This window comes from Equus caballus, chromosome 10 (genome assembly GCF_041296265.1).
Source record: "Equus caballus isolate H_3958 breed thoroughbred chromosome 10, TB-T2T, whole genome shotgun sequence".
In the NCBI taxonomy this organism is placed as follows: Eukaryota; Metazoa; Chordata; class Mammalia; order Perissodactyla; family Equidae; genus Equus; species Equus caballus.
In genome coordinates, this window is record NC_091693.1 from 36,823,003 (window position 1) to 36,895,091 (window position 72,089).

The window sequence follows — 72,089 nt, forward strand, 5'->3', positions numbered from 1 at the left end:
TACGTATGACAGATAATATGCTATTTATTTAAGGAAATGGTTTTTGATTAAGAAATGTGTTCCTAGGGACAAAAAATATTTAAATATTATACAGTTAATAAAGCTAAATATTATCTTAAAAACTGAATTAACCTAAAAGATTTCATATAGACCACATTCCAGGCCATAAAACTCACCTTAATAAATTTAAAGAATAGAAATCATACAATATCTGCCCTCAGACCACAGTGGGTTTAACCCAGAAATCAATAACAGAAAGATAACTGGAAAATTCCCAACTAAGTAGAGATTAAACACCACACTTATAAATAACACATAGGTGAAAAAGAAATCTCAAGAGAAGTTAAAAAGTATTTTGAACTGGGCTGGCCTGGTGTCACAGTGGTTAACTTCTCACCTTCTGCTTCGGCAGCCCAGAGTTCACTGGTGCAGACCTATGCACCACTTGCCAAGCCATGCTGTGGCAGACATCCCACATACAAAGTAGAGGAAGATGGTCACAGATGTTAGCTCAGGGCCAGTCTTCCTCAGCAAAAAGAGGAGAATTGGCAGTAGATGTTAGTTCAAGGCTAATCTTCCCCCCCAAAAAAAGCATTTTGTTTTTTTGGTTTTTTTTAAATAATTAAGCTGAATTATTCTTCACATTTATTATCATTGTTTGTTTGTTTTTTTTAAAGATTGGCACCTGGGCTAACAACTGTTGCCAACCTTTTTTTTTTTTTTTTTCCTGCTTTATTTCCCAAACCCGCCCCCCCCCCGGTACATAGTTGTATATCTTAGTTGCAGGTCCTTCTAGTTGTGGGGATGTGGGACGCTGCCTCAACGTGGCCTGACAAGCGGTGCCATGTCCACGCCCAGGCTCCCAACCGTGGGCTGCCACAGCAGAGCACGCGAACTTAACCACTCGGCCACAGAGCTGGCCCCCCAAAAAAAGTATTTTGAACTAAATAAAAATGAAAACACAACTTATCAAAATTTGTGGGATGCAGTGAAAGCTGTGCTTAGAGGGAAATTTATAGCATTGAATGCACATATTAGAAAAGAAGAAAGATCTAAAGTCAATCATCTAAGCTTTCACTTTAGGAAACTAAGAAAAGAATAGAAAATTAAATCCAAGGTAATCAGAAAAAAACGGTAAAATTTGGATCAGAAATCAATGAAATTGAAACAAGAAATCAATAGAGGAAAAGCAATGAAACTGAAAGCCAGTTCTTTGAAAAGATCAATAGAATCAATAAGCCCCCAGCCAGGATAGCTAAGAAAAAAAGAGAGAAGACACACATTACTAACATCAGAAATGAAAGAGAGGACATGACTACAGATCCCATGGACATTAAAAGATAATTAAGGATTACTATGAACAACTCTGTGCCCACAATTTGATAACCTAGATGAATGGACCAATTCCTGAAAGATGCAATCTGCCAAAGCTCACACAAGAAGAAATAGATAACATTAATAGGCTTATATCTATTAAAGAAATTGAATCAATAATTAATAGCATTCCAAAACAGAAGGCATCACACCCAGAAGGGTTCACTGGTGAATTCCGCAAAACAGTTATTAAAAGGAAAAAGCTGTGTACTCAGCAAAGTTGTTGAAACCAAGTCTGTCGATGAGCCTCATGGTATATTTCTCAGTAAAAAAACCTGAGAAGATCTGGACTCCCACCCAACGTGGTCCCAACCAGCAGTAAAATTTTTGTCATACAGTAATGTGGCAAGTTCTTTACTTGAGAACAAAGACTATGTCTTATACAATTTTGTTACAGCTCAATATTTTAATTCAACGCATAGTTATTGAGTATTTTTTTCTTTGTATAGTGCAAATCCACAAGCATTTACTCTATTTATTTACTTATTTTTATTGAAGTATAACTGACATATAACATCATAGTAGTTTCAGGTGTACAACATCATGATTCACTATGTATATACCTTGTGAAGTGATTGCCACAATAATTCTAGTTACCATCGTCACAATACAAAGTTACAAAATTTTTTTTCTTGTGATGAGAACTTTCAAGATCTGCTCTCTTAGCAACTTTTAAATATAGAGTATAATGTTATTAACTGCAGTCATCATGCTGTACACTACATCCTCGTGACTTATTTTATAACTGGAAGTTGTACCTCTTGATCTCCTGCACTCATTTTGCCCAGCCCCCTCCCCTTCTCCTCTGGCAACCACCAATCTGACATCACTAACCATCAGAGAAATGCACATCAAAACCAAGTGGGATACCATTTTACACCTGTCAGAATGGGTATTATCAAAAAGACAAGCAATAGCAAGTGTTGAGGAGGACGTTGAGTATTTGCTATGTGACAATCACTCTGTAGTGTGAGGGAAAATTTAGGCCACTGTGACATCTCCAGCCAAATTGTGCTCCACTATTTTTAATGTTTATCTCAGTATGATACTTTCAATTTGGCTGTTCAGTTAAAAAATTGTATAATTCGAGTAATTTATTTATATAACAACTAATTTCAGTAATTCAGTTCCCAGTGTGGATTTTTTACCCTAAATATATTACGTTCAATAAAGAGATTTGGATTCCATGCTCTGGGTAATGCATGCTAACTGTGACATTTTAGGCAAACTATTTAATGCCTCTGTATTTAGTCTATTAAATGAGAATAATGTGTAGCTCATAAAGATGTTGTAAAGACTAACGAGAAAAAATACACAAAGTCTCTGTTGAAATATCTGGGTCAGAGTAAATGTCCTTTAAATATAAGCTATTATTATTACTGATGTTATTATTACTGTAACAATAATCTTCCAATTTTTCTCAACAGAAGATCAGTAGGAATATGTGCACATTACTTCTCAAATTTTAAACAAATGTCTCTTTTGATTATCTCAAAAATTCGCATAAGCATTTTTTGCAGCAAAGTCATTCAATTTAAATTTTAAAAGTCAAAAGCGGGCCGGCCTGGTGGCTCAGCGGTTAAGAGCACATGTTCTGCTTCTTGGTGGCCCGGGGTTCGCCAGTTCAGACCCAGGTGCTGATATAGCACTGCTTGGCAAACACCATGTTGTGGTAGGCGTCCCACGTATAAAGGAGAGGAAGATGGGCATGGATGTTAGCTCGGGGCCAGTCTTCCTCAGCAAAAACAGGAGGATTGGCAGTAGTTAGCCCAGGGGTAAACTTCCTCAAAAAAAAAAAAAAAGTCAAAAGAGTATATTGGAAGTATCTCAGGTAAAATGTCTTGCCAAATCTCCTTTCTGATGCATATATACTTTGAGAGATCTGGCAAGTCCCTTTTCAAAAATAGACAGTATACATATTGATACATGAATCAATATTCTCAGAAATAATCTTGGCAAGGACATTTTGGGTCACAGACCAAGTTCTAAAGCAAATACAATGTCTGGGAAACTAGACAAATTACTTGGTTCAGAAGAGGAAATAAGCACTTGAAGAATTATTTTCTACAATTTTCTGATGACAAGTATTTTACTTTCAATTCTTGACACTCTGGGTCCACAGTTCCTTATCCACAATTCCAAAATCCAAAAGCTTCTAAAAGCAGAAAAATCGGTTCCTAACCAGTATGCTGGCAAAATCCGAAATGACCTAAATTCAATCAGTGGAAAAATGAATAAGAACTAACTTGAGGGGGCCAGCCCAGTGGCGCAGGGGTTAACTTCGAACGCTCTGCTTCTCAGTGGCCGGGGGTTCACCAGTTTGGATCCCGGGTGCGGACATGGCACTTCTTGGCAAAAGACATGCTGTGGTAGGCATCCCATGTATAAAGTAGAGGAAGATGGGCACGGATGTTAGCTCAGGGCCAGTCTTCCTCAGCAAAAACAGGAGGATTGGCAGCAGTTGCTCAGTGCTAATCTTCCTCAAAAAGACAAACAAACAAAAAGAACTAACCTAACAGTCCATCTAGTCTCAATTTGTCCCAAACCATATTAATATTTATAAATATATACAGATATAATAATAAGTTTAATCATGGGTTACTGCCCTAGACTTCACTGGAGATATTAGGTTAAATATGATATGTACCACTAATTATATTTCTAAAATCTGGAAAATTCTTAATTTTAAAAATATCTGGCCCCAAGGCCCAAATGTCAGATAAGGGATTAGTATAATATTAATGCCATTAATTAAATGTTAACATAATAATAATGTATTATTATTATATTAGGGTCACCAGAGGTTTTATTATCTATAAACAGAGTGTATTATTGTTTCCATTTAAAAATGTCATACAGACTACAAGAATGTCTCATTACTGAATAAGTAAAATGTGTTATTTCATGAATTCTAAAATTGTATTTAAAAAATTATTTAAAAATCTAAAATTGTATGTAAAAAAGTATTTAAAACTTTATTTTCCAAAGTCAGGAAAAAAGTTACACCAAAATTTAAGTTTCTCTACTTGTAATGTCCATTTTAGTTGGTACGTCCCATACTTGAAAGACAAACTGATTAATTTTGCATGTGTGTTTTGGCTTTCTTTATTGTAGATCCTCCTGTCCAATAGAAAGTATAAACTGTCGTAACTTTTAAATAGTTAATTAAACTTCAGCCTTCAAGTTGCAGCATCTACTACAATTAAAATGCAGTATATAGAATGAGTTTCATGCCTAATATTTAAAGTTACTACTATTAGCAGCACTAAAAAAAAATATATCTTAAAGTCTACCATCTTATTGTGAGTTAATAAATTAACATAATTTTGCAATTCCAGGTCAGGTATTTATCAAAGGTCATGTCCCAATTCTCATTCTACAGCAGTAAGTCAAGTATGGAGGGTTTTCTGCTCACAGTGGTATTTAAGATTTGACCACATTAAAATCTAATCTATATAGCTTGTTTTATTTTTGTATTTTATTCTTATTTTTATCAATGTAATGTTTGCTTATTATATAAACATAAAATTGTCCTGAAATGGTCACAACTAACTGAAGCTGTCTCTCATCCCCAATTTACCTCCTCGCCATCCACTCGCTCTGCAGAAGCAATGACTTAACTCTTGCAGCTTTTCTTTTGTGGTTGTTTCTGACTACAGGAAAACAATTTTACATGCAAAACACATATTAATATATACATTTATCTATGTAAAAATATAGATGACATATGTATGTATAGATACACACATATAATTTTTGCTTATTTTTGTCAGAGTCGTGTTTGCTCATAGCGTAAAAATAAAATAGATCACTCTTGAGCCAAGTGGTATGCCATGATTGTGAATCATCTCTTGTACAACTTATATTGATTTTCCTAGAATGGGCCATTGCTTTATTATTTTCTTATACAGTATTTTAGTTTTTCCCTCAGATTACTCTTTAAGTCTTGTGACCAAAGTCACCATTTTGCAGCATTAGATTGCTCTTTCCTGGGGCCCGTCTTCTTCCTTCTTGGAACATCCTTCATTTCGCTAGCTTCAGACACAGCAGATAATATTGGAGGCCCTTTTGCTTGAAACATCTTTAATCTACCTTCACATTTGACTCATAAATTGGCAGGACATGGGATTCTGAGTTGCCAAACATTTTCCTTTAGAATTTTGAAGGCATGACTCCCATCTGCTCGCATTTTGTAACTCAAAGTGTCGTCAGGGAACCAGCAGCATCGGCATTATATGCGAGCTTGTTGGAGAAGAGCTCTGGTTCCATCTCAGACCTCCAGAGGCCGAATCTGCATTCTAACAAGATCTCTGGGTGATTTGTGTGCCTGTTACTGTGGGAGACGCAATGGTGTAACCTGCAGTGTTACTATTCCTTTGTGTGTGGTCTTGTTTCATTCATTGGGCTGGAGATGGAATGAGTCATTTAAAACTTGAAAATCATATCCTTTGTTTCTGGGAAATGCCCTCATGTAATTTCTTGACAATCTCTTCTCTGTCGTTTTGTCTCCTAACTGGAATGTCTCCTAAATGAATGTGAAATTTCTGGACTGATCCTCTAAGTTCTTATCTTTCTCTCCATTTTCTCTCTTTTCATCTTTTTTTTTTTTTTTTCTTTTTGGGAAATTTCTTATGCTCTTATCTTCCAGATCCATTGAACCTGTGTATCGGCTATCATGGCTGTAATTTCAGTGAGCTCTTTCTTTTTTCAGTTGTTCCTTTTGCATCTCACTGTCCAGAACCTAGTCATAAGGCACACCCACCTGCATGGGATGCTGAGAATTGTATTTTCTCATTCCAGGAGAAAGTGTGACCTGCTAAAAGTCAGTATTCTGTTACTAAGAAAAGGGAGAAAGTACAATGTGGTTGGCAACTAGATGCCTCTTCCTTAAGTTCCAAGTAACTAACTTATTTCAGATGAAATGATATTTCATCTGTCTATTTGATTTACATCTATCTATAAGCCTTCTTGTCATGAAGTAGAATAAACCATGGCTTGTAAATGTTGGAGAAAAATTATTCTAAATAGGATAATTATTTGGAAACAAATCCTTTGAACCAAATAACATTTCAATTTTTAAATTCAGAATAAAGCTTTGATTTAGAGTTAATCAACCTCATTCCTTTTAAAATATGCAGCATCTGTTGATATAATCAAATTACACTTATGACAAATTGAAGTCAGAGGGCCAGTTCTTGCAGAGGTTATAGCAGAGTGCACCGGTTGCGTTTATTCCCATGATAAAAGTCTGAGTCCTTTAATACTGAAAGGATGATACCCCTGACGGCTCAGATTTTGGACGGACACACATGTAGAGCTGAAGGAAGAAAGATAAGCTGCCTAGTAAGTTTTATCAGACAAACCAAGCTCCCTCATCTGTGTGCTGATGGATGCCGTGGTCCCTCCACCCTCGCTGTCTGTGAATTTATTCAGACTACGTTTCTATCCTTCTTTTTGGTCGGTTTTTCACTAAAACAACCGAAATTCTAGATAATTTATATTTACTTACAAAAATCTGCCATGTGGCAGTGAAACAATCCTACAACCCTTAAACTTAAAATTCTCATTGAAGAGAAAGCATCAGTGGAAGACGCAAATCTAACCATCATTTGAAATCTCTCCTATTGCTCCTGAGTATAAAACCCTCATTGGATTAGCTAAAGGATATTTTTAAATGTTTACAAAGTTACTTCAACTACATTGAATTAAAACTGATATTTCCAGCTAATAAAACGTTTAAGTTAGAAAAGAATTATGGTTGACAGTTAGCAAATATAAATAAACTCAATATTTAAAGAAACTTAAACGAAAATAATTAGCAACTGTTGTCAGTATGCTTGTTTATATCTGTCATTGTTATATTTAAAATGTGTATGTTCTTTCTCTCAGAATTCACATAAATTCCAAAAGTTTAGAGATTCTATTCATAAAGTTTAGCTTTACTTACTTTATATTTATACAATAATATAATATACCTCGCTTTGATTTGTACTATACTTTTTGTACAACAGTTATCTACTATATATTGTATCTATTCTGTTGCAGCTAGAATGGTGCAAGTATGGGAGTGTCATTAATTTGTAGATCTTTAGTCCTGTCCAGTCTTTTTGAGACACACACACAAATATTAAAAGAAATAAGAGGAGCAGAAAAATTTAGTTAGGTTCACCCATGTTACTGGAAACTATTGCTTCTGGCATAACAATTAAAACTGATGTTTATGACCGCCAGAAATAAAGAAGCGTTGGATTTGTGACAAGGAACTAAGAGCTATGCTCTTATTTTATTTTTAAACGTGAATGATTTACAGTCAATGAGGCTTGAACTGACGTGGCTCATTCATTCCAGAAATGTGGGAGTGAAGGAATGTGAGTGCAGGGCCAAAAACTGCTATTGTGTCCAGGTGGAAGTGAAACAATGAAAAGGAAGCTGCTGATGGGCAATTTATTTTAAAATGCTTTGTGTAAAATGAGTACAACTCTCTGCTCTTCAGTTAAAAAATCAGAAAACTTAAGTTAGAGTCCATATTTATGTCATTATATTCATCTTTATTTTCTCTGCAGATATTAAATCTCACAGTGGGGTGTTCATCTTCATTAATCTCTAGAAAATTCTCAGTTCCACAGTGAAGCCAATTTATATTAAAAATAATGTTCAGAAAAAAACAATTCTTACTTTCTTTTCTTTTTCACCACCTTGTTTTCCTGCCATTCTTCTTATGACATTTTTATTTGCATACAATTTCTATTTTAACATTCTCTATCCCAATCACCCTGCTTCTTCCTCAGAGGGAACAAACCAATGAGAAAGCTGCAATCATTATTATTTAATTATTTAATTTTTCTCATGTTTCCAAAACTTTTGTTTTTAGCTTCCTTTGCACTGGGACAGATGGATTTGAGTTATTTTCCACTTTCCTGAAAAATAAGCAGGAACTGTTTTCTTCATCTGTCTCCGATGCTGCCTAGGTTTCCTGAGGTGTTAATAATTATGGCTACTCTACATTTTGGAGTCAAGGGGCTTGAGGAGACAGTACTGTGTTCACTCCTGCACAAAGCTTTTCCAGAAAAAAGTTTCCTCTTTATTTTTATCTTTTATATGTACGCAAATGATACTAGCATAAAATCCGCCTTAATCCAAATGCAGGTTTATTTATTTAGGAAATACTAATAGATTCACACAGGCTAACTTTCATCAACATAGATAAAGAGAAACAGATAGCATTTTTGAATTAGTAGACAGAAACGCACTGAAAACTGGCACATTATTTCTTCAATAAAAGATTGATACAAGATTTCAAAGAAATCCAAACATTCCTATCAAATTGAATATGTTTACATCATTATTAATAAAATGCTCCCTGCTGCCTTTTATTTTAAACTTATTTGTTTTATTATTTTTAACTGGACTTTAAATGAACGTGGAAAGTTAACATGCATGTGTATAATGTAACAGACATATACATGCAAATATGCTAGTGTGCTTTTCTCTGGGGCATTTTCTTATTTGTGACAGTCTCTCTTGTCAATTACACGTGTCCTTCCCAAACAGAAAGCAAAGCTCCAGGAGGAGAGAAGGGTGAGGCAGAAACGCAGAGAGAAGAAACCAAAGCCTGTGTGCCCCTCCCTATGAGAGAGTGAGAGCTGGGGAGTACTAAAGCAGACCTATTCCTGGGATTCGTAGGACTCCTTTGTAGGCTGATCTGGGCTCAAGGACTCCTAATGGCTTGCCAAACCTTCCTTACACTGTATAGAAATCTAAGATGTTTCCACTCAACCTACTCTGCCTTCTCCTTCACTTGGAGTCAATTTGCATCTTGGTCTCATATTTTCCCCAGCTTTTCCTGCTAGCTCCCTTTTCCCTTTTATATAAGCTTTTCCCCTAACAAAATTTTTGCACATTTAATCTGTCTCAGCATCTCCGAGGACCCAGACAAATACAGGAATCAACACATGTGCATCCACCAGCTAGTCCATGACTCAGGACTCCGCAGCAGCTGGTTTCCAGAGAGCTTGAGAGGAAACTCGTCTGTAGTGGTTGGACGGGACTAAATGCACGTGTCAAATCTCCTGGAACGATACGTCACAAAGAAAAACTTTGATGTATGCCGTTTTTAAAAAACTCAATTAGAATGTCAGGCATTCCAGGATGTAGTGCAGACTGTGACACATGAATCTATCTGTATTTATTATAAATGGATGACATTACTTCACTGAAGGGTGGGGAGGGATAAGGAGATGACAAATAGCTTTGGACTAAGGTGTTTTGAATGGAAACTATGAGGATAAAAGCAAAGGAAATGTATATAAACACTACACTCTACTTGGCAAGTTTGTTTCTCACTGGGGGTTGTGTTCATGACTCTGTACTGGCTTTGCATGTGCACCGGGGCTGAACAAACTCACGGGTGGTGGATGGTGGGAACCAGGTCTCTCACTGCCAGGAGGGAAGTTACAGAGAAGCAAGGTGGAGGGGTAGGTTAGACTGAGCCCTGTGAACTGAATTGGAGTGGACATGTTAATATTAACAGTGTTCAGCTTAATTCATATGCAGACAGATAGATACAAAAATAATTATAGATATGTATGTCTTTTTTTGCTCTTCCCACTGAAAAGCCTAGAGTGGTGACACTATAGTACCAATAAGCACACTTAGCACTCAGATCTTGATTTCTAAATACCATTCCCAATAAAAGGAAACTGGGCTCTTTAGAGAAATGGCTGATTGCAAAGCTGGGCAGGGAATATATAAGATGAGCCTGGATCGTCTTGTATCGCCTATATGAAGGAAGTGCTCAAAAAACAAAGTGATGAGGTCATGAAAAAGGAATGCAGAAAATAACTGGAAAGAGCATCCAGTGGCTGAAGCTGGACGAAATTGAGCAACCAAATAAAAAATTGAAGTACTGTATTATATCCCAAAGTACGAAGAAAATATCCATGAGTCCATACTGATATAAATAAATGACTGAGTAAATAAATCGATGAGGGAGAAGGATCAAATTTGGAAGAATTCCAAGTAATATAAGCAGATACTCATCCCTCTAGGGGGTGAAACTTAACCTCAAGTATGGCCTAGACTTTGTGACTTGCATCCAAAGAACAGAATGTAGAAAGCTGAGTCCCTCCTCTGAATCGCCCTTGGCAAAAGCAGGCTGCTTTTCTCAAGGTTACGGTTTATAACCATCCTCCCACTCACCCTCATCCAATAACTGGTTGATGCAGGGGATGGGCTGGAAGACAAAGGGGACAACACTGAAGGTTATGCCAGCTCTGGAGCTCCCTGTGAGATTTGCTGGAACCTCTCTTGCAACTGCATCAAAGTCCAGATCCTCACTCTGTTCAATCCTGCTTCTTTCTTTCCTTTATACATGTTGTTCCAGACAGGTCTCCCTAAGAAACCCACATGCAAATCCCTATCTCAAAGGAGCTCTGAGGAACCTCACCCAAGACACACCGTGCCTTGAGAGGGAGGAGGTAGGCAGAATGTAGGACGTAGGTACAAGGTGAAGAAGAAGGTATAAGATGAGGGAGTAGATACAGTGATGAACAAGGATGAAAACTTGAGAAGTGAAGAATGGTGAGTAGATTTTACCAGTTTAGAGGGTAGGGTACAGCGCAAAGTGTGACAGGTGATGGACAAACTTGAGAGAATGGAAAAAGAATAATCTCTTGGTAGAAGAGAGGCAGGAGCTGATCCTGAATGTAGAGGGTGCCTCTCCTCTCACGGTACACAAGATTCACTGATGCCCTTTGACTGAGCTCCCCGTGTGACTCTTCTCCTACTCAGCTTCAGCTACTGCTTTTTTTTATCGCTGAAATGATCTGTTCCTGTCAGAGTTTAAAGGGTCACTTTGGCCCAGCCCAAACTGATAGTCTTAATTTCAGCTTAGAGGGGATATAAACATTACAGCCAAGTTTCACCAAGTCTAATAATGTCTTATGGGATCTAAACTGACCCAGAAAATAATGGAATTTTTATTCTATGGGAGAAGAAAGGAAAAATTAAGAAAATGCTGGAAAGTATATGAAAAATTTAGTTACCCTGTTGCATAAATTGAGTTCATGGCTGCGAGGTGGAAATGAATGTAATACAAAACATTGACTAGATTTTTTTAGTTTCCTGTTTCCATAAGGGAGCAGGCTTGGCTGAGACTCCTTATGGGTGCCTTTAGGAGCCTGGAGGGTAACAAGTGTCACTGGATTCCTACAAATTAGGATGGAGGGGACAGCATTAAAAGGCACCAGGAGCACTGGAAGTAGAATGATGAGCCAAGGGTTCTGAACACAGAGAAATCCAGTTTCTCAGAGAGAACCATGAGACTGGAGAAACAATTTGATCAGGATGGGAATTCCAGATCCTTGAAAGCTGATGTCGTGCCATCCCAGTGTACTCTTACCTCAATTAAACTGCAGATTCAAACCATACTTTTCTCATGAATGGGTATTTTCGTCCACAGTAAAGAAAGAACAAAAGACAGCTCTGTGTCTTGTTACTAAATCTTGGCAAATTCTATTTCTGTGTTATGTGTCATTTAGTTATTGAAGATTATGGTTAGAGAAAGAAGACTCCAAAAATACCATCCTACTGAAAGAATTTATTTCCTAATGGATTTCCACAGAAAATAGTTTAACATGTAAGTAAAACCAAGAAGTTTCTAAATGCCTGTGTTGAAAACTGACCCAGAGATCACAAAAGCAATCTAGAAGGAAATCTGAAAGTGCTGGAATTTTCAAAACCCCAAACTGTTCAAGAAACAGACATGATTTTGCCTGTTTCTAAGATTTTGTTTGAAATACATCCTTCAACATAATATTAAGCAATTCATTTGTGTGAAGGGGCAGGAGGAAAGTGATAGTTGTTGGGGCAAATTTCTTCCTAAAATGGAATACAGCGATTTTAATGGTCCATATTTTCCTTTTTAGTCCCCTTTGTTTCTATTAATTAAATTATGCTTTTAATGAGATCAGCTACAGAATCATTAATGATTTTGAAAGTTTCTCTATTTCTGTCTGCTCCAGAAAGTTGTTGCAAACCTAATCCTTCTGTTTGAGCCTTTGTGGATGTCAATATCTATCCATTATCAACATTAAGGCTTTGGAAATAGAACTCTGACGAATTGTTTAAATTTGAATATATACATAGAAGTTAATTTTAGATATTCCTATAGCCACTATCTTTTATTTGTTCATTTTTCCTTTAAGAAATTAGAATGATATTCATTCGAGCGCATATAAAATCCTGACCGTAGAAAATATGCAACTACGATTCTGCGCTGGAGCTTTCAGGGGGCTTTGAATTTAACTGATCTGTTTTCATAAACCACCATGTTAATTTTCCCTTGCAAATATGTAGAACTCATACAAACTTCACCTATTTCTTTTCAACTATGCCAAATGTTTTTAGAATAATAAATGATTCATAGAAGAGATGGCTATTTCCAAGCATGCAAAAATAGTTTCTAGAATATGTACCATGTCGTGACCACCTATTCATGGCATTTCCTGTTTTCTTGCATTTAATTCATTTCTCCTTCTTCTACTTCCATCCATTTTACATTTTATCAGATGCACAGTTCTTATATGAGAAAAGTATGTTTATTTAATCAAGAAAATATAAATCAACTCGTCACATCTAATTTTTCTGAGTTTAAAATTAAGAACAGAAGATGGTAAAATTTGGCTGCATCTTAAAATGCTCTGAATTATCTTGCCAACTTTTTGACTAATTCTTCTAAAATGACTAATTATTTTGACTAATTCTTCTAAAATGGACTTAATTTTAGAACTAATATCATGATTCCCAAATTTTTTTACTACTCCCACTTAGAAGCATACTAGAGTCTGAAATAAGGCCTTAGAAAATCTCACATCTAACACTGCTTTCGGAAGGAGCAGGGGAAGACACAAGAAATTAAAGAGCATGACCCAGTGGGTTTTTGTTTTCTGGAGGATGTATTCTCCATAGCTTGAGCAAGATTCTGGAGGAGTTCTGTATTGTTTCTGCCAGCAGACATTACAAGAATGATTTTGCTTGTTCAAATTCTATGACAAACTACAAGCTTTCTTGGGGGGAAAAAAAAGACCTTGATTCTGAGAATGACCCAGAGAACACAAATTATGATATAAAATGAAAGTGTAATTTTTCTAAATAAAAATATATCTTTTTCTCTTTGTCCAAGAGAGCAACGACTAGTTATTGCAAAGACATCTGCATTTAGCAGAGGAAAAGAGGGAAGCTACAGGAACATTCTGTAATAGCAGGACTTCAGACATTGCTCAACAAGACATGGGAGGCCTTCCTTGGACCTACAACTAGAATATACAATTATGTACTGGGAGCTTTGGGGAGAAGAAGGAAAAAAAGAAGAAGACTGGCAACAGATGGTAGCTCAGGGCTGATCTTTTAAAAAAAGAAAAGACAGTGATGTGATGGAAAGAGCTCAGTGTTGAGATAGGCTTAACCTGGATCCTGGCTCTTTCACTTACTAGCCCTGAATAAGGACAGGTTTTCACCCTTTTTCTGAGCCTTGATTTCCTTACTTGTCAAAAAGATATAATAACCACCTCACGTGATTATCTTGACTATTAAATGAAACAATGAAAGTTAAGCGTGAAATAGGTATTCAATGTAATCTCTACGTGAGTCTACTCAGAAATCTGGTCTCATCTTTAAAGTGTGGGATCCTCTGTCAAAGCCTTGCTCTGGCTGAGAGTCAAGTCTATGTAACTCAAAGTAGCCTGTACATTTCTGGCAAATTTTATTATAAGGGAATTGAAGGAGAATGAAAGGAAAATCATGCATTTATTGAGCATCTACCAAGTGGCAGTCACTATTTCCACAAACATATTATATGATAGTTAACTTAATGCTGAGAAGTACCCTGTAAGATGAGTACTATTTTAGCCCAATTTTCCTTAGCATATGGAAGCTAAGTAATGGGCTTGACCTGCATGATTAACAAGGAGGTGGAAATGGAATTTAAAGCCAAGGAGTACAGCCATTTTCTCAAGGACCACTATTCATTTAGTCAAAAATGGTTTTTAGAGTCCATAATTAAAACAATTCATTTTTTTAAGTTCTTTTATCCTTTGGGCATACCCATTAAAAACATATAGTCAAATTATTATATTTTAAAGTCACTTCCAGTATTATCTTATCATGTAGTTATACCAGTGATTGAATACATATTTAGGTTCATCTGAAAATTTTTATTCTTAACGACTGTTCTTTACTTAAATTTTATAGTTACGTAAAATATTTCTGTAGTCCTCAAGAAAAGCTACATTTAAAAAAATACGGCTTCTCTCTTTTTCGCCTGTAACCTATTGCATTTTACCCCTTATAAGTAACATTTTTGAAAATTTTATTTTTCAAAATCAGTTAATATTTTACTTACTTTTAAAATATGTTTTTTAATTTGATATTTAAACATAAAATATAAACTAACAAGTAGATACTGTATAGCAATTTGTTATGAGAGTTTTTGTCATGCATTTTTCTAGGCTTGACATTTAGATTAATCATGCATCTATCTAAAACTTACTAGGCTATAAATAAACTAAAATACAGGTTTCTGTCTTATAAATTGACCCAAAATCCATAGATCAAAACATAAAGAACCAATAAATGGTACTTTCTCAATTGCTAAAGGATTTCCTTAAGTACTGAGGTTTCCTCAAACATCCAGAACACAGTCTTAAATATTATTAACTACACTCCTCTTTAACGACAAGAGTAATACTGAAGACATCATAGCTTGGATTTTTCACTAAGTCAGTACAAAAATAGGATATTTCAACTTTCCATTGTCTGTTTCTATTTATAATACAAACAGATATATATCTTTTTTTTCTTTTTTTTTAGCTGAACGGTAGCAAACTCCACACCCTTTTCTCTAAGGCTTTGCCTTTTTTCTTTTGGATGGATATATTAACATCTATCTGACTAGTCCCCTATTCATAGACACCTGGGTTGTGTCCAGTTTTTGATATTACAAATAGCTTTTCTTTGAATAGCTGTATACAAAGTACTTATTTTTGACATCATTGAGATGGATTCCTAGAAATAGGATTACCAAGTCAAGAGATAAGTAGACATGTAATTTTTCTAGGTATTTCCAAATTCCCAAATATGGTGATTGTACCACTTGCATTATCATCAGTAACGTGCTGTTTCCCCACAGCTTCTTCAATATAGTTTATTGTGAAACTTTGTGTTTGCAATTTTTGCTCAATGAAGTTTTCATACTTTCTTGAGGGAGTCTGAGCATCTTTTGCAAATGATTAAGAGATGTGCATTTCTATTTTTATGAAATGTCTATTTTTTCTCTTTCTAATTTTTTTCTATTGAGTTTTGTTTTCCTTCTTCATTATGAACTATACAAGGTACTGGAAAATTTGCTCATTGTTTTAATTTTACTTATTATTTGCAGCTTTCCATTCAAATCACCTTCAACGGAAAATCGGAAAGAGTTTAGAGATATTTATCAACTATTGTTAAAAGTTCATATCTGGATAAGAAATTCAACTTTTGTAAATTAATTTGGGTAGTGTATTTGTGAAAATAGGCTAAGCTATATTCTAGTAACAAAATAACCTCCTGTATCTTATTGACTTTGCATTTCAATAGTTTATTTCTCACATATCACAATATATATAGGTAGAATTACTCTCCTTGGTGATTCTTCTCCAAGTGTTAACTCAGGGACCCAGTTTCCTTCCACAGTGAGACACTCTTACCTTACACTTGTGGTCGCTAAGTTTGCCACTGAAGGAGAAGAAGGTTTACAGCCAGGCCTAGAAGAGATATACGTCACTTCTACCTCATCCTATTGGCCAGAACTGAATCAAGGAGCCTAGGAAACGTAGTCTTCCTGTTTGTCCAGAAAGAGGAAAATGAAGCCGGATTTCGTGACCCCATAGTGTTTTCTCTGCCAATAGGAAGTCTTAGATTGGAACAAGATGTTTTGTATGTGATTACCACCACACGACTTCATTTGACCATCACTACTTGGAGAAGAAATGGAAAAGCATGCAACATTTAAAAATTACTATTATCATAGCTTTCACAGTTTGCTACGTTTTCTTCCTTTTGAAGGGGCGAACATTCAACTATTTCTCTATTACTCAGCAGAGGCATAAAGCTTCTAGTTCCAAACGCCTGGGTATGTTTTTCCAGTTGGTGTATAATGCAGGCATGAATTTGAATTGTCCTTGCTTTAATCATTTCCACCTGTTCAAGTGTGTTGTTAAAGCCTATATTTATTTTTAAATCATAATTTCCATTTTGTGAAAATATCTGAATCACTTGTTTCTCGTTTGTTGCTATGCTCTTCCTAGAGTGTGTGACTAGCGACACAAAGAGAACATTAAGAGTTACAGTGTTTAGATGCAGTATTTAAAGACTTAGTCTTTTACCAGAACAGACCTAGAGGTGCAACTAATGAAGGGACTGCATCGTGGATTCCTATTTAAGAAAACTTCACATGATTGCCTTGGAGGAAGTAGGACAATCATCATTACTCTCTTCTTAAATTCCTGCTTCTTAAACTCACATTTCACAAGTCTGTACATAATTTTTACTTTACTGTCAAGTTCTCTAGAAGGGTTTATAAAGTTTACATTGAATACTTTATTTTGTCTAGAATTGAAGTGAAACCTTACCTATGAGATAGTAAATCACAAAGAACACTAACACTTTTTTTGCATATTTAGGTAGCTTTTTCTGAATTGAAATACGCCCTGGGCCTCGGTATGTTTGTTTAATTGGGTGCACTTCCTTTTGTGCTCAGCGTGCCCTGTGCTTACTTCTATCACAGTGGTTGTCACCTTATATTACAACTGTCTTCTGCCGAGATTTTCCCCACTAGACTCAAGAGCCTGAGCCGTGTCTTTCATGCCAACCTCCAGCACCTTGCACTCGCTATACTTGGTTCATAGAAGTTGATCAAGAAATGTTTGTGGAGATGAACAAATTAATAAATAATATACTTCAAGAAAACAATGCTTCTTAACGATTTTTTTGTTGTGACGAATTCAGGATCTATTGTTGAGTTGGAGAAATTAGAATTTTGCATATCTCCAAATAACTTCCTACTCCCCATTGATGCTTTCCTAACCTTCAAACTGACTGTAGGAAATAGTCAATCAAACTGTCTATAGAGAATGTAGTACCTTCATTCCACTGCCTCAAATAAGTAGCTTTTTGTAAAAATGCATTTTTGATGTGTTCAGTTCATCTCTCTATCTTCTCCTCTCCTCTTGCCTCCCTCCCCTCCCTTCCTCTCCTACCCTCTCCTTCTATTGCTTCTGTGGGTATAAAACCAGGTTACTATTACATGATCCCAATTCGACCACCCTAACAATAAATGATATAATCAACTATGGACACATGTCCAGTAGGATAATCAGGTTCTTGCAGGGACTCTAATATGTGGAGTTAAAAAACACCAGTGTCTGCTGTCACTTACATAGAGATAAGAGATCCAGGGACTGAGAGCCTTACTTTCATGCGGCCACATTTGGCCTATGTGCAAAAACAGCAGGTGAGATTGGTTTCTTTGAAAAGAAGAAGAAGGCAGAAGTGCAGAGAGCAACAGAAAACAAAATTCAGGTGCCTCCAGATGAAGGGAAGGAGTCACTTTTATTTGTGTGTGGCTGATTGCAATTTTGCAAACAAAACTCAATGTTCAAGAATATGATTTTCTTCATCTTTCCTTAATCAAATGCAATTTCTATCTTGATCTCCCCTTTACTGATGTTAGAAAACATCATCTAGTCACTAGTAAACTCAGCAGAGATTACTTGATCTGTTCAGGTTCAAAATTTCATCAATTCAGAATTTAAACTCAGTGGGCTGAGGAGTCAGAATAAATCCATTGAGAGTTTTCCCCTTCCCTCTCCTGAGGTTCTAGGGAGCGTGTTGTGGTTAATCCTTGATCATCTCTTCACACCAACCCCAATTGAGATATGATGCTTCTCTTTGGTCGTTGTCAACAAGTGCTGTTGACGCTGCCGTTGAGGTCTCTGGATTCACCATGATGCCTGATGTCCAAGTTCACAGAGCTCTTCTCTCCACCTGAACTTTAAGGCCACTTGCAGTCTTCTGGCTGCCTTCTTCCTTGCGTCCCTGGCATCTTGCAAGGCTTCTTTAGGCCGAACACTCTAAATGAGCGGGCGGTCACGCGGGGAGGCGCTGGGACACGCGGGGAGGGAGGTCGGTGATGCGATGGCAGAGAGGAGAGATTTGGGGTTGGAGCTACAGCCAAGGGATGGCAAGTATTATGGGAAACCACCAGAAGCCAGAAAGAGATAAGGAAGATGTCTCCAGGGGGAATGTGGTTTTGCCCACACCTTGGGACTTCTTCCCTCTGGAATTGTGAGATGCTAAGTCTGTTGTTTTAAGCCCCCAACCTGTGGTAATTTGTTATGGCCGCCCTAGAATAAAACCCCATCCCTTGAATTCCTACCAGCTTGCAGACATTCTCCTGGCCATCTCTTACATCCTACTTAATGTAATCCTCACACCAGTCATCACTTCCAATTTGTGGAGCGGACTCCAAAGTTCCGACAGTTTAAGAAAGTCACCAACATTACACTCTTTTCGAGGGAAAGGGCCAGGATTGTAAAGTTCAGATGCAAAGATTCCACTAACCTCTAATGCCTTTCTAAGGTCACAGAGCCAGAAAGCAAATCTGAAACAAGGCTTTCGGATCCCACATCCAGTGCCCATATCGCTCAAGAGAATACAAAACTCAAACACCACATTCATCGAGACAGTGCTGAAGGTAACGAATGAAGGCTTGTGGATGTCGTTGTAAGGTTCTGTGTGTAAAGGATAGACAGATATATAAAGGAAGATTTCAATGCAAATATACAAATGAGATAATGAATCAAATTATCTTAAAATAAACTAAACAAATAAATTTACTGCAATGTTCGTGCATTGAATACTGCTCATTGTAAAATGTCCAAGACAAAGAAGACATCTTGCCATACAGAGAATATAGAGATCTTAATGGCAATGCTATTTTCTGTAATTAGATGAGATTTTATGACCCTATTTTGTCCTCTCTTCTGAATTTCCTCTTTTTCTTCCTATCGTTGCCTTTTTTAAATTATTTTTTTCAGCTTTATTAAGATGTAATTGACAAATTGTAAGACATTTAAAATGAATGAAGTGACGGTTTGATATATGTATACATAGTGAAAGGATTCCCCATATGAAGTTAGTCAACACATCCATCTTCTCACATATTTACCTTTTTGTTTGGTGAGAACATTTAGATTCTACTCTCTTAGCAAATTTCAATTACACCAAAAAATTATACAACACATTTCAAATATAGAACTATAGTGACCATGTAGATCCTTAGACCTTATTCATCTTGTAACTGAAAGGCTGTAACTTTTACCAACTTCTCCCTCTTTCCCCCTCCCTCTAGCCCTTGGAAATCACTTTTATACTCTCTGTTTCTACCAGTTTGCCTTTTTTTTTCACATTGCACATAGTGTTATCATGTAGTATTTATCTTTCTCTGTCTGGCTGATTTTACTTAGCATAATGTCCTCAAGGTTCATCCATGATCTTGCAAAGGTAGGATTTCTTACTTTTTATGGCTGAATAATATTTAATTGTATATATATTTCACATTTTCTTTATCCATTCATCCATCAACAGACACTTTGGTTGTTTCCGTGTCTTGGCTGTTGTGAACAATGCTGCAATTAACATGGGGTGTAGTTATCTCTTGGAGACCCTGTTTTCATTTCCTTTGGATAAATACCCAGAAGTGGGATTGCTAGATCATATGGTACTTCTATTTGTAATTTTTTTGAGGAACCTCTATACTGTTTTGCATAGTGGCTGTACCAGTATATATTCCCACCAACAGCTCACAAGGGTTTTATTTTCACCACATCCTTTCCAGCGCTTATTTCTTGTCTTTTTGGTGATAGATATCCTAACAGGTATGAAATGATTTCTCATTGAGGTTTTGATTTGCCTTTCTCTGATGATTAGTGATGTTAAGCACCTTTCAAAGACCTATTGGCCATTAGTAGATCCTCTTTGGAAAATGTCTCTTCAGACACTTTACCCATTTTTTAATTGGGTTATTTATTTATTTGTTTGTTTTGCTGTTGAGTTGTATGAGTTCCTTGTATAGTTTGGATTTTAAGCTTACGTTGGATATGCTTTGCAAATATTTTCTCCCATTCCATAGGTTGCCTTTTAATTTTGTTTCCTCTGCTGTACAGAAGCTTTTTAAATCTTTTTTTTATTTGAGGAAGATTATCCGTGAGCTAACTACTGCCAGTCCTCCTCTTTTTGCCGAGGAAGCCTGGCCCTGAGCTAACATCCGTGCCCATTTTCCTCTACCCTATATGTGGGACGCCTACCACAGCATGGTGTGCCAAGTGGTGCCATGTCCACACCCAGGATCTGAACCGGCGAACCCCGGGCCTCCAAGAAGCAGAACATGCGCACTTAACCACTGTGCCAACTGGCCGGTCCCTGTGCAAAAGCATTTTAGTTTGATGTAGCCCCACTTGTTTATTTTGCTTTTGTTGTTTTGCGCTGTTGGTGTCAAATCCAAAGAATTATTGCCAAGGTTGATGTGAAGGAGCTTACCCTTTATGTTTTCTTCTAGGAGCTTTACAGTTTCAGTCTTACGTTCAAGTCTTTAATCCATTTCGAGTTGACTTTTGTGTACAGTGTAAGATAGGGGTTTGGTTTCATTCTTTTGCATGTGGCCGTCCAGTTTTCCCAATAGCATTTATTGAGGAGACTAACCTATCCCTATTATTTATTATTGCTTCCTTTGTCATAAATTAATTGACCATATGTGCATGGGTTCATTTCTGGACTCTATTCTAGTCCGTTGATCTATATGTCTGTCTGTTTTTGTGCCAATACCATACTGTTTGGATTGCTATAGCTTTGTAATATGGTCGTAAATCAGGAAGTGTGATGCGTTCAGCCTTGTCTTTCTTTCTCAAGATTGCTTTGGCTATTTGGAGCCTTTTGTGGTTCCATAGAAATTTTAGGATTACGCTTTCTGTTTCTTTGAAAACTACTATTGGAATCTTGATGGGGATGCATTGAATCTGTAGATTGCTGTGAGAACATTATGAAGATTTTAACAATGTTAATTCTTCCAATTCATGCGCACAAAATATCTTTCCATTTATTTGTATCTTCTTCAATTTCTTTCATCAATCTCATAGTTTTGAATGTAGAAATCTCTCACCTTCTTGGTTAAATTTATTCCTAAGTATTTTGTTCTTTTTGATGCTGTTGTAAGTGGCACTCTTTTCTTAATTTCTCTTTCTGATGCTTCATTGTTGTGTAGAAACACAACTGATTTTTGTATATTGAATTTGTATCCTGTAAAAATGGTGAAATTGCGGGTTAGTTCTAACAGGTTTTTAGTGGAGTCTTTAGGATTTCCTAAATATAATATCATGTCATCTGCAAATAGAGACACTTTCACTTCTTCATTTCCAATTTGGATGCCTTTTATTTCTTTTTCTTGCCTTACTGTTCTGGATAGGATTTCCAGTACTATATTTAATAGGAGTGGTGAGAGTGGGCATCCCTGTCTTGTTCCTGATCTTAGAGGAAAAGCTTTCAACCTTTTACCATTGAGTATGATGTCAGCTGTGGGCTTGTCAAATATGGCCTTTATTATATTGAAGTATATTCCCTCTATATCCAGTTTGTCAAGAGTTTTTATCGTGAAGGATGTTGATGCTTTTTCTGCTTCTATTTAGATGATCATATGATTATTTTCTTTCATTTTGTTAATGTGATGTATCACATTGATTGATTGATTGATTGATTTGAATAAGCTTCCTGCCTTTTTCTCTCTTTCTTCTCTTTCTGGGATCCTTATAATGCATATGTTGATCCATTGAAGGTGTCCCATAGTTCCTTAAATTGTCCTCGCTATTTTTAATTCTTTTTTCTTTTTACTCCTCTGGGTAAATGAATTCCACTGCCCTGTCTTCAAGATCACTGACCCTTTCAAGAAAACAGATTAGTGGTTACCAGAGAAGAAGGGGGTCGGGGGGTGGGCTAAAGTGATAAAGGGGCACATTTGTATGGTGATGGATAAAAATTGGTCTACTGGTGGTGAGCACAATGAAATGTATACAGGAATTGATAAACAATAATATACACCTGAAATTACACAATGTTAAAAAAAATCACTAATCCTTTCTTTTCCTTGATCTAGTCTGCTGTTGAACCCCTCTATTGAATTTTTCAGTTCAATTATTGTCCTCTTCAGTTCTCTAATTTCTGGTCAGTACTTTCTTATATTGTCTATTTCTTTGTTGAAATTCTTACATTGTTCATGCATTGTTCTCCTGACTTTGGTGAGAATCTTTATAGCCATTATTGTGAATTCCATTAGGTAAATCACTTATCTGCATTTCATTAAAGTCTATTTCTGGAGTTTTATCTTGTTCTTTTGTTTGGAACATATTCCATTGTTTCTTTATTTTCCTTGACTCTGTGGCAGTTTGTTCACATCACGTAAAACAGTCACCTCTCTCAGTCTTGACAGAGTGGTCTTGCATAGGAGATAAATCTCCTCGATCAGCCTGGCCTGAGCTCTTGGCTGTCTCTCAAAGCTTTGTGATTGTCCAAGCCACCCTCTTTGTTGCTGTACCTCTCAGTAGTTGAGGAAGTACCAAGACCCTTCAGTAGCCTAAAGGGGACAGCATCTAAATGCAGGCTGTTTAGAAGCTCAACCCTCAGCCATCATCTGAGAAAGCATGCAGTTAAACGCCTTTCAGGGCAAAAGTGGGAAATGAGCATTTTTGCCTCTTCCTTCTGTGCTAGACCCAGGTGTATAGGCATTGAGTGGTGCTTCTGTCCCCATTAAATGCTACCTCTTTGTTTCCTACAATCCTGTGGGACTGGAGAATGCAAACCCTATTGACTTCAAAGCCAGGGCAATCTAGGGGCCTATTCCTTGGGCAGCAGCCACAGAAGCTGTGGCAAGAGACTTGTGTATAAGCTCCTGCCAAGGAGATACCAGCAACTTGGAATGGGCTGGAAGAAGAAGGCGGGTGAGGTGTCTGCCAGCTTCCCAGGTCTTTGGGGAGAATTACAGCCAGTCCTTAGATGCATGCTAAATTAAAAGTCCGACTCTCAGGCAGCAGCTTTTAAAGTATGCAGAGAAATTTCTTTAAGGGACATACTGGGAGATGGGCGTTTTTACCTGCTCCCTTTGCACTGAAACCTGGGGAGATAGACATTGTGAGTGCTTGCGTGCCCTTTGAGTGCTACTTCTTTGTGTTCTATAGTCTGGTGAGTCTCAAGGATGCAAGTCCCAATGGCTTTATGAGGTACTTGTTTTGGGGGCCCTGTCTCTCAGGTGAGAGTCTTAAAAGTTGAAGTGCTAGATGTGGGGTTCAAATCCTTTGTTTCTCAGGGAGAATTCAGAGATGGGAGTTCCCTCCAGATTGCATGGCACTGCGCTGGGGATATGGTTTGTGGCTTGAGTGTGTCTCAGCCTTTCCTACCCATTTCAATGTAGATATTTTCCTCATTAACCTGATGTGTAGGAATCACCCAGCTAGTTTCTGGATCTTTTTTACTGGGAATTGCTATGTATGTAGCTGTACTTTCAGTGCATCCCTGAGAGTGGGAAGCTCAGGAGCCTCCTACGTTGCCTCTCTCTCAAGTGTCCCCTTCCACTGTTATCCAGGAGAAAACTGTTAAATCACATTATAAGAAGACAATTAGCAAAATCCAGATGTGGAAAACTCTAAAGTGACAATAACTTGTTTTTCTTCAACAAATAAAATGAAAGGAAAAAAAAGAGGTCTACAAAGAGATATACAAACTGATTGCAATACATGGACTTTATAAGCACTTTCTTTTAAAGCAGTTAAAAAAATACAATCAGAGAAATTTGAACACTGATCACATATTTTATGATATTAAGGATTATTGATATTTTTAGTGTCATTTTTAGAAATTCTTTATCTTTTAGAGATACAGTCTCAAATATATATAATATATAAAGTTTCTCAACTTTTCTGATTATATATATCTGTGTGTATAGATTTGCACACACACACATATATATATAGACATGTATATGCATTTATATATGTGTGTGTGTATGAGACAATATGATATAGATTTGATTTAGAATAATGTGAGGTACAGATGATGGCTATGAATGTAAATGAAAGAAGATTGGTCATGAGTTGATCATTATTGAAGCCACACATTACGTATTTGAGTGTCTGATATTATTCTGTCTATTTTGGTATATGTTTGAAATATTCCATAGCAAATTGATGGAAAAATTTCCAAAAATCTCATTCAACCATTGCCATTTAACATTCCCAGGACCATTTGCTCTTGGAAGGAGCTCCCTCTTATATTGGAAACAGGCTGGGGTGCAACTGATTCACATAATCCAGCAAATTCTCCATGTAGGACCACTGTGGAAAAGAGCAGGGGAAAAGGAAAAGAAGTTTAAGTGATAGGTAAGTTCACACCACCTGTCCCTACCCCAGCCCAAGCAAGGCCTCTGCCTCCTGCCTTCTCCTTCCTGCCTGGAGTCTGAGACCCAGGCTACCTTGCCTGATCTTATTCCTCAATAAAGGAAGATAAGTCTAACCAAAATGGGGAGAGATGTTTCCTCATATCCAGTTTAAATGATCTGGAACTTCCAGAGCCTGGAGATTTGGGTATGTCTATCTGTAGAAACCTCTGGAACCTTGTGTTTGGCCATCCCTTCCTGGAGAAGGAAAAAGTCAGCATTCACCTCCAGCAATGTTTCTCCAACTTTCCTGATAACACAAATTCTCTGGGATTCTAATTAGAAGTTCAGGCTTGTTCTCTGGATATGGCCAGATTTAGCGAATAAAAATATAGAAATACAGTTATTCATTATTTATATGAAATTCAAATTTAATTGATATTCTGTGCTTTATCTGGCATCGCTACCAGGTGATGTTCAGGAATCATGCTTTTAACTCACACTTCAGGTGGTTTTTGTTATAATGTTTTGAGTAGAGGCTCTGAGCAGTTTCCTTTTTGGCCAAGCATACCAATCACTGTTCCAAGTGGCCCTTAAAAATGCTCAGATCAGCTGCATCAATGTCACCAATCTCACTGCTCGTTAACTATTTACCATGTCTTGTGATCATAATCATGCAGATTGTTAAGCATATGTTAGATGCATTTAGTTCTATCCTCTGTTGGTTACAGCACTAAACTCTCAACTTACAGTTGATCTTCAAATTTTGTAGTTCATAACATAGTCTCAATTTTAAAAATTAGAAGGAAAATTTTACAGGACATCCTGGAAGCTGTAAAAGTGGGTCTTTGGAGGTAGAATGTAACAAACAATTTTTGACCTTGAATTTATGACATCACTTAAATCAAGCTGATTAATGATACAATGTGGTGAACCTTGACTCACAGTTTTGTCCTGAGAGGATCCTCAGCTCTGGAATGTGCTGCTTCTCTTTGTCCAGTGAAACATGAGCTTCTTGGCTCCAAGGATATATTCATGGGCCAATTGTTTACAAAAACATTTGCCTGAGGGCTTGAAAGTAGGAGCCCAGATGATGGATGGCATCTTAAATGTGTTTGCCACGTATTAATCCCAGGAGAATCAGTAATGGAAACATTTCAAAAATTAGGCATATTGGTTGATGAAAAATTAGCCTCAGATATTTTGAAGTTTTGACATGTCAATGATTCCCAGATTCCTAAACTCAAGGTGTGAGAAACTAATGGCCAAAAATATAGAGATGGATTTAATAAACATAGCTCAGTCCAGTTTCAATAGCCCAGAAGCCCACAAAAATTTCAGGGCTTGATTTCTCAGAACTTTCATGACCTTTGGGAGCCTTCCATTAAAGAAAAGTCAAGCAGATTTACTTTAAGTAATTCCAGGCTTCAGCTATAAATAAAAGGACTCTTTCACAAACATCAGAGATCTTTTAAAGTTTTTATTTTAAAAGGTCCAAATGTTCTGTAGGGTTGTTAAATTATTTTCGTAGATTTGGAGAAGGTTTTGGCTTCTCGGGGCTAATACTCTGGGAATGATGGAAGACGTGCTGGGAGACCACCCCTCCCGCAGAGCCTCATGTGGAAAGGAAATACGATATGAGATTGAGATAGTTTCCTATTTTGGGTCAGACTAGTACTTGAAATCCACACTGATCCCATAAGACTGTACAGAATGATTGGCCCCTGAAACGTCATTATACTTTTTACCTTCAGACTTAGTTCAGACTTGGGATGATAGCTTTCCCCGCCCCAAACCTCCAATGGTTTAACTCCTGCAGGAACGAACAAGATTCCTTTCCCAGAAAAATGACTCAGTGTTGTTTTCATCCTTCACAATATACTGGGGATTTGGATTCTCCAATATGCTGTAGAACACAGGAGTTCTGAGCTGAAACATCCTTAACGGTATGTGGAATGTGAGCGAGAACTTTTGTTTAGTAGTAAAATGACAAATTTCTGAGAGGGAGTCTTGCTGTATCTTAGACAAACTTCCTAATATCATTGGGCATCTTCAATAAATGTCTGGACTGCATAATCTCTAAAACTATTTCCAGCTCTAGATTGTTAGCTCTCCGTAGCAGTATAAGAGTTGTACTGCAGCCTCAATGGTTCTCTGCTTGAAAAGTTCAATTGGAATTGTTTTTAATAATATTTCTTTGCAAAAAAATATTCTAAATATGATAATGAATAAATACAAAACTATAAATAAATAAGCACAGGATGAGCCTCATCCCATGACATGTGTATATTGGCAAGTAGCCAGAGAAAATATTCTTTTCTAACACATTCCCTGAAGACGCACTACAACTTTACACAAAGAGGAGAAATGGGCTTAATCTTTCCCTTTCCCACTGTCAGTGTGATTAAAGTTTACTGATACAGGTGTAATTTCAATTTAATATCTCTTCTAAAATCAAGTTTCTTTTAGGATTTTCATTCTATCAATGAATAAGATTTCTGGACACCAGGTCCAGATTTCTGGTGTCCAGAAATCTTGGGTAATAGACAAAGAAACACCCACCACCACCTGCTAGTAGTATGAGCCTGGGAAAACCATATAAACTCTTGGAGGCACAATTCCTTCATCAGCAGCATAGGAATGATTCAAGACAGCCTGTCTGTGTGTGTGTGTGTCTGTGTGTGTGTGTGTCTCTGTGTGTGTGTGTCTGTGTGTGTGTGGATGTGAAGCTCTTAATTAATAAATACATGTGAAAGGTTTCTTAACCATAAAGTAACTTATTTTTATTGTAGAATTCATAGAGTACGGGATGTTTCATCAGAGACCAAAGAATAAAGACATTTTGCCTATTTATCTGAGTGGCAGAGAGGCTATTGGAAGCAAAGGAATTGATAAACTTACATGACAATAATATATGCTTTGAAAAAAGGAAAAGGCGTATTGGTCAAGTCAGTCCTACAAGATGTAAAAGCAACATTAATTTTCACAAGCCATGAAGTCCAGCTCTTCTTTGAAAGAGTGAGAATGTTTTAAAATGTAGGTTTTTATTATTATTTGGGTATGGTGAGGCTAACAGATCACGAGACAATTGGCACTGAAAACATAGCTTGTTACTCGTTGTTTCCAAGAAGAGGAGGAATGAGGGGCATGCCATATCACACAGGACCACACAGAAAAGCGCCAGACCTGGGAAGGAGACAGAGGGAGGGAGGGGAAAACACGGGCTAGAGCCTTTATTTTGGTTTCTGTGAGCAGGAATTGGCAAGGCAGTGTAGGCAGGCTGAGGACTGGTTAGTCTGAATAATTTCAGCGGATTCAGGGGCATGGGGCTGTCCCTAGCTGTCTGGTCTGGCCCCTGGCCTTGGGGTGATGCCCTAAGGTGATTAGAGTAGGAGAATAGTGGCCCTGTGTGAGAGCCCAATAAAGGAAATGGTGACCATGTGGACTCTGGCTTGGTTAGTTTGCACACGAAAGGTGTACTCACAAGCTTGATATTGTTAGTGCCATTGAGTTGATTCTGACTCCTAATGACCCTGTGTAAAGTGGGACCTTACCTGGTCTTTTTGTGCCATACTCTTACCTTCTGGCACTAAGTCAGACAACTCTCTGCTGCTATTCAGAAGGTTTTCATGGCCAAGTTTTTCAGAAGTGGGCGGCCAGGTCCTTCTTCCCAGTCTCTTAATCTAGAAGCTTCACTGAAACCTGTCCACCACTGGTGACCCTGCTGGTATTTGAAATAGCGGTGGCATAGCTTTTAGCATCACAGCAACATGCAGCTGCCAGAATATGATAAGTGACAGATGAGTGGTGTGGTTTTCTAACTGGGGAACAAACACCACCGCAGTGAGAGTGCCAAATTTTAACCTCTAGACTACCAGAGCTGGCTACTCACAAGCTAGTCTTTTGCTTTCTCTAGGAATTGGCTAGCCCTGGGAAGAGCAGTCTCTCCACGGTCAGCAACGCCCCAGATGTCAAAGCATCAGAAATAAGAAGGCATGATTAATACAGAGAACATTTGATGAAAGAGAAATTGTATCTATCAGAAACGTGCCAGTGTTCACGGTTTTACAAAAGACAATTCAAACATAATTTATATCAAATAAGTAAATAAGCCATATGCAAAGAAATGTTTCAGAATTTCTCACTCACTTTGTAACTATCCAAAAATTCCAGTGACTATGGTCATCCTTGGAGTGGTTATCTATGTGTGTATGTCCTCTACACCTATTGTATAGGTCTGATGCAGATCTGATTCTGATTGTATGGGCTAGCATTGCAGCAAATAACTGAAAAAGAATATGGAAAGTTATCAGAGAATATATTCCCTAGTTGCTGCTCCAGGCCAGGAATCTCTTGTTTTAATCGTAGCATCCACAGTAACTTGAAGACTGCTTGCTATAAATGTTGAGGGGATATTTCCTCAATTGTCTTGAAATGACACCTGAAGAGCTTTAAAGAACATAAGATAAATCCAGTTGGAAAAACATTGACAGTTTGAGGTGTTTGCAAGATGGCCAGAGGGAGATGTGTAGTAAATAGCTAACTATACAAGGTTTGGAGCTCTCAAGATAGGTGTCCTAAAGATAGAGACTAAGATGTATCATACAATAAGAGTAGAACACTAGGAGAGAAGAAGGTTGAAGACACAGTCTTGGGGATTATTTCACATGCCAAGCACAGTCTCAAATGCTCTATCATGGGAATGGGGCTTACGGGGGTGGTGCAGTGCACAACCTTCCCCTGTACATTGCACCTGTTTGCACTGCACAGCACAGAGTAGAGGCTCCAAAGAAGATTCTGAAGGGAAGGAAGGAGAGCATAAGAATAGCCAGAAAGGAGAAAGGGGAAACTGCATGACAACAGACTCCATTTTTCAAAAAAATTAGGCAAAACATATCTTATAGTGAAATATCTTCAGATACTCTCACTTCCTTCAGATGAATGTGACCCTCTTTTCCTTGGAAACAAACAGTGTCAATACCATGGTTTAAAGAGAAAGAGATTCTTGTAAGGAATAACAAAAAAAGACTGCGTGTAAACAAAGATATTATTTAACCGTGGGTGAGTATTTCTCTTCATCATGATGATGCTTCTACTATTCTTTTAATCTTTTTTTTTTTTTTTTTTTTTTTGAGGAAGAGTAGCCCTGAGCTAACATCTGCCAATCCTCCTCTTTTTGCTGAGGAAGGCTGGCCCTGTGCTAACATCCACGCCCATATTCCTCTACTTTATACGTGAGACACCTACCACAGCATGGCTTTTGCCAAGCAGTGCCATGTCTGCACCTGGGATCCGAACCGATGAACCCCAGGCTGCCGAGAAGCAGAACATGCAAACTTAACTGCTGCGCCACCGGGCCGGCCCCCAATACCTATTTTTAATATTGACCCATTCAAATAATATATTTGGATTGTTTTAACACATTATTTCATTTCCCCTATCACCACACACTTATTTCTCCCGATTTATATGTAATAACGTAACTATATACAGCCTTTACTTGCTAAAGAAAGGCTTTTTTGTCACTTTGAGTTTTCTTAAAAGTAATTTTTTGTAAAGACTCAACCACTAATCTCCAACTTTTTGTTGTACCTTAAATGCATTGATTTTGTTATTTTCCAAATTTTTATTTATTTATATTTAAGATTTTATTTTTTTCCTTTTTCTCCCCAAAGCCCCCCGGGACATAGTTGTATATTCTTTGTTGTGGGTCCTTCTAGTTGTGGCATGTGGGACGCTGCCTCAGCGTGGTCTGATGAGCAGTGCCATGTCCGTGCCCAGGATTCGAACCAACGAAACACTGGGCCACCTGCAGCGGAGCGCGCGAACCTAACCACTGGGCCACGGGCCAGCCCCTATTTTCCAAATTTTTATTCAGATTTCTTTGTTACATTTTTTTCTATTTAATGTTCTCTAAGTCTCCCTGGCCCTACTATATTCTTTTGAAACATCCTATACCAAAAAAAAAAAAAAAAAAGAATCTCAGCACTTTCTTGTGGCCTTTTAATTGCAAGTTCGTTTGTCTTTCCCACTCAACAGAATACTCTGATGTCAAGAGCTCTATGTCATGTCCCCACTGTTGTGTCCCGAGAATCTAGCAGAGTATCTGGTACAAAGGAGATGTTCAGTAGATCTGAAGTGAATTAATTAGAGAACAAAGAATGAACGAATGAATAATCTCAAGTGAAGGACCAGTCATTCGATGGTGGGTGGAATCACTGAAATTAAGTTTTTTATGATAACGAGGATGCAATCAGTATAAAGGATGATGATGTTGGAAGTAACATATTTTCCTAACTGCATCAGTTAATGCTTAAAAGCAATAAACAATTCTTAAGAAAACCCTCAGAGCAAATATTTTGGTTGTCCAGAATGGGGAGGAGCTGCCCACCTAAGCATTTTAAAATGACAATGCTGACGGTCTTTTTCCACAAGAAGTGTGCCAACTCTGAGAAGACCTATGAGTTGTATCATTGATTTTATGCAATTCTTGTCCTTGAAATTTATTTTCATTATAAGTCTTTAATTCTATGTAAATCAAAGGAGGGCAAAAACCTAAACATTCCAGCAATGGACTTCAAACTATATATTTAATTTTTAAACATACTTTAAATCTTGCACAAATCTTAGCTTTCCTAATACACTGATGTAGTCTGTGCTTTTTCTTGCCAATTTTACTCCATGTTGGTTTACTTGGCACTATTTCAAGACTTTTTTGGAATGTAAGCAGACGTTTCCCTATTTTACATTAATTGAAGGTTGTTTTTTTTTTTTTTTTTACCACAAGTAGTTATTTCCTATTGATTTTTGCTATCAAATTGTTTCTGAGAACAGTGAACTGAAAATTTGGTCAAGCTGGGTCAAGTCTTAAAAACTTGCTCTGCCTCCAAATTCATTCCCCTTATTCTCACTGAGTTTATTGAGGTAAAATTTATATACAATAAAATTCACAAATTTTAAGTGCACAATTTGATGAGTTTTGAAAAATGTATACTTCCATGGGTACACATTCCTCTGTGACACTTTGTAGCCCATCTCCTTCCCCAAGCCCTAGCCTCCAGCAAACTCAGATTTACTTTCAGTCACCAAGGTTTTGCTTTTTCTAGTAATGCTTCATAAGTGTCTATATTCGGCTTCTTTCACTTAGCATAAGGACTTTGAGATTCATCCATGGTGTGTGTATTAGTAGTTTGTTCCTTTTTATTAGTGAGTAGTATTCCATTGTATAGATACACCACAATTTGTTTACCCATTCACATGTTGATGAACATTTGGGTACTATCAATGATTTGGCTATTGTTAACACTCATATATAAATATATGAGTGGACACATGTTTTAATTTTTCTTGGGTAAATACCTAAGAGAATCCAGTTAGGGATTGCTGGATCTTATGGTAAGTGTTTGTGTAACCTTATAAAGAACCTCCAAAATAGCTGTAGCATTTTGTCATTCCCACCATCAGTCTATGAGAATTCCACCAACAAGAATAGAAAGAAGTTACATTGGGTAGAATTCTCACAAGGAGAAAAATCCACCAATTAATAGTAATAGTTTGAAAAACTTTGCCAATTCTGCCTCTCTTTCAATTGATTGTTTTTTGTCCTGATTTTGGATCATATTTTCCTGCTCTTTTGGATGCCTTGTGATTTATGATTAGATTGTGAACAATGTGAACCTTACTTTGTTACTTGCTCGATTTTGTTGTATTCCCTTAAACAGTTTTCAAGTTTGTGAATGTGGCTGTTACTAAGAAATCGCTTGACCCTTTTGTGACTTGCTTTTGAGCTTTGTTAGAATGGATTCACAGCAGACTTTAGGCTAAAGCTGTCTTAACTCCATTACCAAGGCAATATTCTTGTGAAGATTCAACCCAATTCCCCAAGTATTATGAGGACTTTCTATTCCTTTCTGTGAGAACATAAACTACTTCCAGATCTGTTTAGATTATTGACTTCCAGTGTTTTTTTCCCCACACCAGAGTAATTTTTTCTAGTATATGCCACAGATAAGTACTCAGTCAAAAACTTGAGGAGTTCTTATTCTATGCAACTTCCTCATCTCTGTTCCATAAATTCTAGCCATCATGGATTCTCCACTTCCCAATCTCTGTTTGCACAACTAAGTGGTACTTCTGGGCTCTGTTTGGGCTTCTTCTCAGCTCACTGGAGCCTGAGAACAGCTGTTAGTCAGGAAGCTGAGGCAATTATAACACTTAACTTCATTACTTTTTCTTCTTCCGGTGATCATGGTCCTGAGGTGTCTATAGTCCAATGCTGAAGAGAGATGTTTCCTTTTTGGGAGTGTAGAGTCTGGTTTTCTAGATGTTTCTGACAGTAGAGTAAATCTGGTTCCTATTACCATATTCAAAGCTAGGAAATTTTCTCACTTCACTTTTGAATTAAAAAAACTTAGTTATGAAATAATGTGGTGAGCTGTAAGTAATATCAATATGGAATAATAATGTCTTAATTATTATGTAATACATTTTTCCAAATTATTCACAAAAAACAACTCCTGGGACAGATGTTTAAAGTATTCACCTACTTGTTGGATTTCTCAATGTAACATGATTAGAACAACTTTTATTTGTGTTGCAATATGTTTCCCTCATAGGCATTCTTCTTTAACTTTTACTTCTTTCCAGAGATTTTTAATTGATAAGTTTGGAGGGGGATATAATTTTGATATGCAATTCTTCTTATCTTATAGCCTATCCTCTTTAACTGAGCGATATGTAATAGTCAAGTTTAACCTAAGTTTTAACATCTAAAAGAGGAGTGCAACCCTGTAATAAATGAATAAAACAGCACCTGGCTGATTCTGACCTTTCTCTTCTCCATTAGTTCCACTAAATTTTCCTCCATAACCATTTTTCTTCTGCTTATTCTTTGATATAATTTATTTTTTTCTGTGGATCCTCCTCATATTTGCTTTAGCATTGTTACAGTGCTCTAACAAATAAATTGGTTTTTGGAGGGACTGCCTGGGCTGCGTCTCAGGAAGGTTTTTAGGTAGGTTTTTATTCAAGGAGTAAAAGTGTTCTCAATGCTTCATTAAATTTTCCTCCCCATATGTGATAGAAGAGACCAGTGGAATTGGAGTTCGGATTATGAGGAAATGTGAGTTTGTGAGCCTGAAATGTGTATCAACCCCAGTACAAGATAGGTGAGATGGTTAAGAGATGAAAAATTGGAAATTTTAAATATATCCTATGATGCATTCATTTCCTACTCTTCAAATCTGAATTTTCTTCTGTTTTCTTTCTATATATCCCCAGTAAGAACTAATACTTTAGTATTAGCCGATAACTTTAAATGTGGATATCATCAATAATAAAAGTCTCATTATGAAAACTTATTTCCACTTCCACACACTTGAATGGGATATCTACCTTTTAAATAACCTCTGTTAAAATTGTAAACAGTCAACTTAGCTATTGTATCTTTAGTTGGAAATTATTTCAGCATTCTATATTTTGATAAATGAAATGTTTACACCAAACCAAACAAAAAGTACAAATCAGAACAGAAAGCACAGAAAAAAATGGATGTGTAGGAATCTTGATTTATGACAAATCTGTTATTTCAAGGCGAAGAGAGGGAATCCCATAGCTTAAGTGCGATAAGTGACTACTCACACAGAGAAGAATCATGTTAGAAATTTACCTCTCAGTGCAGAAAAAATAAATCTCCAGATCTACTAAAGACAGAAATGTGAAAGACAAAACAGTAAAACATTTTTTTAAAAATTGGAAAATACCATTTTGGGGGGTAGAGAAGAATTAAGAAAATAAAATTGCACACACATACACACATACAAAGCATGAAGCATAAAGGAAAAGTTCAATAAATTTTACACTAAATTATCCTAAAATTAAAATTCCAGAACAACAAAAATACCATGAATAAAGATGAGACAGATTGGAAAGTCATTAAACCTATGAAAAAGATGTACAATCTCACAAGTAGCAGGAAAAAAACAATTAAAGCCACAACGAGCTTTGATTTGTAAAAATCAATAAGATTTCTAAAAAAAAGTCTTTAAAAAAAACTTCATGCAAATGTTGATAGTAGTTTTATTCACACTTCCTAAAAAGTGGAAGCACCCAAGATTTCCTCAATAGGTAAATAAACAAATTGCAGTATAAACACTCAATCAAATACTGTTCAGTGATAGGGATTGAGCTATAAATGCACACAACATAGATGAATCTTAAATGTCTATTGTTAATTGAATCAATCCATTCTGAAAAAGATTACAATACTGTGTAATCCCAGTCATAAAACATTCTGAAAAAGACAAAAATAGAGAGAGAGAAGTTGTGTGCATGTGTGTGGGGGGGAGGGGTTGTTGAGTAGGTAAAGTACAAGGAATATATAGGGTGGTGAAATTATTCTGTACGGTACTGTAATGGTGGATATACAGCAACGTACACTTGTCAAGACCCATAGAACTTTGCAGAACAAAAGAGGAACTTTAATGTGTGCACAATAAAAAAATAATCAACTAGAAAGTTGAATCATCTCAGAATGGAATGCAGACTGTGACAAGAGACTATTATAAATGGATGACAAAGTCTAACTGAAGGAGTGGGGATAGGGGCACTGACTTCAGCTTTGGACATGACAAAAATGTAAAGTATCACCTCACTCCGGTCAGAATGGCTATAATTAACAAGACAGGAAACAACAAATGTTGGAGAGGGTGTGGAGAGACGGGAACCATTGTTCACTGTTGGTGGCAGTGCAAACTGGTGCAGCCACTATGGAAAGCAGTTTGGAGTATCCTCAGAAAATTAAGGATAGATCTACCATATGATCCAGCTATCCCACTGCTGGGTATTTATCCAAAGAACTTGAAAACACAAAGGCATAAAGATTCTTGCACCCCTATGTTCATTGCGGCATTATACACAATAGCCAAGACGCAGAAGCAACCTAGATGCCCATCAAGGGACGAATGGATAAAGAAGATGTGGTATTTATACACAATGGACTACTACTCAGCCATAAGAAATGACGAAATCCTACGGAATTTCTTTCTCTGTCCTCTACACTAGCAGCAATTTTAATAATATTTTAAATATTCCAAATTGCTGTGAAGGAGCAAATTAATGTCCAATATAGATTGAGGAGGGTGACAGGAAAGATCAAGTGAGACTAGATAGTAATACAGGATGATAATATTTATTTCAGTTAATAGGACACGGCTGGGGAACTCACATAAACTGAAAAGATGACTCATCTTCTGGGGAAAAACTATATAAGAACAAAGGGCTAATGGAGCCAGGACAGTAAACCCTTCTACTTTCTCTGCAGCATCTAAAGGAGGGCACTGGTGGGGCATGGGGATTGGGAGAACCCTCCTGGACTGTCTGCTGCCTATGGGTGGGGAGCTGTAAATTGTCGCTGTTCCCAGAAGCTTCAATGGCACCCACCTCCAGGCCCTTGCTACAATTCGATCTTGTTTAGCTCAGTATTAAGATCTGCGCTGTTGGGGCCCACTGGTGGCGCAGTGGTTAAGTGCCCACATTCCACTTTGGCCGCCTGGGGTTCGCTGGTTCAGATCCCAGATGCATACATGGCACCGCTTGGCAAGCCATGCTGTGGTAGGCGTCCCACATATAAAGTAGAGGAAGATGGGCACGGATGTTAGCTCAGGGTCAGTCTTCCTCAGCAAAAACAGGAGGATTAGAGGCAGATGTTAGCTCAGGGCTAATCTTCCTCAAAAAGAAAAAAAAGTTCTTTAAATTTTAAAGAAAAAGAACTGCGCTATTTCGAGGGCTTTAAAAGAGGAAAACCAGAAAGTGTGCCAATAACACTAAGTAAAATTTATAACCTTTCCCAAAATGATCCTGCTGACCTGCTTTCCCTTGTGTTGCCCTTTATTAATATCTTTCATTTTAACCAGCTAACTGAAAAAATAAATTAATTATTTCCTATTGCATGACCTGACATATGAAATTAATGCCTGGTGGTGGTATTTTTTTAAGCTTTAATTACATGTCTTGCCAAGGGAAGAATTTATTATGTTTTCTATGAAAATTAATGTTTTTATAATACATTCTTCTTACAGTCAGTATAAATATTGAGAACTTTATGATACCTTGTTGTCTAAACTGAACTTTTCAGAATGGAATTCTGTTCTTCTTAGAATTTAAAGGGAAAGGTAAGAATTTTATCTCTTTATACTGATAATATTTTGCTTTAGAATGAGCCAAATGGTGTTATAACAGTATAAATGAGATGCAGAATAACGTTGCATAAAGTGCTGTGTACTCTATGATTTTTTTTTCTTTCTTTTCTTACCTTTCCTTTTTTTTTGGTAATTCAACTAAGAGTATAAGTAAAGGGAGTATAAAGTAAACTTTCTTTAAACACCTTTATTGAAGTATAATTGACATGCAATAAACTGCACATATTTAAAGTGTAAAATTTGCTAAGTTTAGGAATATACACAAACCCAAAACCATCACCACAAGATAATGAGTGTATCCATCACCTCCAAAACTGTCCTTGTTCCCTACTGTAATCCTTCCTGCCTCCTACCCCCTATTTCTAGGCAACCCCTTATAGCTGTTTACTGTCACTATAGATTAGTTTGCATTTTTTAGTATTTTATATAAATAAAATCATGAAGTGTGCACTCCTTTTTTTTCCCTGGCTTCTTTCACTCAGCTTAATTATTTTGAAGATCATCCACGTTGTTACACATACCAACAGTCCATTCCTTCTTATTACTAAAGAGGATTTCTGTGTTTGGATACCACAATTTGTTTATCCTCTCATCTGCTGATGCATATCTGGATCATTTCCAGATATCGGCTGTTACAAATAAAGCTTCTATGAACATTTGTGTCTAAATCTTTAGAATATCCTGTTAAGAAAATGAAAAGATAAGACACAGACTGGGAGAAAATATTTACAAGTGTTATATCTGTTAAAGAACTTATACCCTGAGTATATAAACAACTCTCAGAACTCAATAATAAGAAAACAGACATCCCAATAAAAGCAACGGGCAAAAGATTTTAGTGAGGACTTCACCAAAGAGTATAAATATAGCAAATAAACTTAGGAAAAGATGCTCAACATTATTGGTCATGAGGAAATGCAAATGAAATGCACAGTTAGGTACCACTATCCATCTATTAGAATGAGCAACATTCCGAGTGTTAGCAAGGATATGGAGGGGCTGGAGCTCTCATGACTCTCGGAAATTCTATCAATTCAATTTCCAAGCCTCTGTTTTTCATCTATAAAGTCGGGGTGATAATACTTCCATCTCTCGGGGCTGTTTGAAGATTACATGAGATGAGGGGTGTAGGGCCCTCACAAGCACCTGGCTCATGGCCAGCATTCACCAAATATTTTTCATTTATACTGTCAATAATTATTTGTTTAATTAAGTGTCAGTTACCAAAATAAGCTTCTAATAAAATTGACTGAGCTAATATTTTGCTGATGTAAATGAGAAATCTGAATTCTGGCAGATTTATATAAGCCTCAAACGCATTTTCATTTGGGCACAAATATTAAGAAGTACTAATAACTCTAATGAAAACCATTCAAATACAAAAGTTTGGACTTGCCCAATGGATATATAAAAGGGCCATCAAATATGAATTTATTAATTAGTGTTTCTCTGTCTTCACTTTATCATTAGCCATGATATAGTTCCTATTGTGGATTAATAATTTTTTGAAAATCCAATATCATATTTTTAGTGCATTTGTAGTTCTAAGTATGTAGATTTATGTTGTAAATTTCTTTGACTTTTCTAGTGAAAACCTTAAGACATATTGGCAGGTCAGAAGCTAAGTTCATGAGATACATATTATACAAATATAAATGGTTTAATTCCATTTTACTGCTTTGTGCTGTTCTTGCCTCATTCTAAAGTGTAAATACTTTGAATGACACAAAATAAACTGATTTTATCATTAAAAGAAACATCCAGTTTCATTTTAAATTGCCTCAATGTGGCACCTATGGTTTCGTCTTCCCAGCACATTTCTATCCCCTGCAATTATTGTGTCACATTGTGAGTACAAGATCATACTTCCTAAAATTGATTCCTGACTCTAAAATAAAATGTTGCTATAGTGTCCAGGCATTTAATGCAGAACTTCTTCTCTCCACTCTGAGATCCTGGGTGTTCAAGGCTCTGCCCCCTTCTCTACCCTCCCCCTGGGGCCCTCTCCTCCCACCAGAATTCTGCACCGCCTCTGGAGCCCACAATTCCCCAAGACTTAGCAAAACCATTGGTGCAAAGTTAAGTCTAATGAAATAGAGTTCCGTTAGTTAGACATCTGTGGACTACTTAGGACTGCCTAACATTTGTAATTTTATTTTACGGAAAATTGTACTTCATGAGTAAATTCTCCTTGAACTTCAAACTTTTAGCTTTCAAAGGAACATTAAGAACAAAATCTATTCTTGCCAGTGTCCTGCTTATATTGTATAATGCTTGTATTCAGACATTTCACTCAAAAGTCATATAATTGCAATCAATTGATCAATAAGTAAACCATCCTCAGGAGTCATACCTATAAAATCCTAAAGAACTACAAGATTAACGCTTTGAAATTGAGTTGCTCTCTTTCTAAACCTAAGGAATGCTTAGCATCACAGGCCATCATAGAGGACAATATCTGTACCTCTGAGAGACATGGTAAATAACACGCCCATGTGTTTTCACTGGGATGCTGAGTTCTGGTGGGACAGGACAACATTCTCTTCTTATAAACACAGGAAGAATAGCTAAGTTTTATGTTTTTTGTATTATAGGTAAAGAGAGGACTACATGAGGAAATTATTTCATCTAGATTGTCACCAAGTCAGAATTACAACGTCCTTTAAATAAGTTTTACTAGACTAAAAAATTTTGGAAACTATCATTTATCTGTTTCTTCCACTTTTCTCTTATAACTTTTGATAACCTAGGTACTTACAAAAATAAGTTAGTATATAATGAGGCAATAACTATCTTTTACCTGCTAAAACAGTGTCTTTGGAGGAATGTAAAAGAAAAATTCAACTGGTTCTTTTATTAATAATGTTTCTCCACCAATACAGACACTGACTTATTCTGGAAACTTCTCCAAACTACATTTTGTTAGCATTTTCATTCCTAGAACATGATCACGCATTTCTTTAGGCGCAGTTATGTAATTGCTCCCTAAGTGTTCCATATCTGTGTATTTAATCCGTCAAATTATATTGCTGTTTCTTTCCTCGGAGCGAGCATGACTTTTCTGACTTTTGCACATCCCCTTTGAAATAGTTCATCAATAGATACTTGAATTGTTTAACTGTTTAACGTTAAAGATAGGAAGACTATTAATATACTTTATAAAATTTTACTACTAAGAGTGAATAGTTGTGTTTATTTGGTTAGTTGTCCGGGGTGAAATGGAATGGCTATTTGACTGTTAGTAACGTGTGCTCTACTGCATCTGCTCTGTGCTATTGTCCATATGCTGTGCACACAGGCCGGGAGCAGGCACGGTGAGCTGCCCCGGCCCTCGTTCCCCAGATGCTGGCAGTGTTGCTACTGGTGCACACCTGAGGCCCTTGCCAGATATTGCCCTAAACCATGAGGCGCTGCCCAGCTGAAGGCTAACACCCTCCCTGGCAGCAGCTGTGTTTACTTCCTTCCCCAAATGAGGACAACTGGGAGGGAGCATCTCTGCTCCCCTAGCACAGAGGGCTCCTCTGGGACCTCCTTGGTAGCGTGTCACAGTTTTTCCTCTGCCCCTGCCTGCCTCCCCCACTCCCTTACAGGGCTGTTCCCAAGGCATGACTCAATAAATCCCCGGCACACAAGCCTCCCTCTCCTTGTTTGCTGCCTGAGAACTCAACCTGTGACAACCCTGTCTTATGATCCAAGAGAAAATATAATATGAGAAAGAAAAATAAGCTGTCCACAGTTGTCCAAACTTTGCTTCCAAAATATCTGATATTATTTGTTTCCTTAAGTGAAAAAGAACAGCAGCTCTGATGTTTCAATCCTTTTCTTTCTCCTGTGGTGGCTCAGTCCAGACACTCCCTTGTCAAGTATTAAAACTATGTGAATCCATTAACCATGACTTTAGAAACTCCTTACCCATAACATATGTGCCAAAACCAATGTACTGCTATCCATCACACAGAGCTGATGAATGAATATCGAATGAGACATATAGGACACTATTATACAATGAAAGAGAAAAATAAATCTATAGTAAAATACATTGGTAATACTTCCATTTGTCCTATGTGTAGCACAACCCAGAATTGGGGGTGAAAATATGATTACATCTATTCACTTTTTCCAGTTAATTTCTCAAACTCCAAGTTGCCCTTATTAGGAAATTCAGTGTCTCAATTTTGAGGCTGGGAAGGGATTCAAAGAGAAGTTAAACTATCATGTTTTATTCCTTTGAAAAAAAGTCTGAAGCAAATAGGATAAAATACTAATATACATTAATTCTCAGGGGGTGTACATGTGTATTTGTATTACTTTTAGTACTTTTCTATATTTGTGAAAATTTTCCTAAAAGATAGATGAATAACCCTAAAATCAGTAGAGCAAACAAGATCTAGATTCCCTGGGCACCCAGTAACCTCTGAAACAATTTTATTTAATTTTATGTATCGTAAATTGACTTATCTGAGAGCCAGTTCAGCCTAAATTCCTCTTGAAACCCCCTGAGCAGTAGTTGCCCAGGGTAGGCTTTATTATCATTGGGCCACAGACAGTGGCTGTGTCCCTCTCTCAGATCTGGCAGCTGAGGCATAGATGTCCTCTATTTGCCCTCAGCCCAGGAGCCTCTCATCCATCTGAACTGGGACTCCGTGCAGGACTTCCCTCCAGATGTGAGGGCCTGCTGCTCAGAATAAGATTTGTCCACACGCATCCTCCTCACCCCCTTCTTTCTTGCTCCCCCTTTATCTTGCTTTTCAACAGTCTTCAATTTGCACGTCAGGGCCAAAGTTTCCCCTGTTTTTATCTATTCAAATTTCTGTAGACCTCCACTCAGCAAGGTAAGAAGTGTGCAAACGTCCTAACAAACTAGAAAGAAGTGTGAACAAGTCTGCATAAAGAGCAGCCGTCCAGACACTGAACGTGGCATGCAGAGCCAGACGCTCTTGTCCAGGACTTGTCGGTTTTGCATTCCAATTCCTCTGCAATATATCCCACACCTAAAAATTGAGCAAATAGAAAAAGGCTCTGAAAAGTGTCTGACTCATTGAGTCCACATATTGTCACATATTAGGTCTGCTTGAGGAATATCCCTTAGGCCCAAACTCAGAAAGTTTTTGCCTTATTTTAGATACAATTTTACTAAGCCTGTTAATCTGGGTTTCATGCCCTCTGAATTTACATTAAATTGGATGAGCCAAGAAAGATGTAATAATAATGTAATAATAATAATAATAGTTTAACCAGACACAGGAGAAAAGGCTGAAATTTTCTGAAAATCAGTAGTATGAATATCAATAAAACAATGATATGGAGCCACTTAGTATAGAGACTCAGGGTTTTAAAAAACTTAATAGAACCTAAAGACCTCTCTGTATTGCAGCACAATATAATAGCAATAAGATAAAGCAAAAAATAACTAGTTAATACAGTGATTAATAAATCAAAAAAATCTAAAGTACATATTGGAAAATCTTCTATCCACCCAAACTGATAAAATTAAAATACATGCTTAAACCTGTCTAGAAAACCTGATTACAGAGAAGTTTTTCCAATTCAAGTCTAAACATGTCATTTCTGCACTTAATTTTTTTCCATGGTTTCTGTTTCCACAACCATGGTCTCCAAATAGGGGTGTATGTACCTCAGGGGGAAAAAATAGACAATCCTTTGGCGTGTAGGAAGAAAATATTGAAATAGTTACATTTATTACACTCTATTTATTATATTTAAAAAGAAATTCATTAAACTGTATTGATGCATCATATGCAGGTAGGCCCTAGCGCCCTCCTCCAGCTCCGTGGTAAACAGTCACATAAAGGATTCAGAGGCAGGATCTGGGTGCCACAGCACCGTCTGATCAGGATGCTCATGCTCTTTCATTTACTTTCAATGTATTGCAATGAACCGCAGTTTGTATGTGTCAGCAAGGGAATTTATCATTACTTAGTTATTACTAAATCTAAGAAAATGAGCACCTTGTTTAAGAGCATTCCCCCGAAAAAAACATTGTTTGCAGAGAATACTAATAATGTAAGCACAAGAGAACAATTAAAACACTGCAGATCAGAAACACCTTCTTCCCTGAACACAAGCTTTCTCCCAGCCACATCACAAGGAAAAGAGAAGGGTGATCTGGTAAGTTTTAAGAAGATGCTAGGCAAAAAAGTTCAAAATTATCAAGAAGATTATTAAAAATACTGATTTCCATCTGCCGTTATGGATGAGCCTCCAAGCATAGATTTCGCCTTGAGATGCCAACTGATGACAGTAGAAAGCTGTCCCGATTAGCAAGCCCCTTAAAACTATATTTTATTTTTTCTTTAGTGTATCCCCTTGAAATGTCTATGTTTTTATTTGTGTTTAGTAATGTACATCATTCTCTCAACAGCTATATATTAAGAGTCCTCTCTGTGCCAGGTGCTATCATGGACACTTGAGAGATATCAATAAAGAAAATAGATGTTTTAAAAACTGCCCTTATGGGGGTCTGCCCCATGGCTGAGCTCAGTGTGCTCCACTTCTGGCCTGGGTTCATGGGTTTTGATCCCCAGTGCAGACCTACAGTACTCATTAGCCATGCTATGTTGGTGACCCACATTCAAAATAGAGGAAAATCGGCACAGGTGTTAGCTCAGGGCTAATCTTCCTCAAGCAAAAAAGGAGGAAGATTAGCAACAGATGTTAGTTCAAGGTGAATCTTCCTCAGAAAAAACGAACAAACACTGCCCTTATGGAGTTCACATGCAAGTATATAAATACATAAACATACATATATTAAGGAGTGCTTTTATTTTTAACAAATTATGTGTGTGATCTACAAAGTTTGGATGCCACTGGTATCCAAAGGAATGACTTGCATGGCATGCAAAAAACTTCCTACCTATGTGACTTTAATTCTCGCCATTTATAGTCCCAAACTTCACTTCCCTGTAATTGTGATGCATTTGCATTTCTTCAAACATTTTGTTACACTACTGCTCTCCTCACTGTTCTGCATATCTCTTCTCTCTGGCTGGAGTGCTTCATCTCCCCTTTATTTCCCTTATCTTCTTGTTTCTCACATCTCCTTTATTATCCTTCAACATCCAGCTCAGTCCCCTCCTCAGTGTAACCACATGTGATTGTTCTCCAGAAAGAATCAATTCCTCGTCTATGCCTTCCATCACTGTGCCCTGTATCAAAGTCCATATTGCAATTACCACACTGTTCTAACACCATTTGTTGATATAATCATGATCTCCCTGAGGGAGAGATTACATCTTATCCTCTTTTTTATCTCCATGACAAGTACCATGTCTGGCACACAGTAAACCCTATAAATATTTTAAGGGAATTGTATCAAACAAATCTCCACATAGTTTTCAGATAACTGAAGTTTCACTTTTTTTGTTTCGTCAAAGAAATTTAATTAAGGGACTAGACTTGCTGGTTTTCCAAGAGAATATGTCTCTGGTCAATTTGAAGTTAATAGATGTATGTGTATCATGTGCTTTCTTGATTTTACAATATCTAAAAGCATTAACCTGCTTCTTGTTTGGTAACGTTTGTTCCACAAAAAAAATTGGTTATAAATTTTTAAGGTAGACTAATATGCTAACATCATATGGAGCAAGATTGCTAGAAGTTGCATATAACTTTTTCACTTCTGGGAAGCAAGTTGAGTTAGAGGGTCAACATGCTTCTGGTGGTGGCATCTCACTTCCTTACTAATTTTATTGAAAAGTCACTTTGAAAAAGATGACTAAAGAATGCATGCTTTACAGCTATGAATACTGATAATGTCTGCAGAATTGCAGGAACCCAAGTTATGTAGACTTGAAAACACCAAATAAATTTCAACAGCCAAGGCTTTCATTCAGCATTTTGATGAGCTGTTTCTTGCCTCTGGCTAAACTGTCCATTCTATCGCCTTTGCTGTTGCAGACCATCTTGATCTCCGTGCCAAAATGGATTTCAAAAGACTCCAAGGATCTATTCATCTATTCGCCAAGGAAGAAAACATTGTGGGTAAACCACTAGGAATTTAGAGATGAACTTTACCTGGTAATTTTAGCCACTTAATGCCAAATCCACAAGTGAAAGAGGGAGAGAGAGAATATTAACGAGATTCAGCTGCTACCATGGTTGCAATAAAAAGTATGCAGAAAGGAACAGGAAATGCCCATCAGAAAATATGCTAGGACGCAAGTTCTTTTCTTCTCATTACTTTGACAATAAATCTTAATATTTTCCAGAAATTTGGATGAATATGATAAGCAACTATGTTTACAGTAATGTGATTACATTTTTTAAATTAGAAACAGCAAGAAGGTTATGTATTCTCTGCTATTTTGGGAAAGAATGAACAACTAAGGGGACTGGTATCTATAGAAATTGCAAACTACTTCTGGTCCCTTTAATTCCTACCATAGCTGAGACGAAGGAAAATCTTGTCTGAGCTATCTTACTCAATTATTCTCTTCCTGGTGTTGAGTTAGTTCCATTGCCCCATTGAAATCCTTTATAATGCTACATTTCTTGTGTACTTCATTCACATCTCAAATATGAATCTTCTACTCGTTACTTCAGTGTGTGGTACTTTGGTTTGATAGAGACATGGCATTTTAATCATTTAGCATCTGGTTTATTCATCATATGGTAAACCATGCTAAGAGTTACTTCCTGAAATTAACCTTTTACCGTGGCCCAAGTACAGAGTAGCAAACTATATTTTAAAATATGTAAAAACAAATTTTCTAGCCAATATTATAACTAATGATATAAATAAATCAACATGTGCTTTTGTAGTGAATTATGAGCATAGTAAAGGAAAAACGCAAGGGTGGCTGTCAAAACAAGTTAGATCAGTGGCTTTATGCAGGTTTTTCCTTCAATAGAATTCTTTCATTATATGATATCTAATGTCAAAAGCCACTAAATAAAATAGATCAAAGTGGAGCTCCTCTGGTGGGACCTGACTTTATGGGGCTGGAGTTCTTTCTCCTGAGGCCTCTCATTTGTCCCAACCATGTCCCCTGAGGAGCTGCCACTGAGCTCTATGATCCTAGAAATTTAACGTAAAACCTACTGTTTTAACGTATGAGATCTTTTAAGGCAATGGAACTAAAACTCCTAGGAAACTTACCATGTGCCAAGTATTTTATACATATATTCTTATAATCCTCAAATCAACTCTGTAGATGGGATATTTATCGTCATATTACGTCTAGGGAAGCTGAAATTTAACACGATGAAACAATTTACTTGGGCATGCCGCTCGTGAGTGGTGTAACTGAGATTCCAGTCCACATCTGTCCATTCTGAAAGCTTACTTCCTTTTAGTCTATCACCTGCATTTCTTAGAAAAATATAAATGAGTGGGAGAGAGATAGCAGTGCTGTGATTAGACCCTCCTATAAGAATTTGTCTTTATATATTGAAAAAAAAATTGTTTGCTGTTCTCTAGGTTAAAGACACTAAGTCACTAAGTTGGTAATTGAGAGCTGAACAGTTTGCTCTTTTGGGGTCTACGGAATGGTCACAGGCAAAATGGTTTCTTTTTAACCACAATCTATGTGTGCTCAGAAGTGTTCTTGGCCCTGACCATGGGTCGGGTGGTGGGGAACAATTTTTTCACTGCTAAACTGTCATGGAAATGTTGAGCAGTTTGTTCTCAAGCCTGGTTGCCCATTAATATCACCTGGGGAGATTTCAAAACAAAATGATGCCTTGGCCCCACCATTGGAGGGGATCTCATCATTGGTAGGAATTGGGATCTGGGCATTTGTGGGTTTTTTAAAAAATTTTTTTATTATTTTTTTAATTGAGGTAACATTGGATTATAACAATATATAGCTTTCAGATGTACATCGTAATATTCTAATTCTGTGTAGATTACATCATGTTCACCACCCAAAGACTAATTATAGTCCATCCCCTCACATGTGAGCCTAATCACCCCTTTTGCCCTCCCCGCTTCCCCTCTGGTAACCACCAATCCAATCTCCATTGCTATGTGTTTGTTTGTCGTGGTTTTTATCTTCTACTTATGAGTGAGATCATACAGTATTTGACTTTCTCCCTCTGACTTATTTCACTCAACATAATACCCTCAAGGACCATCCATGAAGATGTAGTATATATACACAACGGAATACTACTCAGCCACAAGAAATGGACATTTGTGTTTTTAAAAGTAACTTATAAGGTAGTCAGAGCTGATGTCAAGAAAAAACTCAGTTGGGGCAAGTTTAACTGTAGAGGTACAGTGTTGTCTGGGCTGTGATGGAGGAGAGGTTGGAAGGCATGGATGCGGGATCAGGAGTGTAAGAGAAGTGTAAAAGCGTCTTTATTTCTTTGTTGAAAAAAAGTTAGAAAGCTCACTAAAAGTTTTCAGAAGACTCTATCCAAAATGAGGTCTGTATCTACAATGATGACACACTTCTCACCTCTTGCTAAAGTTTCGACTTTAAGTGCCTATATGTTCAAAGTTTTAAACAGAGCAAGGAAACTTAGGAAACTCACCCATAGACAAAAGCAATTGAATTATAAATTACAGTTATGGATTTTCATCCTGATTTTCATCAAGTTTTAATTTTTCTAATGCAATAATATTTTAAAACATTAGAAAATCTTTTTAATAATTAAACTATTTTTATTATACAAAATATTATCTAATGGTTTAAAAATTAGCTCATTAGCTGTTCTGAACAGATGTTATTCTACATCATAAAAACAATGAGTTGTTCTGATCTTATTCATCCAACAATAATATTGGATAACAATAAAATATTTCTTTTCATCACAAATGTCTACTCAGTAAAAGATTAATGAAGATAATGGGTGACTAATGGATTATATGCAAGACATAACATTATCCTATCCAAACAAAAACTACCTAAACGAGTTTTTGAAACATAAGCTACTTGAAAACTTCAGAAGAATTTGTGGAAATGCCTCCTGTTTAAATAACTTTCTGTTGGTGATTAGAATATGAAAAATTAACATGGAATACAAATAAGTGGCATAAACATTTGACAAAAAAACCTAAAGCCTTAGTTTAATAAAGCATCTAAGTCTGTGAGGAAGACTACATCTAGCAAAGAATATACCAATTAGAATATACTTTCCAGCCAGGGTTTCTGAGCCTATGAATGTGCACAATGACATGAGGCAGTATATCCCAGGTTTCCAAATGTACATTCTATGTGTACCAAAGATAAAAAGGAGGTCTCAATAATTTTTCTTTCTTTGATTCCTCCTTAGCCTCACTCATCCCTTACTTTGCCACATGCTATTAATTATTCAACCCCACCTGTGAAGAAGGGACTTCCTTCACCAAATGCCACCCCCACTAATAAGAAAACCCTGAAATAGAGCCATTCCTCTTCCACTTATCTTTTTTCTGAATCTCTTCTTAAGAACTTCCCAATACTTGTACCACCCATGGCGATGGATCTAACTCAGAGATTTGCTCTATAGAAACTCTCCAGATAAGTTCAAGTATGGTATAAACTCAGTGATATATTAGTTTTATAGAATTTAGTCCATCACTTCATAAGTCTTTCTTATTGTTATTAATAATATAATCAAATTACACATAACAATTCAATATTTGAAAAATTACCGGGGCCAAATAGGCTTAATGCAAATTTTAATGTCTATTTTCCCACAATATAATTTCTTTCAGGTTTAATGTAGTATTTCCAAAGCCATAAACCTGGGACAACTGAAAGAACTAGAAAATTATAGTCACAAAAAAAAGCATGATTGAATTTTGGCTCTCCTGCTTCCTAGCTCTGTTGCCTTGGACAAGTCACAACTTCTCCGAGCCTCACTTTCCTTATGAGGAAGATGAGTGTAATATAGCCCCTCCTACTGCAAGAATCAAACAAAATCATTTATGTAGCAATGAGTAGCACGAAATAGAGTGGTATATAAATGTTATTATTATTAGCGTGTTGAGTGTGTCATGTTCATTTTGCTCTAACTTAATGGACACACTTACGATGTTCTAAGCGTCCAGTTGTATAAATAACTGTGTTCCCAATATTAAGACTGTAACTGCCAAGAAGCAAGAGAAGCAGAGCTCCTAACGTAACAGATCAGATACTCAATGAATGTAATTTAATAAATACCACGTTTTAAACTAGTTCTCAACAATTCACATGTAGAATTCCCAAAAAGCTAAGCCTGAATTTTAAGCTAGAAGGACAAGCAGTGATATTTATCATGGTGGGTTAGATACATTCATTGAATATTTGAGTTCTTTTGTGACCTTTTGGGGACTCCCTAAACATATAAGCCATGTGAATTCTTCCCCATTTTGTAGGTGAGAAAACTGAGAAATAGAGAATCTAGGTGATTCCCTGGCGATGGAACACGCGGGAGGTGAAGCTGTTGGAGCTCGGCCCCTCCCACTGCCTTCCCTGTCCAGGGGCCGGCAGTGCCTTCCCAGTTTGGATTCAGCCCCCACCTGATCCTTAACCGGTGTGTCCTTTCCTAACTTACCCTTCAAACATATGTGTTTCTGTTTGTAGTTGGATGTTAGTTCACATATTACTGGAACACTTTGTTTACTTGTTATATAATTAACTCTGTGGGATGTTGGAGTAGTAATACTCCCCAAAGATCATCAAAGAAATCATAAGTTCTTTAATGATAGTGTATATTTGGTTAATCACACAGAAATACTGTCTTGATTTTGTTTATATTAAAATTAATAATATTTGGAAAAGAATATCTGTGCCTATTTTGCTTGTCTGCAGCATACCAATACCCAACAAGTTTGTATAGAAACGTGTGCTGTCTAATGAGGACAATACTGGATCATAGAAAAAAGAGATCATCCTCGTTGCGGATATAGTTATAATCATCGAGACATTGCCTGAAAGCTTATTTATAAATTCATTAAGTTTTAGGCAGAATAATGCCAACTGTAATTTGTCACTTTGAATAGCAGGGACACTTCTGTTTACAGAGTCAGGAGAGTGTAAATGGGATGAGATTCCCTGGAAATTTTCCCCTTCTTTAATTTTAAAAGTCTGTCAGAACTTTCTTAGTTCCATTCCATCAAGTCATGAGCTTTCAATAAAACATCAATGGAAGAAAAAATGGGGGGGAAATTGAGTTAGCAAAGGGGATCCATCAGTCTTTTCTCAAGTTTCCTATCAACTTTTTTGGTTCAGCTTCACTCAGATCCTTTCTTAAGTCAAGAAAAAATTGCCTCATAATTAATATGATTACATTCATTTTGACAAAACAGAGTCCAACATTTAAAGTTACCCTAGGACTGAACTAGCCAAAAATAGTAGATTCAAGATGTACTGTTATTCAGTCACTCACTGAAATGCCCTAAAGCTTGACTTGTTGACCTTCACACGTACTCGGTTCTGTAGGACCCACTAGTTCTCACCAGTGGAGATTTACCATCACATGCCTGGTTTTGGTTGACAGCCCTGATTTGAAGTCTTGGCAAAACATAGTTGTTTATTCCAGAAGTTTTTGTCCTGGCTCTTCTAGAATTTTTCTTAAATCTACATAAAGACAATATTACATTAATCTTTTAAAAGCATGGGTGTATGGTGCTATGAAATTCTTGATGAATTTTATTTTCCACCATGGATTACATAAAATGCAGAAAATCAAGAAAAACTGGTCACTTGGCCTTACTAGGAAGTAGCGATTTGCGACCTTTTTCCCACATTGGGTTAGAACCCAGATACTGGGTGAGGCTGGAGTGTGAAAGACTGAAAACACACAGACCCTTGATTTCTGCTCGAAAGGCCAGATATTTCTGGTTGAGGACCCCTTCTAGTGCTTCATATCACCAGTCCATGGACCATGTGACACAATGCCATATTTGATGATATTCAGAATTTGTTTATCATTGTCATCCTCTGCTTATTATTATTGAGTGACAGATTTATGGCTTTAATTTTCTTAAACAGATATGAGAACACATCAGAAAACATTTTTCCAGTACATGTAATTAACCATAGGACCATTTTTTAATGTGTGATTTATTCAAATAGCTTTGAGTTTATAAATTTAGATTCACTTTAACCAAAACTTTTGAGAATGTACTATGTTGACACTAGAAGAGGTCATGTAGGCAATAATAAAATGCTCACCTGGTTCTCTTATTATGGTTCAGCAATAAGATATTTACACAAATAATTACAATATAAAGCAGAATGTCTGTTGGTTGCAATCAGGGAAATGTTTTTATTGTCCCCTCCTCATGTGACAACTTACTTAAACTTGTCCCAAGTGCTTTTCCTTTACATGTTTATAATGTATGCTGTAGCCTTTAACATTTGTGTGTACTTGAAGTAATCTAGGTTGTTATTTCTTTAAAGGCAAGTGTTTGTTTGTACTTTCCAATAGTTTCACATTTGAAGTGTTGAATTTTCTCCACTGGAAAAAAAATTAAAGTGAAATTGCTTACAAGACATTGCCATTGCTTCTCAGTTTCATAAAAACAGACTCCTTTTCTTCCAGTAGTTCAAAGTAGAAGGTGAAATGTTTACAGAGGATGATAACTACTAAGACGACTTTGATTTTACCTTTGCTATATGACCTTGCTCCATGATGGTTTCATTTCAAACCAGACACCATAACCTTCCTCAATTTCAGAAAATTTTTCTCTATGATTGCTTCATCATAGAACTGTAGCTCTTTTAGCACGTTTCCATCTGGAAATGAATCACTCAGTGATCCACATGTGCCATACCAACTGAAGTCAATCTGGGCCCCATCGGCAACAACTCTGCCAAACACAAGACTATTCCAAGCCATGAGGTGTTGGCTTTCCTACTTGATTAATGAGGACAGTATTTAAATCTGATATCATATTTTAAGGGAAACATTAAAAGTAAAGGGCTTTCATTTATCCTATCCTTAATAAAATGGTCAAATGTCAATGTGGATTAAAGTTGAAATCTACTTTATTCTGGAAAGTGGATTATTTCTGTCTAATTTTCTTCCTCTTCCTGATGGCAAAGAATTTCATTCATCGAATTTATTGAATTTCATTTATTTCTCATTTATTTTTCTGATGGCATGGAATTTTATTTATTGAATTATTGAATTTCATTATTTTTCTTTTATGATGTGAATTTCTCCTCTATTCTTTAAAATTTTTTAAATTATTTAACATCAAAATAACCTAAATGCCATCATATTTCAACAAACATCTACCAAAGGACAGTCTCACACTCTTGGTGACCACAATTCTTGTTGTCCATGTAATTATCTTTTGTTTGTAAAATGTATACCGTGTTTACCAAAGGTCACTATCACCAAAGATCTTACCAAGTAAAAGTAGGAATGGTAGTTATAATTCCACTCATAGCTCAAACTGACATAAACCTTAGAATAAGACACTTTGTGGGCTTAAGTAAAAAAAAAAAATCTTCTTTATTCTTCCCTCCCTTATCAGACGTAGAATGTAAATTCTGTGTCATATATGATAACTTAAAGCTAGTGTACTGAATTCAAAAGATAAGAAGCACAAGATGTACTGTCTATATTATGTTTTGTGTAGAGCATATTGCATATATTATATACATCCTCATCTTTTATCAGTCTATATACCAGTCCTCATCTTAGCTTAGGTTCTCCAGAAATCAGAGCCTGAGGTAAGAGTTTGCATGCAGATAGGTCATTTGAGAAATGATTCCATTTATAGTAGTGAAGGACCTGGAGAGAGTGAAAGAAGGAAGGAGGGAGAGAGTCAACACAATAATGTGTTACTAGTTGACCACCATTGTGCATGAATAGGTGCTCAGTCCTGCTGGGACCTTCAAGGGAGGGAGCTACAGAACACATCCCAGAATTAGCTGTCCATAAGGGAAAAAAGAAGTGGTTATGTGTCAACTGCATCTTCTCTGGGTTGAAAATTGTTCCTTGGGCAATAATTAACACATACTTCAAGGCTGCACGTGTATGATTACTAACTGGGCTCCTGTGGGCATCCCACCCTATGCATCAGGAAAGGCCCAGGGCAGAAAACAAGAAAAGCACTGCATGACTAAAGTGAGACTCTTTCTGCAAAGTAGGTTGAAGTTTGTGCAGATGAGTTACTTTAGCTATGGCTGAGGATTTGATGAGACTTAGAGGACCTGAAGCTGTGGATGGCCAATAGAGTCTATTCTATTTTCCAAGCTTCTCACCTGCACGTAATTGCTAAGCTGATTCAGTTATAATTCCTTCAGAGCAGCAATGACTAAAATGGGTTCTTAGAGTACACACATAATGATAAAACTTGTAACCCATCCAATTTTATGTTCAAGTAATTATGAGAAACATTTAATTAAACAAAGTGGAGTAGATTTCTTTACTCAACACTTTCTGAATATTTAGAATGTGGATGAGTTTGTGAATCCGGGGTTTTTAAATGATCTGCTTCTTAAAATTTTATTTTTTTATGGAGGAAAATTTGCTTCATGGAATACTTCAAAAGACTCAAGTGCCATAAAAGAATTTTAGAAAGCAATAGGTCATATGTTTTCAGCTTGGGTATGCTCAGGGCTCTGCCCCAAGAGCTTTATGTGGAGTCACGTATTTCACCTTCACAATTTGGTAAGACAAGGAATATTATTCTCTCCATTTTACAGAAATAGAAATTGAGGCACAAAGAAATCTTTGCTAAATTTGCCTTAGAGCTCTTAAAGATGATCCAAGACAGACACAATCTTTTGGGTAAGTGACACACGTGGGTCTGAAGATGGATTCGCATATTTATTTTCCAATTGTGTCCAAAGTTTAGTGTACCTAGAAGTTCCAATAGTTCATATTTTCAGTTTATTTTCAAATATATTTTATACATCACAGTTTGAAAATACATTTTTCAATACATCAATAAATATCCCATTGAGATGTCCATGAGATTCACTCTCTTTTTCTCTCTTTCTAGCTGTCTTTTGGTCTTTCTGAAAGCATCTTATTTCTAATTCTAGGAATGACTTTCTTAATAATATTCATTTTGAAAAAAATTTCTCATTTTCATGACTAACTCTTTTGATTTGGGTTTGAATATAGTTATATTAGTAGGTTAAGTGAAAGTTGAGCATATGAAATTCTCAGGGTATGATGTTTTTAAGGAAATACAATATTTTGGAAATTTTAATTAATCAAATTCTCCACTCTAAGACAAGATCGAATAAATGTTTTATGAGCCTGGATTGAAAAATTTCAACTTAAATTGATGTTAGTTTAGAATTTTTGCTTTGGTAAAATGTCATTATATGCCATTTCCTTCCAAGTTTTGTTGTCTGGCTTCTGCTATTCTGTTCCCAAGATAATCTCATTTACCCTTATGTCTTTACCAATAATGTCTACAGATAATTATGCACAAAATTAATATATAGAATAAAAGCTTCATGAATATAAGATGAATTAATGAAATTTCAAATTTTTATGTCTTGTTGTAATGTATATTCCAAGTTCTATCTCTCTAATCCATTCTCCATATTTACACCAAACATTCATTTAGCACCTCTTTCCAGACACCATGTTCCAGAATTACAAGTCCAATTCCAATTTCTCCTTCTGCAAAATGGGAATGCCTTCATCATCAGATATTATAAAAAATTGAGGAGACAATTTATATAGAGTATCAGTAACAATAAGCACTAAACAAATATGAATTGTAGTCTCCAAAACCAGAGGTCAGCAAATTATAGTCCATGGATAAAATCAGGCTCATCTGTTTCTGTAAATAAAGTTTTATTAGAATACAGCCATGATTACATGTTACATATTGTCTGTGGCTACTATAATGGTAGTAGAGCGGAGTAGCTGCAACAGAGACCATATGGCTCACAAAGCCAATTAGGTTTACTGTCTGACCCTTTATGGAAAAAATTGGCCAACTAGTATTTCCCAAATTACCCATATTTTAATACTTGTTATATATAGAAGAACTTGTTATATAGAGAAATACTCATTCCTCTCTATTTGGATTCTGATTAAAGAGATTTGGGGTGAGGCAGGAATTCTATGCTCAAAAAAATTCCCAAATAATGCCTAAAAAATTAATTGAGATGTAAGTTTGGGAAACTTTCCTAAGAAATGACTATCTAGAGATGGATTTAAAAGTTCTGTGGTGTCTTAGCAGAGGAGAAATTTTTTAGGAAGAAGAGATAGATCTCCTAATCTGAATTGGCACTAAGGTAACCCTGAGCAGAACAAGAAAGGACAAAACTTCACTAAAATGCAAATTCTAATTCCTGAGCTGAAATTTCTGTGGACAAGATTTAATGCTGAGTAGGGAATCTGTCAGCACTAGACCAGTTAAAGTCATGAAGAGAGAACTCAAATAATTAAGTGCAGAACACTGAGTAGACTAGAAGACCTGCATTAAAAGGAAAAAAGACCTGAGTCAAATTGTGACAAAGCCATAAGCATTTTAAATTCAATGAAAAGGCTTTCTCAAGGGTCCAAGTGTTAGTAACAAGGCAAAAGAGTTAGAAAGAAAAGAACTAAGTAGAATGTACTTCTAAATGTGTTATCTTGCCAAATTATGGCATATATTCTCAGCCTAATGTAGTGCTAATTCCTTTATTAATCTTACTGAAATCAAAATCTGTCAAAGTAGTGATAGTCATTAGGATACGTACTTTAAAGAGCAGTGGCAAGAGAGCTCAAATCCACGTTTTATTTCTGCATGGGACCTAAAGAAGGGCACTGAAGATTGTAAGATTTTCTTGCTCTCTAAATAGGAAGAAGTCAGAAGGTGGGCCTAGTTGGCTAGGGATTGTTTGGATGAGAAGATGCCATGAAGTCAAGCCATGTCTGCTGCTTGAGTAGTTAGCCATCCTGCCCCGGACAGGACCAGAGGACCTTTCTAGGGAAGATGCTTGATGACAGTAACCTTTCCAGCAACTCTGGGAACCGTGTAGAGTTGAAGAAACCCTGTGCATCTGAGTCCTACCTGGGGATCACTGAGCACTTGCTCTGTCTTGGTCTCGCGGCTCTTCCTCTAAGATGTTTGCAAATAAAATCATTAGTGGGAGCCTTCACTCCAGCCTTTAATGTCTTCATAACCAGTCATAGAAAGGCCTTGGGTGCCTTATTCACACTTCTACTTCTTCCATAACTTTTCTTGGACCTCCCAAGTCCACCTCAGTAAACTTTCAATTACAAAAAGCTTAATTTAATCTGAAATGTACTAATCTTTAAGTGTGTTTCCTTATTTATTCTGCCGTTTAAAAACATAGCATCTACCAAGGATCTGCTTTCAATTTTTAAAGAGACTATGCCTTTTCTCTTTGAATATTCTCAACCCATTTAAATAAAACAACATGGAAAACAACTAAACAGAAATGTAGAGTGGTTTCCTCACTCAACAAGACACCCCTCCAGTCACAGTACTTGTATTTAGAGATCCTCAAAAACTTTGGAAACAACAGCTTCATATAAATTTCTAGATGTTAATATTCATATCCTTATAATCCCTGACAGTTGTCTTTTGATCCATATACGTACATAGTATACATACAAGGTAACTTGTACATCACACACATGTATTTCTGTCCTTTTCCACTTTCCAGCCATGGACACTCACAGAAACTCAGAACCAGAAGACACTATCAGTGGCTCAATATGGTTGTTTTAACACATGCCCATAGAAGTTTTGACACTCTTCCCACCAGGGAGTAGTATGATTTTGTGATTGTTTCAGCCAATAGACATTGTAGAAGTGATGCCATGTGACTTCAGAGGTCAGATCCTAAAAGGAGATGCAGCTTCTGCCTGCTCCCTTGGTACATTCACTTTCAATAAAGTCAGCTACCATGTAAGCGGTCAGACTGCCCTGAGGTTGCCACGCTGGGAGGAAGCCCAAGTTAGTGTATTTGAAAGACCTCATGAAGAGACTGACAGATGCCTGGCAAGCTCCTAACTGATACCATGCCCTGCTCTCATTCCACTCACCATCTCATCTGTCTGCAATTGTTTGAGAGACCTCAATCCAAAACCTCCCAGCAAAGCTCTGTCCAAGTTCTGGACACACAGACACTGAGAGAGAGTAGGCTGAGTTTGTTTTAAACCATGTTCTGGGGTGATTTATTTCACAGCAGTAGATAACTGAAACACTCATCTGAACTTGTGTTTTCATTACCTTTAACTGTGTAGGGCACTTTGGGTCCAGGGACCCTCTGTTTTTCTTAGTCCATGGTATCAGAGGCCACTAGCACTAATGAATCTCTTTAAAGGGAGAAGAATTAGAATGATGCAGAAGTTTGGCAATGCCTCCCCCAAAACTCCTCTATGTGCAAAATTTTAGTGTCCATTCATAGACCTTCAGAAAAACTCTGTAGACAGAGATAAATTAAGTTCTCTGCCTACTATAGCAAAAAAGTGTTGATTTATAATTGTGGCAGAACTGGATCCAGTTGAACTGACTTGATTCACTCAGGGTTTTGGCGGGCTTGGGTTCAAATTCTGGCTGAACTATGTTCATAAGCTATTTGACCATGAACATGCTTCTTTCTTGGGGGTAATTTCATCCAACCACTTAGAATGAATTTTTTATAAGCAGGAGCAGGTGCCCAAACATGAGTTTTATGACACGGTCATAAGCATGAGGGTATAGGCTGGAGGCTGGATTGGAGAATCTTATAGGGGTAGCGATAAGGGAGGGAGGAAAGCTGATGGGTAATTTACATTAACAGTTAGCAGTTAACAGTATCACCATGCATTTAGTTTCCTGAATTATTACTGTAATTTGTATATCACAATTGTTTACATTAAAAATATTTAGTAAATATTTATATTGGTTGTTTTAATAGTTACAGTTTTATAAGTTAGGGTAGATTGTGAATGCCCTCCATATCTGTGGAAACCTAATTGGTTGGTTCTTAATACCACAAACCTGGTTCCAAAGAGCTGTCTGTGTGTTGAGTCATGAAATAATTGTTGGTTAACTGTTAACCAGTCTTTATAAAAGTTTAGCATCAGTAAACCTGGGGTACTTGTTCAAAATTGAGATTCCACCATTTGTGACAACAGGGATGGACCGTGAGGGTATTATGCTAAGTGAAATAAGTCAGAGAGACAAAGTCAAATATTGTATGATCTCACTCATAAGTAGAAGATAAAAACAGTGACAAAGAAATACATAGCAATAGAGATTGGATTGGTGGTTACCAGAGGGGAAGGAGGAAGCCAGGAGGGAGAAAGGGGTGGTTAGGCACACATGTGTAGTGATGGATTGTAATTAGTCTTTGGGTGGTGATCATGATATAATCTACACAGAATTTGAAATATATTCCGATGTACACCTGAAATTTATATAATGTTATAAACCAATGTTACTGAAATAAAATAAAATTTAAAAAAATTGACATTCGGGGCCCGACCACAGATGTAGCTCTGTTTGCGTTTAGTCCATGGTGGCAGTGGCAGCATTACTGCTAGTCGTTCCTAGTAGTAATGAATCTCTTTAAGGAGAGAATAATTAGAGTGAACCTCTGGGAAGGAAGCCCTGATATCTGCATTTTCAGGTCTCCAAGTAGATGTGAGAAACACAGTTGGAAAACTATTATGGAGGCCAAAGTGATGAGCAACTGTCCAGTTAAAAGTATGTGTCATGTCGGTTTCACCTTAGACCTTCATTGCTGCTTGTTATTTCATATTTGTGTTTCTGCGGTACCCACCCTTTTGTAGAATTCCCCTTCCTCCTTAAATTTCCAACTCCTCTTCCCTTTTACCTCCCATTCCACCTACCAGAAATCTTTCCTCTTACTTTATGGGGAAGGTAGCAGTCATTGAAATGCACTTGTTTTGTATTCTCATTTTAATATATTCTCAGTCTGGCTGAGAACTGGATGTTTGATTTCTTCATGTGATTCTGCCATGATATATCTGTGGCTGAGGTCAATTACTTTAATTCTCTTCAGTTTTCATTTTTCTCTGCTGTAAAATGTGGGACTCTACCATGAATCTCATAACTAAAGTCAGAATTCATTGCCTTGTCATAAAAGGCTCTTAATGACTGGTTCTCACATCTTATTTCCAGTTTTATTTCCCTTACACAGCTCCCAGCAAACTTTGCTGCCAAGCCCCAAACTTGAGCTTTCCAGACTTTCCATATTTAATTGCTGATGATAGACCATGAATACTATGCTTTTGCTTCTCTCTGCTTGGAACCTCTTCCCACATCTCATTTCTTTGTTTAGTGAAATCCTACCACCACCTGCAACCACACAAAGCATAAAATCCTGTATATAGCTTTCCTAGAGCACTTAACATATTATATCTTATCTACCTACAGATACTTGTCTTCACAAGGGCAGACATTGGGTTTCTTCACCCAAGTATCCACACTACCTAGAACAATAAGCACTTGTCCAGAGTAGATGATCTTGATCAGCTCTAACATTTTATAAATTTTGACCAGTTCACAGATTTCTAAATTGTAGACATCCTTGAGCTTCAAGAATGAGGTCTTGTAAATCTTAAACTCTAAGTGTCAACGACCGTCTCACATGTGATGAAGAACATTCCATGGTGTCATGTGGACCTGGATTTGAGTCCCAGCTCTACCACTGTCAAGCTATCAGACCTTGGGCAAGATGCATAAACATCTTTGATGAGCCTCAATTCCCTCATCTTTGAAATAGATCTTACGGATAGTCCTTATCTCATAAGAAAATGCACATGAAATTCCTAGAATATCTGACAATGATTGTCAGATGTCATTGAAACTAGGATATTATCAATTAAATGATGCAAATTAAACCATAACACAAAGTGTTTTTAGTGACTTAGAATTTTCATTTTATACATATTGTGACAGTTAATTTTATGTGCCAACTTGACTGGGCCATGAGGTGCCCAGATATTTGGTGTATACGTTTGGCTGAGAAGCCAAGACGTTGAAGCTAACGTCCAGGTGAAACAATAAAGGAACATGAAGTTGGATAAGGCCAAATTAATTGATATGGACTCATTAAGCAGATATTCTACATTTAATATTGCAGCTCAGGGAGTTAGAAAGGGTTCTAATAGCTTGGTAGGTTTGCTGAAACATGTACCAAAAGGAGGTCCACAGTGAGCAATTTGGAAATGCCAGATCTGCCTTCGCTTAATGTAGAGGAAGAGATTCAAAGGCTTAAGGTGATTAGAATGTTAGTGTGAATTTATTATTTAAGACCTACTCACACACTGGGAGAGGCCAGGAGACACTTCTTTCACTATGACTATGAGAAATAAATTTTTGAATGGAGCCCTGGCATCTTTGAAGAACTTTGTGATCACTCTTCTCTACAGTGGGGACCTACAGTGGGGACGATAGTCACTGAAATGGGAAACGTAAATACAATTGGGTAATTGGATCCCAGGGTGGCGGAGGTCAAGTGGGGCACTTAACAATGAAAGGCAAGGTGGACACGGTTACCGTAACGAGCAGCAGAGTCAAAGCAGCAATCAAAATATATGATTTGCACACACCTGTGGAGTTGGCCAGTTAATCATGGTGTTTCTAGAAGTGAAAAATGTAAGAAGCCTAAATTCTTACTTGATCTGTGTAAGCAGAAAAGTTCTAGGTAAAGTGAATCATAAAACAGAAAATCAAGTCCCCTCGATTGGTTCCAAGCTTTGAGTGGATTTATAAACCGAGAACCCCTTGAATGAAGGGAAGTAATGAGGTCCCTCTGAGGGAGCACTGATACACTACCAAAAATTTCTACTGTTAATCTTTATCCCAGCTTTCCACCAAAGTACATATGGCTTTTTACCAGGGTAACTGTGCTTTGGGGAAAAGGAAATAATCATAACTTTCAGAAACTACTGGACACTGACTCTGAACTGACACTAATTCTAGGAGACCCAAAATGTCATTGTGTTCCACCAGAGTAGGAACACATGGAGGTTATCCGATCAATGATCAATGGAGTTTTAGTTCAAGTCTGTCCCACAGTGAGACCAGGGGGTCCCTAAGCCCATCCTGTGGATATTTCTCCAGTTCCAGAATGCATAATTAGAGCAGATATACTCAGCAGCTAGCAGAATCTCCACATTGATTCACTTAGTGGCTGTCACGGTGGGGAAGGTTAAGCGGAAGCCACTAAAACTGCTCTACCTGGGAAAATAGTAAACAAAGGGCAATGTTGCATTCCTGGAGGGGTTGCAGAGATTAGTGCCACCATGAAGGACTTGAAGGATGCAGGGGTGGTGATTCCACCACATCCCCATTCAATTTGTCTATTTGGCCTGTGCAGAAGACAGTTGGATCTTAGAGAATGACAGTGGATTATTATAAGCTTAACCACATGACGATTCCAATTGCAGCTGCTGTATAGATGTGGTTTCCATTGTTTGAGCAAATTAACACATCCACTGGTTTCTGGTATGCAGCTATTGATCTAGCAAATCTTTTCTGCATCTGTCTATAAGGTACCAAAAGCAGTTGCTTTCAGCTGGCAAGGCCAGCAATACATCTTCACTGCCTGCTTCACTGCTTATATCAACTCTCTAGCCCTATGTAATAATTTAGTTTGCAGTTATCTTGATCACTTTTTCCTTCCACAGAATACACACTGGTCTGTTACAGTGATGACATTACGCTGATAGAACTAGTGAGCAAGAAGTTGTGACTACTGTAGACTTATTAGCAAGACATTTGCATGTCATATGGTAAGAAATAAATCTGGCAAGAGTTCTAGGGCATTCCAGGGGTCCAATGGTATGGAGCACATTGAGATATCCCATCTAAGGTGGAAAGTAAGTTGTTACATCTAGCCCCTTTTACAACTAAGAAAAGGCATAACACTTACGGGGCCTCTTTCTATTTTGGAGGCAACATATTCCTAATTTGGGTCGGTTACTCCAGCCCATTTAGCTGACCCAAAAAGCTGCTAGTTTTTGGTGGGCTCTAGAATAAGAGGAGGCTCTGCAACAGGTCCAGCCCACTGTTTAAGCTGCTCTGCCACTTGGGCCATATGATCCAGCAGACCCAAAGGTGCTTGAAGTGTCAGTGGCAGATAGGGATGCCATTTAGACCCTTTGGCAGACCCCCATAGATAAATTTCAGTTAAGGCTCTTAGGATCTTGGAGTAAAACTCTACCATCCTCTGTGGATAGCTACTCCTCTTTTGAGAAACAGCCCTTGGCCTGCTCCTGGACCTTAGTAGAAACTGAATGTTTAACCATGGGTCACCAACTTACCATGTGACTTCAGCTGCCTATCATAAACTGGGTATTATCTGACCTACCAAACCATCAAGTGGACATGTGCAGCAGCACTCCATCATCAAAGGGAAGTGGTATATAAGTGACTGGGCCTGAGCAGACCCTGAAAGCACAATTAAGCACACAGTTACATGAAGAAGTGGCCCAAGTGCTCATGGTTCGGGCTCCCACTGCACTCCGTTCTCTCTCCCAGACTATACCTATGGCCTCACAAGGAATTCACTACAATTAGTTCACAGAAGAAGAGAAGGCATGGGCCTGGCTTAGAGATGATTCCACACTATATGCAGGCACTACCCAAAAGTGTACAGAAGCAGCACTACAGCCCCATACTGGGACATCCCTGAAGGACAGTGGTGGAGAGAAACCCTCCCAGTGGGCATAATTTCAAATAATGCACCTCAGGTTGTTCACTTTACTTAAAAGGAGAAATGGCCAGATGTGTGATTATATAGCAATTCATGGTCTGTGTCCAGTGGTTTGTCTGGATGCTCAGACGGACTTGGAATGAACATTATTGGAAAATTGGTTACAAGGAAATTTGAGGAAGAGGTATATGGATAAATCTCTCTGAATGCACAAAATACATGAAGATATTTGTGTCTTTTGTGAATGTTCACCAAAGGAATACCTCAACAGAGGAGGATTTTAATGATCAAGTGGATGGGGTGACTCAATCATGGTGTATTCTAGTGAGCCGCTTTCTTTGGCCACCCTTGTCATCACCCAATGGGCTCATGAACAAAGTGGCTAGGGTTTCAGGGATAGAATTTATGCATGAGTTCAGCAACATGGACTCCACTCACCAAGTTCAACCTGGCTATGACCATCACTCAGTACCAAATTTGCCAGCAGCAGAGACCAATACTGAGTCCCAGTATGGCACCATTCCCTAAGGTGATCAGTCGGTTACCTGGTGGTAAGTTGATTACATTGGGCTGCTTCCATCATGGAAAGGGAAGTGTTTTGGAATGGATAGTTACTCTAGATATGGATTTGCCTGCCCTGCTCACAATGCTTCTACCAAAACTACCATTCGTGGGCATAGATAATGCCTTAACCACTATTATGGTATTCCACACAGAAGAGTTCCTGCATCCAATTAAGGAATCACTTCACAGCAAAAGAAGTGCAGCAATGGGCCTATGCTCATGAAATTCACTGGTCTTACCATGTTCCCCACCATCTTGAAGCAGCTGGCTCAATAGAATGATGGAATGACCTTTTGAAGACTCGGTTACAGCACCAGCTAAATGACAATATTAGCAGAGCTGGGGAAAGGTTCCCCAGAAGGCTGAAAATGCTCTGAATCAGCATCCAATACATAGTCCTGGTTCTCCCATAACCAGAATTTATGAATCTATGGATCAAGAGATGGAAATGGAGTGGCACCATTCACTACTACCCCTAGTGACTCACTAACAAAGTTTTTGCTTCCAGTTCCTGAGACCTTATGCTCTGCTGGCCTTGGAGGTCTTATTTCCAAAGGGAGGAATGCTCCCACCAGAAGATACAACGATTCCATCAAACTGGAAGTTAACACTGCCACCAGACCACTTTGGGCTCTTCATGCCTCTAAATCAACACTCAAAGAAGAGAATTATTGTACTGTGTGGGATGACTGATCCTGAATACCAAGGGGAAATTGGACTACTCCTCCATAATGGAAGTTAGGAAGAATACATCTGGAATACAGGAGATCCCTTAGGGTGTCTCTTAGTATTAGCATGCCCTGTGATTAAGGCCAATGGAAAGCTACAAAAACCCAATCCAGGCAGGACTACTAATGGTCTAGACTCTTCAGGAATGAAAGTTTCGGTCATCCCACCAAGTAAAGAACCACAACCAGCTGAGGTGCTTGTTGAAGGCAAGAGAATAGAAAATGGGTAGTGGAATAAGAATAAATACCAGCTATGATCACGTACGTGACCAGTTACAGAAATTAAGAAATATAATTTTCTAGAGTATTTCCTCCTTACAGTCACGCACTTCATACCAGTGTTTTGGTCAATGACAGATCGCAAATACGATGATGGTCCCATAAGATTACAAGGGAGCTGAAAATTTTCTATTGCCTACTCACATCATAGCTATTGTAAGGTCATGGCACAACACATTACTCATGTGTTTGTGATCATGCTGGTGAAAACAAACCTACTTCACTGCCAGCACACAGAAGTATATACAGTGCATAATACTTGATAATGATATAAGTGGCTATATTACTGGTTTATGTATTCACTATACTATACTTTTATTCTTGTATTAGAGTGTACTCTTTCTACTTATAAAAAAGGCTACTGTAAAACAGTATGCTCTGTTATGCTTGCAGCAGCCTCACACATCTCCTGTTTGCTGCGTCTTATGACTGCATCATTTTCTCTTGCGCTTGATTTAAACTTGTGTTGTTTTGTACATCATGGTCCCTAAGCGTACAAAATCCACTGTTAACTTTACCAGTAACGGTCTACATTGAGTGATTGAATTGGAAACAAAATTAAAAGTGATTAAGCACTACGAAGGTGGAAAATCAGTGATGGTTATTGCTCACCAGTCAGGCATGTCCACTTCCACTATAGCTATGCTCTTGAAGAGCAAAAATAAAGTGACAGAAGATGTTAAAGGATCTGCTTCATTGAAGGCAATGAGACTAACAAAAATTTGAGAAGGGCCTATATCAGACATGGAGAAACTTCTAATGACTTGGATTGAAGATCAGACACAAAAGCATATCCCTCTCGGCACCGTGACAATCACAGCCAAAGTAAAAGTTCGTTTGTGAGGTTGAAAGAAAAGGCTAGACCCGACTGCAGTGTTGAATTTGCCACTAACTCTGGGTAGTTTAAATCATTCAAGAATCATTATTCATTATATAATGTGAAAGTAAGAGATGAGTCTGCTAGTACTGATGCAAAGACAGCTAAAGAATTTTTAGAAACTCTAGACAAGCTGATTGTGGAGGAAAATTATTTGCCACAGCAAATATTTAATATGGATGAAAACCTCTCTATTCTGGAAATAGATACCTGCAAAGACTGTCATCTGTAAGGAGGCCAAGTCAATGCCAGGTTTCAAAGCTTTTAAGGATAGGATAATAGTCTTGCTTGGGGCAATGTTGCAAGCTACAAATTGAAATTACTTGTGATCTGGCGCAGCGAGAAGCCCAGGGCCTTCAAGCATATCAACAAGCACACACTGCCAGTGTACTGCAGGAGCAGTAAGAAGTGATGGATGACCCAACTCCTCTTCTAAGATGCCCTACCTCCTGAATTGCTATGCCAGTAAAATAGAGAAGTATTATTTGGAGAATAATGTACCTTTCAAGATTTTGCTTGTTGTTGATAATGCTCCTGGACATCTTCCTTTTATTGGTGACCTTTATCCCAATATCAAAGTGATGTTTCTCCCTCCAAATATCACCTGTTTGCTTCAACCAATGGATCAAGGAGTTATAGCAGCTTTTAAGGCCTACCACCTGAGCGGGACCTTTGCCCAGGTTATTGGTGCAACTGAGGAAGACATTGAGAAGACACTGATGCAATTATGGAGGGATTACAATATCTATGACTGCATCAAGAACCTAGCTTGGGCTTGGAGTGGAGTGATATTACCAAGGAGTGTATGAATAGCATCTGGATGAAGACTCTCAGGAGGTTCTCCTGTGGCTTCAAAGGATTTGCCAAGGATAAGGAGGTTGCAAAAATCAGCAAAGCTTTGGTTGAGATGGCAAACAACTTTACCTGGCTGTAGATGAGGATGACATTAAGGAGCTCCTAGAGGTGGTGCCTGAGGAATTGACTAACAAGGAGTTGTTGAAACTGGAACAAGAATGCATAGCTGAAGAAGAGGCAAGAGAAAAGGAAATTGCAGGAGAAGAAAAAGAAGAACTCCCAAGAAAATTCACAGAATTGTGACCTTGTTATTGCCTTTATTTGAAGATTAAGTATGGTTTAAAGAGATGCATATGGGTGCCAAGTTGACAAGAAGTGGACTTGTGATGGTTAGTTTTATGTGTCAACTTGGCTCGGCCATGGGTTGTCCAGATATTTTGTCACCATTATTCTGGGTATGTCTTTGAAGGTGTTTTTGGATGTGATTAACATTTGAATTGTAAAGTGGATTGAGTAGACTGAGTAAAGCAGATTTCCCTCCTTAATGTGGTAGCCCTCATCCAATCAATTAAATGCCTGAATAGAACAAAAACTCTGCCTCTCCTATGAATTCTGCCCTTCCTCCTTCCTGACTGCTTGAGTGGGAACATTGGTCTAGTCCAGCTTGTGGACTCGGACTGAAACATCAGGTCTTTTTGATATGAAGGCTGCTGGCTTTCAGACTGAAACTTGTGCCATCAACTCTCCTAGTTCTCATGCCTTCGAATTCAGACGGAAACTACACATCAGATCTCCTGGATGTTCAGCTTACTGAAGACCTTGGGACTTCTTGGCCTCCATAATCACGTGAGTCAATTTCTTATTTTTATAATATATCACTATTTACATAAATGAAAAAGACAACACAAATAAAATAATTTGGTTAATGTATCCAGAACATTCTGAGTTACTTTTAGAATCAAATTCATTGATTTTGGTATTTTTCCACAAAATTTTCTTTTAAATGTCATCATGATGACAATCATAAAGTATTTCTTAAAAGATGTCACCATTGTCTCCAGGGTGTTAGTTCAAGTTGATGACACTCATGCTACATATTTTCATGCTAGCCCTTTCATAATATTTCCACAGATGTCAGGTCAAACAGCTATGCCATGTCTATCATCTGACTGATAACAATTGTAAGACAACTTTGATTGAAAGGCACATTCTGACATCAGAGATGTTAAAATGTGAAAAAATGTTCATCTTAGAATTGATGAAATTTTTATAGTGCTCAATAAATATTCTTATCATTATATTGATGATGGTGATGATAATGATGAAGATGATGAATATTATCTGGGGGATGTGTCCTTGTAGCTGATGAAGTATGTGTTTATGTATGTGGGAATGTATGCCTGACAGTTGGTGGGTTTTTTTTTTCTGGAGGGGCTAAAGGATCTACGCAAAATGAACATGAAAACTAATTGTCTGAGGTATCACCTCATAAAAATTTTAGTTCCACAACTGATAGTGATCAACTTTTCAGGGTATTTGTAGTGCCACTGACACCTGCTGTTCTGATGCCATACAAGGTCAGCATTTCACTCTCAGCGCCAGCGCTGAGCTTGTTATCGCTATTTTTCAGTTGCTTGTGGAAGAATTCTCATAGGAACAGTTCTTCAAAAACATCAATCTTTCAATTCTAGAATTTCCATATTTCAGGATTCTCTTCCTCCAGATATGTTCTTTTACATTCTACATTTGCCTATTCTTTTCCTGTGGACTACTACATTGAAAAATAGGTAAATGCTACTCCCAAAATAAGAACAGACTGAAATGGAGTGTCCAAACCGTAAAAATGAAAGCCATTCAGACCTATTTGCTTTTCAGCAACTAGTTAGCATTCCTGTACAAATATACTGTATTTATTTTGAAGCTTGTTCAGTTAATATCATTGTCCTTCTATTTCCTACATATGATGTATTTGTGCTAGTGAAGCTAAATCACACTTTTTCCAGATGGCAAGGCTTTCTGAAGAAAGTACTGTGGTGGCAGACCTGGCCAGCAGACTCCACCAACTTTTCCTTGTGCAGCTCCACTGGGAATAAATTAGATTAGGCATGGCCTCCAGGAATGCAGTTAAGGTTAAATTTCTCCTTTAATTCTGCAAAAACAACAGTTCTGAAGAGGAGTACATTGCATAAATTCTGAGCTGCTTTTCACTGGAAGTTTTCAAATCATCTAGAGAATCTAATGTGCCTAATAGCAATCCAGAGGCAAGTTCTAATTTTTATTTTGTTCCAAAATCTCTAGCAGGTTCCTAAGTTGTTTTATTGGAAGTACATCATCTTCATTTATCTCTAACCATCATTCCTGGCTTAGGACCCCTCCCCTTTCTTTGTTTTCTATATGTGTAATCATGTAGCCAGGATAAACAAGGTCTTATTTACTGTTTGCTAGTCCAGAAATCAGTTTATGAATGTTTACATGGTAGCTGGAATTTCTTGAGTCATCACAAGAATTCAGAAATAAAAAGATTTAATTTCCCCCTTAGACTGCCCACAATCTTCACATCTGGCTGTTTCAAGTTATCTTGATCCATGAGAAAAGGAAACCAGCACAGGGAGCCAAAGCCATAGCTCTGAGTAATTCCTGGCAGGTAGGCCGCTCCAGTTACGAATAGTTACACCCCAAAGGGTAATTGCAGGCCAGACGCTTCGTTAATTCATGGATCCATGCATTCCTTCACTCATTCATCCATTTTAGGGGGAAGACTTACTTTGATAGGCCCTGAGAATGCAAAGGCAAACACACCACAGTTCTTGGTTCTAAGGGATTTACTCTCTAATAGAATAACAATATGAAAACAAGGAAGGGTAATGAAATATTTTAGATACCACAAGAGAAGAAACAGGACTTCTGGGGAGTAATGGAGAGAATAGCCAGCTCTTCCTGGGAAGTCATAAAAAGCTGAAAAATAGGCTGTTGTCCAAAATGGGCCCATGTTTCCCAATCCTCTAGTCTAGGAAATTCATCCCAAACTGTGTGGAGAGTATGGATGGGAGTGGAGGCAGAGGGTGGGGGATTGGAGCAGATGCCCAAAGGCATGATACTTTCCTACATGTTCCCAGAACCGCAAACATTTGATCTGATTTATGACAATGAGAGAATGTAGATTTATCCTAAAACACGAGTAGATAATGAAGTACCATATTTGCCATTCTAAGGCGTTTTCTGTTGGAAACACTGAAGAGTATGTTGTTTGGGATTTATAATGCACACACAATAACAGTTAGGTTCCTAGGCTCCTCAACAAAATACTTTTTTTAAGCATTAAAACAGCTGAAATACAATAAGAACATTACTGTGTTGTGTTTAATTCCTGAGAGCAGGGAGCGAATAATTCAGGAGTAAGGAAAAACAAACAAAGTTTCATTTTACTACCATTTTCAACTACCTTGCAATGTATTTTCTTTCTTCACAAATTCCCTGGACATCACTGGCGGCCTAACTGCTTCTGTCCTTACTCCTCCCTGAAACTTGACAACGGGGCTTCTGCTTCTGTCATTGCTTCCCAGGCTCAGGATGGATCCCTTTTAAACTTCCCATAGGTGCTCCTTCACCTTCCTTTCTGCAGAACCTTAAAGCATTCCATTCTGGTGCTCCACAGCTTCTTGCTCAAGGGAACCCGACCTAGTGCCACTGCCCTGTGCTCCAGAATTGCTCCCTTCATACACTCCCATTCCTTGAGTGCAATTTGATTTTAGCTCCTAGCAAAAAATCAGATAGAGCTAATTTCCCTAACACCCTATACATTTCCCAGAAGTATTTGTACTTATAACTCAAATGAATGGGTGGAATTTTAAGCAATCATGTAAACTGAAGGGAATATATTCAGGCTTTAGAAAAAACACACTTATGGAGTGGTGAGCTGGCACCATTCAGGCCCCCTGGTTGTGCCTTGAAGACTGCCCAGTGTGAGTTTCCTAGAACTGTTGCGCTTTTCAAAGCCTATCCTCAACTAACCTTTAGAACCCTGAAATTCTCTAGAAGTTCCAAGTATTTCCTACAGAATCACCTTTGACAGCAACAGCAGGAGCCGAACAGCAATTGGAAAGGCAGTAGGGTAGGACATGGAGAGCAGGGAGATGCTAGAGTGACTTCATTTTCAACAAAAATACAATCTTCCCCCAAAAGAAATAATAATGTTTGTAATCACATCCACATATTTCTGGAAGATAACACTGGAGGTTATTGTGGTCTGTCAAGAATATAGGAAATTGTACATCAATTCATGCATTCATTTATGTGTATACCATTTTCCTGCTTATTTTTTAAGTGTTCATTTCCTTTTTTATTGAATTACATAGTGGTACAACCTCTGAGATTCAAATAAAGATTTCCGTAAACTTTAAAACGCCGTTTATCTCTTCTTTTAAAAAGTGATTTCTACTTCTTGCAAATATTGTTTGTTTTGTACTATAACATTTTACATAAATTTTATTACTTGTGTTATGCTATTACATCTTACATAAATTTTTAAAAAATGAATTCATGTTGCTAAACAATAAATTCCTAAAATATAGTAATAAAAGTATTTGCATTCAGTAAATTATTCCAAAAGCTTTTGGGAATAAATTACCACATGGCAAATTTTAAAGTTATAAACTATAGTCTAAAAATCAAAAGATTGAATATGAGAGCTCTAAAAATATTAATACAAACTTTGTCATTTGCTCAAGAGATAAAATATCTTTGCAAATGAAAAATTATTCACCAAATATTTATTAAATGCCTACTATATATATTATTGCCTACAACAAATAAATGCTCACCTCATTTCATTTCATTTCATTTCATTTTTAAGCCAGAAAGGAATATCTTTTAAAGTCTTTCACTGTGCACTTTCTAATTTTGCTGTTACCTTCCTTTTCTTTAGCAAGAAGGACGGTGTTGGCTGAAGTTAGAAATATGAGATTCTAACCTATCTCTTTCTTTCCATCTCTATGATTCTCAGACCATAAACCAAGTTATTCTTTATGAAGCAGGGCTTCACAGATTCATATAGAATGGGTGAATACAGTTAGCTTCGAACGCTTGCAATTCTGAAGTAGGTAAATAAAGTAGACTCAAGGTAGGAACCTCTTCTCATGAATTAATGTCCTTTGGAACTTCAGTTTAGCCTTATCTTTGTTAAACTAAGGTAAATCTCCATGGATGGTGATGAGTCTTAGTGAGCCTCAGTGAACTGTTCCATCTCTTGACATCTACTTAAAGAGCAGTATGTACCTAACGCCTGGTACCCAAACTGAGCTTCTCGTTCTAAATGACCCACAGGCAATCCAGAGTGTAGGAAGAATAGAATGTCCTGTGCTGAGTCACACCTTCTTGCCTTCCAACTAGCCACGTCAGTCCCAGCATGTACACTTACATGTTTCCAGATTCTGAATTCAGGGATCTTGGTTTCTTGGCAATGTCCTGGGTAAATCTAGTCATTCTGTTCTTGGTAGAATAGAAACAACCCAGGGTTTGGAGCTTAGGTGGCTTGGGTTTGAATCCAGACTCTAACATTTACTAGCAATTGCATAACCTGTTTTAGCTTTGATGATATCATCTATAAAATATAAATGAATAAAATATCTGTCTTACAGTACAGTCATGGGCAAAGTGTTTAGCACGATATCTGGCTCACAATAGAGAGTTGGTAAGTCAGTAGAGTCAGTGGGAGTGATGGCAGCAGCAGAAGGGAGTAACAGTACTAGGTGGCAGTGGCCAGTAGTAGAAGTAGCAGTGTTAGGTCGTGGTAACAGTAGTAGCTAGAACCATTTTAGTAGTAGTATGAGTTGAAGAGGGGATAAAACACAGTTGGGTATTTTCTTGTGCTGGGATGCAGTAAAATTCTCTTTGACAAGGCTTCCCTTTGAAGAGGGAACTCAGACGTCCCACAGTTACTATGGGTCTATGTCTCAGGAAAATGAGGTTGAATATAGATTGGAGTTGTCAGAGATTTGAGAAGGAGATGTGGAAGAATTATTGGTTATAAAAACAAGAGTCATCGGTCAGCAAACTGTCAGTTGGGCAGGTCATATACTCTAAGTGGATGTTTACCCAGAGTTATCTTAAATTATGAACATCAGACATAAGTCCTGCGTGTTGGTAAATTTTATCTGCTGGGACACGGGCCTGCCCTGATGGCATTTTGGTATCCCTGAAGTAGGCGAGTAAAGGGACACAGTAGATCTT

At 37.4% G+C, this 72,089-nt stretch overlaps 1 long non-coding RNA gene across 1 annotated transcript; it reads left to right on the top strand.

Annotated features, from left to right (window-relative positions):
• The first annotated feature begins 26,663 nt into the window (after positions 1 to 26,663).
• Positions 26,664 to 51,506, top strand: LOC138916043 (uncharacterized). Its single transcript, XR_011422676.1, has 3 exons — positions 26,664 to 26,829; positions 44,998 to 45,077; positions 49,385 to 51,506. It is a non-coding gene; the product is annotated as an uncharacterized lncRNA (long non-coding RNA).
• The last annotated feature ends 20,583 nt before the right edge of the window (positions 51,507 to 72,089 follow it).